Raw genomic sequence first — 72,089 nt, forward strand, 5'->3', positions numbered from 1 at the left:
AGGATGTTATGCGGGGAAGAAAGACCCTCAGTAGGAGCCCATTGCAAAAAAAAAGGCACTGAAGGGCTGGGGATGTGGCTCAAGCGGTAGCGCTCTCGCCTGGCTTGCGTGTGGCCCGGGTTCGATCCTCAGCACCACATACAGACAAAGAGGTTGTGTCCGCCGAGAACTGAAAAATAATTATTAAAAAAAAAAAAAAAAAAAATTCTCTCTTTCAAAAAAAAAGAAAGAAAGAAAAAAGGCACTGAAGGGTTCTTCCAGCTCAGTTGCAAGTAGCGTTCCTGAAACACAGACAGCACAGGCCAGCACTTTGAAAGGATGTCAGCATTTATTATTCTTCCCATTTTTGTAACTTACACAATGTCTGGGGAATGGAGTATACTTCATTAATTAGGCAAAGATTCAAGATTTTTCAAGGTCTAGGATTATAATAGATGCAAGAAAATTAAAATGTTAGGCTTTTTTTTTTCTCCCTAACATTAGGGGGAAAACATAAGTTAAGGAAAATATTATTTACTAATAGTTGTATTTAATTATGATACCTAGAGAGTCTGCACTTTCTTACTTTTATCTTTTTCACTTCATATTCACATGTTTATACCTAGCAAACATTTTTTAAAGGTTAAGTACGCGTACTTTGCTTTATATTGATAGAAAATACACTGATAAGCAAGAAAAGGTAACAACAATTATCCTGCAATGGGGTGTAAAAAGTGACACTATGGAAGATTTGGAGAAGCTTTATGCACATCTGTTGAAATGTTATGCATAGATAGGACATTTTGTTAAAGAAAACCCATATTACCCTACCTCTTGAAAACACTAGACTGATATTTCACGAATCTCTCCCCTACTTCCAAGCTCTTCCCCAGGAATTTTGTGATATCCGAATTAGGAAAAGTAATAACACGCATTGTACAAGCCCTGTCTCAATCTTTTCAGAGCCAGTCTGTTAGCCTGAGGCAGGAACTTCTTTATTGTCTTTAATGTGACACCCACGTGATTCCCCCCATCCTCAATGCCACCCCACACACACACACACACACACACAAGAAAATAAAATCACACAGAAAGCAAGACTTGTCTCTGTTACCCACTGTTGTATCTCAAACAATGCCTAGCATATCCTGGGTTCACTACAAATAACTGTTTTTTTAATAAATTAATAAATCCCCTCTGCTTTATATTATGTGTTTCAGGGTCTGCCCCTCCAAAGAGGCTAGCAGCTGTTCTGCTGTGCCCAGAGCTGTCAACTGATGTGATTCAGAGATGAAGTCTGACAAATCCACTACATCTGTACTCCTAGGCCACGGGCTCCAATCCAGTGCTCGTCAGTACTGGAACTCACAATTGATCTCTATCTGTTGGCTATGTAATTTATCCCTCGTTTGGCTCCAAGTTCAAGAGGAAAAGGAAGATATTACTTATTGAGTTCTCTCAAAGCATGATGTTTTTATCATTAAAATGTTTCATTGTAAGTGGGCTTCTTTTGTTACAGAGCTATTTCTTTTTACAAGATATGCTGACTGACTTACGCTTCTGCTGCTCACTAACATGCCTAAGTAATAAGCATCGGTCCAGTAAGCAAAACTACTCCTTACCAAATGCATGGAAAGGCAGGGGTGGTCAATGAGGCTTGTAAGCCCATAGCCTTCTTATCTTTTGCTATGGTCTGAATATCTATGTCCCTGCCTACCAAATGTATATGTTGAACCCTGATCTCCAATGTGATGGTGTTAAGAGGTGAGGCCTTTGAAGTGTGATGGGGTCATGAAGGCAGAGTTGTCATGGGTAGGCTTACTGCTCTTATTAAGGAGGAAAGAGAGAGCTGTTTTTCTCCTTTACTGTGTAATGACGCAGCTAGAAGATGTCTTCTATGAACTGCTACTGTCTAGGGGTGGTAGGTTCATTGTCTCAGCTCAGCCCAGAATTGAAGAACAGCACACATAGCGGGGTGGCAAGCAAAAAGTAGGTTCGTTGCAAAAGCATCAGAGATAGACTTCTCCGAAGAAAAGGGACTCCAGAGCTAGGAATCTAATGGCAAAATTTTGGCCTGTTCTTTTAGTGGTTTCTGGAATTTCCTCCTCTCCTTAGCTCCTTTCCTGTCCACACACACACCTCACTATTATTGATTGGTGCCTCCCTTAGTCCATGCATCTGTTTTAGTTTGTCTATTAGGTCCACCACTTAGCACAAGTATGGAAGTGTATCTGACTAGGTCCCCGCTTGTGTCCACAAGTGCTGTTGTCAAGCAGGAAATTGATCTCATACTCCTTTGTTCTGCCCCTGACCACCTCTCTTGCCATCTTGCCCTGGCTACCTAAGCCCTTCTACATCTCCTTCAGAACTGAAAGGAGGGACTTAGTCAGACACTGAATCTACTGGTGACTTGATCTTGGACTTCCTAGGCCTCAGAACTGTAAGAAATCAGTTTCTGTCATTTGTAAGCTCCCTAGTACATAGTATTTTGTTATAACAACTTAAACCTACTAAGCTCCTCTCCAGGCTCCTAACAGGATGTCTCTATTCCTAAAGAGCATCCAACATGGGCTCTCTTAACTCCTTTCCCCTCAGTGTGGTCCAGCAAAATTTCCCTGCTCCAAGAAGGCTGATGTGAGAATGCACTGTGTTGAGCAGAATTGAACATGAACTCCTACTAAAAGGCAAATACATTTCTGCTTTCTCTACATTTTCACAGAAATAGTGACCACCCAAGCTATTTCTGAGCATCAGAAACCTCCACATGCATCCAATATAAAGTTACTGCCCCCATCCTCATGCAATTCTCATGTACCTGCCCCCTAGAGACCAATGAGATACACATCTCCCCTAGGACTTTCACAAATACCTCTCGGATAGAGTTGTAGAAACTTGGGTTCTGCTGCTAGAATCTTATGCATAGAAGTTAAAAACCAGATGCATGGAGTGTCTTGCAAAATTATAGCCACTGAGTGACCACACATGTCCTGCTTATTCATTTAGGCCACCACTGACCTCAAGAATTATTCATAGGCTTAAAAAGAGAGGGAAACATCTATGCAGGGAATTATTGGCACTCTTTTTTCCCTTAAAGCTCTAAGGCAGTAGGGCCACATGCCACAAATAACATTCAAACCAAACTAGCAAATGAAAGATTACCATTGTTAAAACAAGGAAATGGATGTGTTGACATGTGGGGGGTTAGGATTATACCTCCTTCCTTTTGCTGGTTGTTCTAAACACTGCTATCTACTTGCTAGATCCTGTTAGAGAAGTTGGACTCACACCCGTCCCAATTCTTAAAGCCTAAAAACACATTTTCCAGAAGTACAGTAACTAGAAACAAAATTACTTCAGAGTCAAGAATCTGGAAGTGATGTGAAATATATTTTAAATGTGATATTAGCTGAACACTAAAATCAATAGTTTATAAAACCAGGGAAATCTTCAATTAGATTTACATGTAACTTAAGAGACATTTGCTTCCTAATTTCTTATATTTTCAGAGCTTATAAATGCAATCCAACCTAGCTATATATTTCAATCACCAGGTAGGGTGAAAACATAATTTAAGAGATTGACAAATGCCTGGGTTGCTCACTGGAAGAGACAGAAGAAATAAAGAAGGAAAAAACAAAAGATAACAACAACATTGACAAAGCCAACAGCCATCACCTACTAAGCTTTTAGACAGCAGACTCCCCTCCAGATTCTTATGCGATTTCTTCCTTGGTCTGATTTCCTTTAGATGTAATAATCCATATGTGACCTCTACTATAAAAGGTTGAGTGAGTCATCAGTGTATTCTATATGTCCAGCCCCCCCGGAGTCCCCCACATATTCTTCTCTTGATATTCAGAGTAGCTTTGTCAATGTTTTGTTTTTTCCATATATATGTTTGTATACACACATATATGCATATATATAGATATAGATATATGCATATCTATATACATATATAGATAGATAGTTATAGGTACAAATATCAAGCTATAGATACAGATATAGATCTAATTTTATATAAAATATTGAAGGGAAAGCAAGGAATGAGAGACGGGTAAGCGAGAAATGAAAGACAGAGACCATACAGAGATACGCACAAGAGTTTATTTGTCAGAGGTGACAAGTAAAGGCCATCTCTCTATAGGAGACAGAGGCCCCAAGATGTTCGGATGTTCAGCTTTTGTGGGGCAGGAGTTTGGAGTTGTAGCTGTGGTGCTATGGGATATGCTCACAGTGCTTGCATCAGAGCTAGGCGGGTCGGAATAGCATGGGATTGGCTTAGGTCGATGGCACCATGAGGTTTCCACAGTCAAGGTGTTGTGTCCTTCTGGGATTACTTAGGACCATGGAGTAGGTCACTAATCAGTGTGGGGGAGTTCAGGTAAGAGAAAATACAGGAAAGTGAAACTTATAAGATGGCAGTTAACATTTAAGATGGCTGCTGGAATGTTAAATCAAGACCCTATAATTATATATACAAATATAATTCAAACTAAAATGTGCTCTTCATACATGCAATGCACTAATATGTTATAATTACATTGTTTAAAAACTGTGTTGGGGGGCTGGGTTCATGGCTCAGTGGTAGAATGATTGTTTCACATGTGTGAGGCATGGGGTTCAACCCTTAGCACCACATAAAAATAAATAAATAAAGGTATTGTGTCCTCCTACAACTAAAAATTAAAAAATTGTATTGGTCACCACCCACAAAATTGAACTTAAGGTCCACTGAGTCATGACTTGAAATTTGAAAAACAATTCTTTTTACTTCTATAGGAGTTTTTTGAGGATGAAGTAAGATAACATATAGATAACATATGCTGAGCACTCCACATAACCCCTGGTACATACCGTGTGCTCCACACATGGTAGCCATTATTTATCTTGCAAAGTAGCTATAGTTATGGAAAGCAGAGACACTAAGGGGAAAACCCTGATTCTGGTATAGATAAAACTATTGTCAATTAGGTCTGTCCTTGGCAGTGAGATGAGGAATTTCCCCTATATTTTTAACTTGTATTGATATGAAAATCTATATTGAGAAAGAGGACTGGCTTATGATTAACTCTGGTTTCATCATCTCCACTAAAAAAAAAAAAAAAAAAAAAAAGGAAGAAATTAAAGTGGGAACTCCTTTCTTGTAGTAATTCTGACTTACTGGTCAGCACTCCATCTGTACAGAGTTGGTCCTCAGAAACAGTTCTGCTAGGGAGAAATATTCTTTTTTTATGGATGCTTTATCAAATCACCATAAACTTAGTGATTTAAAAAAGCACAAATTTATCATCTAGAGGTCAGAACCTGAATGGGTTCCCATAGGGATAAAATCAGGGTGTCAGCGGAGGGTTCCTTTGTAGAAGCGAGAACCCACCTCCTTACCCTCTCCAGCTCCCTTCTACACTCCCTGGCTCACAGCCCCCTCTTCCACCTGGAAAGCAGCAAGGGCAGGTTGATTCCTTCTCCCACAGAGCCACTCTAACTCTGACCCTAACTGAGTTGTCCCATTTTCTCTAACTCTTCTGCCTCTCCCCTCCATCTCTGAAGCATTTTTGTGATTTCGTGGAGTTCCTCTGAATACTCCAGGATAATCTTCCTTTTTAAAACCCTTGACGTAATCACACCCTCAAAGTCCCTTTTGGCAAGTAAGGTAACATGGGAGGTTCTGGTGATTAGGAGGTAGACATCTTGTGGGGTTAGTGGGGCACTGGGGGTGGGGATGGGTAACACAATTTTTCTGCCTAATACAGGGACAAATCATAAAATTGTAATTAAGGCTTAACAGTAACAGCACATAACATTTATTAAACATTTACTATGTGGCATTTACTATGTGGTAGGTATTCTGTTCAGTGTATTACTTGCCTTCTGTCATTTCCTTGGTAAGAAATAAAATTATGAGAAAAAATTGTCCAAGGTTATACAAATATGTTTGCCTGAGTGGAAAACCTGGGCTGCCTGACTTCAAAGATCATATTGTTAACAACTGTCTTCACATAAATAAGTACTGAATATATGTACATTTGATGTTTCAAAACTTTTCTCCATCACATATTTCTTTTACTCATTTCTGCCAAAGACCTTACCTTGAACAATATCATTTAATTTTTTATTAACCAAATACAAACTTTTAATTATAACGTCTGATAGTTTTTCACTAATCTCTTTGCCTCTTTTGGATTTATACAGTTTCAGCCAAAAAAAATGCAACTTAAAATTTTATTTGACATACTTTGAAGTTTTGGGAATACTGATGACTTGTGAGTTCAGAGAAGAAGGAAATGGATAGCAGATGGAACAGAGGGAAGAGATGGGGGCCTGGCTTCAGTTTCAAAGAAGCATAAATTTAAGGCAGGCCAAAAAAGAACAAAGACCAAGAACAGTGTTGAGGAAGTGGAGCAGTTCGTGTAGGGATAATAAAAGCATACTAGGTAGAACTGGAAAAGAAGATGAATTAAAGATGAATAAAGCATTGAGGCTTTGAACAATGTTAAGTAAGATCCAGTGTAACCAGGCAGGAAAACACCTAACCTAGAAAGTTTCTGGAAAGGAATATTTGAACTTGGTGAGGCTAATTAGTGCTAGAATAAAGAACAAGCAGAAAGAAAGGGGTTAGAAACTGGCAATTGCAGTCACCAGGAGGGAAAGATGAGTGGGAGACATGAAAGGGTTAGAAACTAACTTTTCACTATGTACCTTTTTGATTCTTCTAAACTTTATGTAATGCACATGTATGAGCTAGAAATACATAAACACACGTGGATATCAGACTCTCTTTACTGATTCAAAGTGCCCCTGAGTAAAACCAGGCATTTTTTCTCTTACCATGCTTAAGAACTCAGGATAAGCCACAACCCATTCTGTACCTCCCAACCTCCTGCCTGTAAAACTACTTTGGCCATTTTCTCATTTGTGTAAACATGTCTCCTTTAGCTTCTGTCTACCTACTTCATCCTACACCTCAACTCTGGGCCAGTGCACAAGCTATTTTATAGTACTTTTATATGGTTGCCTAACTTGCATGAGAACATACTTCGTAACTGACTCAGAAATCTCATAGGATGCAGTCATTCACCCCAAGGATCATGGTCAGTGATAAAGTCACAAGGCAAACACAACTCAAACCAGCTCAGTGTTCCGGCTCCAACGTTGCCTGCCAGCAGGTCTCATCCCCACCAGAATTCCCAGGTTCCCACTTCCTCACCAGTAAACTGGCATCAATATTTATCTTTTCAAATGAACAATGGAAGTTTTTATCACATAGATCAACAGGTAGTCAATTGTAACAGTTTTTTTTTTATCTTTAAAAGTTAACTAGTAAAATAACTCAATCATTGGTTTTACAGGAAGATGTTGAACCTTTGTACTTTCTGAATGTGTTTCCCTATGTTTGTATGACTGGAAAGCTCAATAGTCAAAGCAAACACAACACCATGCCAAGGCTGCCAAACTGTTGCACGAATGCTACTGAGGCAAACAGAGGGCTTCTGAGTCCTTTGAATGTTTTGAGGTTGAGGGGAAGGATTGGATTAGAAAACAATTCCTTACTCAAGTTGAGGTACAACTGCATTCAGGGCCAGAGTTCTTGCTAAAAGATTATATTTTCTACATGATATTATATAAACAAGTACAAGTTGTAGCAGGCATAGGAGAGATAATAAATCAAAACCAAACTGGCACGGCTAGATCCTAAAAGCCAGTTTGATTATTCTTCCCACATTTTGCCAATCGCCATATAGAAGATCACAGGCTATACCATATCAATGAACGTGTTACTTCTGAGTACCCGATTCACCTGGAACATGTTAGTCAGTAAAAGAATATTTATTAAGCTTCCCAGAGATGAATAATTTTAGAAACAATATTAACAGAAAACATATAGGGTGGAATAATTGCTAAGCCTCTAAAAACTGTTCACTCTTCTTCCAGAACTCCTAGAAAGCAGGATATCCTATTTTCCCATATGTGCCCACCCAACATAATATTCATCCTCAAAACAATATTAAACTAAAATAATGACAATTTTAGAGCAGGGCCAGGATCCAAAACTTAATGAACATACCTTATCTCATTGACTTCTCCCTGGAACCCTTACAAATGACAAAGATAAGTTTCATAAAACAGGCAATGTGGGTACCAAAATGAAGACTGGGCCTGAAACAAAGCATGGTCCTGTTAACATGTTTTTTGTATGTCTGAGTAAAGCCAAGTATCATAGAATTTTAGAGCCTTTACCCATATACCCACAAGTTGTGAAGAAGAACTTACATCATAATACTCAACTCTTAAAACATTTCATTGCTGCAGAGTGCATGAGAGTACGGACCTGATTAACTGCGACTTACTGATCCCTGTAGCTTGCAGGCCTACTAGTGGTACAGAATAACGTGTTTTCACTCTTAGACTTTATAGTTCTCTCTAAAATGCATCATACAGACTCCAGATGAACTTCCTTCTTGTCTGTAATAAAAAAAAATGGTTTTCTCTTGTAAATTGCCCTTCTTTCCTTAACTTTATCCTAATCATTTACATTCTGCAAAATACTTCTGATTGAATTCTTTATTCATAACTTCCCTGGTAACTGTCTCACTTTAGCATGAATACTACTGAAACTTTTCATTGTGTTTCTGTTAAATATTTGTGTGCATATACACATATACACACTGGTATGTCTAGAAGGCAAGGCACTTAATGACTAAGATGTTTCATACAACTTAATCCAAATATGTGCATGAGGTTGGTGGCAGGATACTAGAGATTGAACCCAGGACCTCACACAAGCTAGACAAGTACTCTACCACTGAATTACATCCCCAACTAATTTGGGTTTTGCTTTTTTGAAATAGGTCCTCCCTAAGTTACCCAGGTTGGTCTCAAACTTGTGATCTTCCTGCCTCCACCTCCCAAGTAACTGGAATTGTAGGTATGCTCTACTTGGCTGGCTTCGTATGCATGATTTGAGTACTCACTAAATAGAAATATTACAATATCTTTATTCTAATGAGTTCACTTCCTATTACAAAGCAAATAGAAAGCTGCAAATTTACAATATTTGGCTCTGATGTTTACATGTCTAGGATCAAATTTTTTACTTAACTCTAAGATATCATATCATGAACTAAATTAACAAGGACTTTCTGATAAACATGAATTAGACTAAGGTTTACTTACAGCTCTATCACTTCCTGCTTGAAGCCAATCACTCTACTTTTAGGCTCAGGATTATCTTCTTTAAGTTGGAAATTGTTGACAAGAATACCTACCACCATCCCTCCATTCTGGACATTTCATTCTAGGAGGAGAGATTTTTATTGGAGTAACTTCCTGGTCTCTCTCTGCACCATCCATTCCCCACACCTCCCTAGACCCAGTGCTCCTTCCTAAAAGAGGAGGAGTATCTTACCTGACTTGGGAGTTTGGAAACATGGCAGCTCATCCCCTCTTTCTTTGGAATCTTCCTGCCTTCAGAGAAAATGCATTCTGCTTTGCTCCTCAATGCCAGACCTTGACAATGGAAGACCTCCACAGAGAAAGGCCTGGATTTGTCCTTCCTGTGGTCAGGTAGCAACAGGATTCACAAGCTGGCTTGTCCAATACATCTAAATCATGTTCCCCAAATTTCAGTAAATTTACAATTTGGTCTCCATCCATGCTGTTCTTGCTTGCCTCATTGGTTCCAAACTTAGATAAAGGATATCATTTATTAGCCTCATTATGTCACACTAAAGATAAGTTACAAGATTGTATTTAAATATATTGTATTTGGTGGCATATTAAACATCTTTTATATATAAGGAGTTCATATTTCAATTTTATCACTTCTTTAATTTATCTATTTACTCCCTAATAATTTTTTAATATGTGTTTATTCATTCAGTCAAACAGTAAAGTTTCATTTTCTAAATAGGTAATAGGAAATACATTGCATTTGGATGTAGCCTAGCATTTAGAATATAGTCTCTAAATATTGGCAACAAAACTTTTTTAAATATGCACTTTTTTACAACTTTATATCTGTGAATTATAATAATTTTTAAAGATGAACTTGGTAACTCTGAGAAAGCTGAGAATAATCATATCACATAAATCTGCATGCTTTTAATCTGAGAATTGTGGTCTTCAAATAGCCATGACATATAGCATCCTCCTACAGCCTAAGGTAATAAAGGTGAATTATTATCACTTTTGTTTATGGTCCTAGGCACTGGTAAACACATAAATATGGCTCTGTCTTCATGGGGCTCCCATTTGAAACAAGAGCATAACATTTCATAAATCAGCTTTGACAATCACCTCGCAAAGTTGATAATTCTCATACTAAAATTAACAAGGTCACAAATATTTTATTTGAAGAAGGGAAGCTAATATGCATTTGATATAACCTTATGCACATAATTTTAATTCTTATACTATCCTTAAGAAAAGTTATTACTATCACTAAAAGATGAAGGTAAATGGCTCATTGAGATTACATAATACCAAAAAGATCACACACATTAGATAAAGGAGACTAACTCATCTCCATTCAATTCTGAAGCTCTTATTTTTTTCTGCTAAAATTAATCAAATAGTGTCAATTATATCCCAAGTCAAAATTGTTATGATAATGAAAAAGATTTTTAAGGGAAAAATGATGTATATGAAGATCTGGTATTATGCCTGTGTAGGTAGCAACATAGAGCTTATATGTCCCTTATAGAATTAGTTCTTTAAATAAAGCTTAAATCATTCCTAACCACAAACTTTTATTACAGACACATTAACACTCTAAGATTACTAGACTGCCTTTCTTTAAAAGAATCCTTGATCATAGATAAAGTAACTCTTCATACAAAAGCACATTGATTTATATCAAATAATTCACACTCCCATCTCTCAGTGACCTAATACCATTTTATAAGAACAGTTGAATAAATTCAGAATGCAATAATTTGATTTCCTTAATTCAAATCCAGGCATTCTTATAGTTGTGTGACTTCATACAAGTAATTAATCTTTCTGTGCCTCAGTTTCTTCATCTGTAAAGTGAGAAAGTAAATAACACTTCCTCTATTGTTGTGTTGTATTAAATGCTATTTTAAGAACATTCCTAGAAGAGTGCCTGACATATGGTAAACATCTTGAAAGTGTTAGTTTTATTGCTATTGTTTTTAAGAAAGTTAGTATCTTGGGTTCATGTTCCCATAATCCACAAACAACACGGGAGTCTGAGTTTACAACTAGCCACAGTCTTTTCCTCACAAGGCCTGGGTTCTGAAATACCACTAATATCATAGACAAATCTCTAGAAAAGCCAGAGGAACCAGCTCTCTGCCTAAGATACAGTGAGCGCTCCTACAGGGTAATAACTACTCTATGAACTCATATGTCTTTTAGTCAATGACTAGGAACATATCTGCAGGTCTACTAAGCTGAGTGTATTTATTCATTGCAAGGAGGAGAAACAAATACCATGGGGAACCACAGGGCACCTCAATAAGACAATGTTAGAAAGATCTTAGTATAGGATTTGGGACTTGGGTGCATTCAAGAAAATAGGGATCCTCCCTGGACTGGATGCTGTCCAGAAGCACGGATGATTCTCTGATTAAGTATCTTAATAATTATTACCTAAACCTTAGAGACATGAAGAAAAGCTGATGTTATAGTTGGAAAATAAGCAGTAGTCAGCCACTATTAGCCAAGAAAGGGAGGTGTTTGTTCATTTTCATGGTTTGGAAAATGATCTTATATTTTCTGTTTAGACATAATCATGATGATCTTATTTTGTCTTGCTCTACTACGGTCACAAATGCTCTTATCTAAGGTGGTGTTCTCTGACAGCATTTATATTCAACAGGAGAACACTGCAACATCATTGTGAGCACCAGGCAGCTCCAGGCTAGCAGAGGTTGCTTTACTAGTTCTCAAAGTAGATAAGACAGTTTCGTTCAAGAGGAAGAACCGGCCAGGAAAATAACTATTATTGTTATTATTTATATATATCGTCAGGCTTACAGTTTTTAAAGTCCTTTTGTATTCACTGTGTAACTTGAGCCTCTCAGAACAATCCTGGAATATAAGTAAGCCAGAGGCCTCCTCATTGCACAACTGCAAGGGTCTCATTCATAATGTATTTCATGTAAATGATACTTGTTTGATGTGAATAACGCCCCCTGCAGTTGTGCAACAAGACTGCCCTGGGAGGGTTGACATTTCTATTCCTTTTGACAATTATGAAAATTGGGTCACAGAAGCTTCTGGATTGCTTCTTATTTCTCAATAATCCTTAGCGTTTTCCTTAGCAATCTGTTCAGCTGCTGACGTTGAATTGCTGATTCAGTCACAGTTTCCACTTTCAGAAAATTGCACCAGCCTATCCTGTTATGAACTAAACTATACAGGCTACGGCAGTGAGAAAGTTCTGCCTTTTTCCACAGCTATGTCTGCCTGCACAAAACAGGATGCTTAAATGGGTGTTAACCTTTTATAACCCCCTTCACCAAGTAACTTCCTAAAGCAAAAATAAGTATGTGTGTTGCCTAAAAAGTTAATATTCCTTAGTATATTTTGCTTACAGCCTGGAAGTAACAAATGATTATGACTTCTGAAAAAGAAAAATTTAAAAAGCAAAATATTAAAAAGCAAAATATTCTGCTACATTCCAGGGCTGAAATGTTTAAATGTACACCGAGCTACTAGTTACATGTTTTTCCACATTCTTAGAAACCTAACAATTAAATCTCAAAGGAAAATGGAATTTCCCATGAAATTTCTCTAATAAAAAAATCTTTGCAAGCACAATATTTTTGTAGGTGGGAAATTCCCTCTTTTCATTAAAGTTCTCTCCTAAGCATCACATAAAGTGAAACTGAAAGTGGAAACACCACTGATTATTATCAAACTAAAGCAGTTCCCATAAAGAATATGGACTTTGATTCAAACACATTTGTTGGGGAATACTGTCTCTGTAACTTACAACTGTGGCTTCCATCAGTTTACCTAACCTCTATGAACCTGGCTTTTATTAAATTAACACACATGCTTCTGTCCTCTGTTACAGGGGAATACCCTGGGACTTCTCTTTCAAAACCAAATGTTCTGGTGTCTAGCCCTCTTAGAACACTCAAAGCATTTTGAGGGTAGAGACCACCAATATTTATGTCCACAAAATGTCACTTAAGTTTACTTATTGGCAAAGGGTAGGAGAGTTTGTCATCAGACAGGGATCCAAGGAGGTCCCTTTAAGAAGGCAGTAGGACCTCAAGTTTGCCTACACAGGTTCTTGACTTCTCCCACTAAAAAGAATTTCAAGTCACATTGAAAGCAAGAAGTTATTAAAGGAGCAAAATAAAGGTATACCCAAAGGCAGGGTGTGGAAGCCCCTTACCCCTCAGAGAAAATGAGTGACACCCCCAAAGCTGAGCTCTCTAATTCCATATATGATTTTCCTGTGAAGAAATGTGCAGATTCCCAGGCAAGCTTTTGTGAAAATCAAATTTCACATCAGTCATTTGATCTTTGGGGTTTAGAATTTTGGTGGGTTGGTTAAGCAGTCTAGCCATAAATCAGCCACAGACACTTTGAATTTGGTAACATTTACACTGATTATGTTTTTGTTCTGGTTGATCTGGTAGATGCATACACTGGAGATTTTGCTCTTGTAACAAAAGAGACAAGTGTAGCTGGTCATGCTCACAGATTTGGATCTCCATCTAATAAGGACCTCCTTCTCTCACTGAGTAAAGATCTGGAATACTAAAAAGGCTTGGTTTTCATTTGCATGTCTTTTAAAAATGTTTGAATGTCTTACTATGCCTATTGGGTACGTATATTTCTTTTTAACTAAAAATCATAGTACATGAATAGAAGAAAATGTTTCTTGGATATATATATAGGCAAATGAACATATAATAATGAGTAGAGGACACTGAACATTGTTTGGCTTCCTTTCTTCTTTGGGCATGGGATTCAAAGTGGTGATTTTAAGACGAATTATTTATTCATCTTCCACATAATAAACCATATGTCTAATTTTGTAGACTAAAATATAATTTCATTTGAATGAAAATTTTTTCTTTTATTATGAAGAAAGGATTAAGGAGTGTTAATCCCCTCAGTTCTATTTTAAATCCAGGACTTTCCAGTTTGAGGAGAGATGAGAAGGGCACAGGACCATAAACTCCCATGGGATGAATACCAAATTTCCTGGCTTTTATATTGTATCTTAATTACATAAGGTGCAATCATGAGGGGAACTGGGTGATGAAACATGGTGCCTCTCTGTATTATTATTTTTTAGTTATACATGAACACAATATCTTTACTTTGTTTATTTATTTTTATGAAGTGCTGAGGATCGAACCCAATGCCTCACATGTGCAAGGCAACTGCTCTGCCTCTGAGTCACAACCCTAGCCCTGTGCATTATTTTTGAACTTCTGTGAATTTAAACATTGTCCCTGAGTGTATTCATTTCCTAGATGTTGACAGGGTTGGTTACTTCTGACAATTGGGAGAGAGAATCTGTTCCACTTCTCACTCCCAGCTTCAGTTTTCCTCGGCTTGGTGGCCTCAGTCATTCCTTGACTTAGAGATGACCTTCTCACTGTATCTTTGCAGTGTCTTCCCTCTATGCATTCTTGTCACTGAGATCAAATTTCTCCTTCTGATAAGGACAGGGTCATCTAGGATTAAGGCCTACTACAATGACTTTAACTTGATCATTGCAACGACCCTATTTCAAAATATGGTTAGTCACAGGAACTGGAGGTTAGGACTTCCATTTTAGGGAGGATACACAATTCAGTTCATAGTACTTGGTCTCCCAGTGGCTCAGGAGGCTAAGGAAGGAAGATCATGAGTTCAAAGCCAGCCTCAACAACTTAGGGAAACTCTATAAAAACTTAGTGAGACCCTGTCTCAAAATAAAAAATGAAAAGGGCTGGAGATGGGGCTCAGTGGTTAAGCACTTGGATTCAATTACCAGTACCAAAATAATAATAATAATAGAAAAAACTAAAATGTAACTAATATAGTATTAGTAAATACTATGATTTTAATGTAATCTTTACTAATAATTCTAAAATGAGAAGTGTTTAGTTTTTTTCCAATTGACATGTGAAACAATTTTGTTTAATGCAGCTTAATTACCTTTGAAAAACCATTTTTAAATGACACTATGTCAATTTTAGGATTGAATATGAAATGGCTAAATGTGCAACATAATTGTACTCTAACTGCAAAAATGGGTATTCTTTTACTCATAAGAAACTCCACATCATTAGACATAGCAGGTTTGATTTTTAGTTTTGAGGGGGGGCAGAAAGATACCAAATGTACTCCAAAGCATTAGTTTTCTCATGTAGAACATTCATTATCATACAATTATACAGACTTGCTGGCATTTGTGTTTTTAAAATTTCTAGGTACTTTTAGATTGAAAAACAAAACATTTATGAATATGAGATGTTGGGAATTCTTGGACTTGTGTGTTTTTAAGTGGCTTTTCAATTTTTTTTGTTCTTGTTTTTAATTGAAGAGATGAGATATTTAAAACTGCTATTTCTTAAAATTACACAAAGAGGTACAAATTTTTAAAAAGTAAATGGAAAACAAATTTTGATGTAATTTTATCAATTTATTTAGCACAGGGGACTGAACCCAGGGGCACTTAACCACTGAGCCACATTCCCAGTTCTTTTTATTTTTTATGAGACAGGATCTCCCTAAGTTGCTTAGGGATTGGCCAAGTTGCTGACGCTGGCTTTGGACTTGGAAATCCACCTGCCTCAGTCGCCCCAGCCACTAGGATTACAGGCCTGTGCCACTGGCCCAGTTTGATATAATTTCAAACAAATGAATCCAACATATAGAAATGATGCTTGGTTTTAAGAATAATTTGCATAACTATTCTATTTTTGTTTCTTATTTAATCAATGTATTAGTATTCCTTAAGCTTTCTGTCTTTAACCAATTAATTATGGAAACTAAACAATATATAATATATATTCACACACACATACATTCCCAGGTAGAAAATTTTTCCATTTATATAAAATATGTATTCTTAGTTGGAAATATATAGTTTAATTCATTTCCATATATAACCAAGAACACATATTTTTAACATATTGTATACAGGTAAAAATATGATGCTTTAAAGTATAGGGGAGGGGCTCATGATCTAGCTCAGCACAAGAGTGTTTGCTTACCATGTGCGAGGTTCTGGGTTTCATCCTCAGTACAACAAAAATAAAAAGGAAAGAAAGAAAGAAAAGGATAGGGGAGATATGCCTAGGTTATATATACTCTACCATTTATACAAGGGACTTAAGCATCTGCAAATGTTAGTGTCCTACAAGCGAGGCCCCCACAAGTATGGGATGCCAAGAACTAACTGCATTTGCACCACACACCCTGTAAAGTGCATCTAATTAGAAAGGTGTTTGTTTAAATGGAATGATGGTTGCAGTCTTTTTCTTTTGGCATTTAACACTGCATCTTTCCAGTCCGTAAGAAATCTTGGCAGTCTTACCTAGAGTCAGAGGGATAGATTCTCTCAAGGTTATTTTTTCAACCTCTGCATATGCTTATGGGAGTTAAGAGGTGGGAAAACATTCCCTAGTAGAGGCGCACGTCACGGGAGCTAAACATTTGAACGTGTTCCACCAAGGTGGAGTTCTCCTCCAAACCCCACTCCTTAAGTGGCAGGAAGTGAGGAAGGCTGGAGTCCAGGTAAGTATGCGAATGGAGGCCTTCATTCAGTGTGGAGAACCTAGAAGTCACCAAACTTGCCCCAAACGCTTCCTCTGCAGGCAGAGGGTCCAGGGTGGGGACCCCACTCCCCACGCACCGTCCTGGGATTCCAGGGCTACAGGAAGGCACGCAGGCCCGAGGAAAATCCTCCCACGTGTGGAGGCCAGCTGACTAGCCTGACACCGGTCAGCAGGCCTCCGAGAGGGACTTTCCCGAAAGGAAAACTCTTCCAAACCTGGGGGCGGAGGAGAGCAGGCAAAAGGCGCGCCCCGAACTCCTTCTCCCAGCCTCCCCCGGAAAAGCAGCCGAACCCCTCGAAGTCCCGCGGACCGTGGGGGCGGCGTAGGATCCCGGGCTCAGGTTCTGCGAGACCCGCCCCGAGAGCCGCGAGTGGGCGGCGCCTGGCCCCGCCCCGCCCGGCCAGCTGACCACGCCTGGGAAGTTTGGAGCGGGAGGAGCGCGGCTGGCCGGCCAGGCTGCGCGCCGGGGAGGGCCGGGTCCGTGAGAGCAAGCTCCTTCTTGGCGCGACGCGGCGCTGCGTAGTTGACCGGGAATCCCCCCGCGAGGGTCCGCGGGAGTCTGATCGGCCGGGAAAGCGGTGGTAGCCAGGGCCATGGGCGGCCGGGCGACCTAGCGTCCCACACAGGAAGGAGCTCGCGGCCAGTCGGGCAGGCCGGGATCTCGGCGTCCGGAGCCGAGGAGCAGCGGGCGCACCGGAATCCGCCGGCCGCCACCATGAACGGAGAGGCCATCTGCAGCGCCCTGCCCACCATTCCCTACCGCAAGCTCGCCGACCTGTGCTACTTGAGCCGCGGCGCCTCTGGCACGGTGTCGTCCGCCCGACACGCAGACTGGCGCGTCCGGGTGGCTGTGAAGCACCTGCACATCCACACCCCGCTGCTCGACAGGTAGGGCGCCAGCGCGGATTCCAGGCGGATTCCCGAGCGCTGCTGCACCCCCCCACACACACACAGGCGAGCGGGTTTCAGAATCCCGACGACCGAGACCCTTGGGTTTGGCCCCACCCCTCGTCACTTCTAGGTAGACCCCCAAGCCTATCGCCATGGAAGGTGGGGAGAAACTGCACTGCTGGAGATGAGTCAGTTGCTTTCCTGTACTCTTCTCTCCGCCGTCCTTTCTCGCCTTCCCTCCTACTCTCCCAGTCGTCTTTTCTCCCTACTCCAAAAATCAGCAATGACAGCCCAACTCGAAAAGCTGTTTATTGAAGCTAACGTGTTTGTGTGTTGGGTGTTGGCTTTGTTTGCTTTTGGTTTTATATTTTTTAATGGGACTCTTAAGATTGCACAGTTCACTCTGGAGCTAGACACAAGAGCTATTGAGTTGTTGGAACGTGACCCTCCGAATGGAGATAGGCAAGAAATGTGAAAGACATACCTGATTTTTTTTTAATTTTACTTTTATTTATTTCTTAATTTGTTATTATATAAAGCAGAATATATGATATATATTTCCTATCTCTGGTTGTACACAAAGTAGAGTCACGCCATTCATGTCTTCGTACTTGTACTTAGGGTAATGATATCCACCTCCCTCCACTGTCTTTCCAACCCCATGCCCACTCCCTTCCCATCCATCTCCTTTGCCCTATCTAGAGTTCATCTAATCCTCCCAACACACCGGATTTTGAACTCAATAATAATAATATCTCAATAGTTTTATATTGATTTCATACTGAAATGGAATATTTGGGGGGGGCGGTTAAATGTAAGATGTTAAAAACTCATCTCGTGCTTTTTTTTTTTTTAATGTGGCCACTAGAAAATCTAAAATTGTATATTTTCACTGGACAGTGCTACACTAGAGATGTTTGGGTTTGGTTTTTTGTTTTGTTTGTGGTTTATTACATGTGGTCATGAAAGTTCAAATGTCAAACTCTTTAATAGAAGTTCAGTTTCTCTTACTGTCACAGGGGAACACTGCCCACAGAGGAAATGTGTATTGTTTTTGCTAACAATAAATTGAATTAGAAAAATATCAAATGGTCAAAAATTGTGAATATCTCTTATACCCTGGAACAATTTTAGCCCAGTGTTCACATTATTTTTAATTCTTTTTTAGTTGTAGATGGACACATTTTGTTTATTTTGTTTATTTATATTTTTTGGTGGTGCTGAGGATTGAACCCAGTGCCTCATAGGTGCTAGGCAAGCCTCTACCACTGAGCTACAAACCCAGGCCCCAGTATTCACATTTTAAGAAAAAACTGGCATTAGTTTCTCTTTCCATTACAATCACATACCATGGACCTGTGACTGGATGTTTCAGTCATGGTCTAGTCACTAGTACTGTGGAATTTGACTAGAACTTTACTTTCAGTTCTCGGTGAATTAACATCCTTTGCTGTGACATCCTCTTCTTTTGTGTCTATTGTGAGAATATGTCATCATAGATGAGTGCTTGGTCAAAGGCTGTAATATCAATATCAGATAAATCTCTCAGCTTTACCCCTGCCAAATTCTAGACTTTCATCTGCCTTTGGGGGCTAGATTCCATTGTAGATTTGGAACACCTCTAAAGATAGTTTACACTTTTTTTGTATTATAATCCAGTTCAGCCATGTACCAGGTATAATTCGTACTTACCCTGGATCTTTATAGTCTGTGGAGCAGATGCTGGGCAATGTGTGTATGTCGTCACCTTTAAATGGTGGTGGACATATTTTAGAACCAGCTGTATACAAATGCAGCACTGCTGGACCATTATATATTCTAAAGCCAATTGATCCTGCCATTTTGGATGCTGCTTTTCAAGATTTTAATTTTTCTAAGTTTTGCACCATTTGAGGGCCAAGGAGTGAGAAGGGAGTTTTCTTCCCATACTCATTAACAGCTTTCATAGTATAAAATTTGTCACTAAATTGAGTAAGAAATTAATTCTATCCTCAAAAGAAGCCATAAGACCAGTAAAACCCTAACATTTCAATATCACATTCTTTTCTCCCACTTGTTGCTTAAAATCTTTTAGCAGTATTTATGTAGTCTGAGAATAGGGCTAAGCTTATGCAATTGACTTGTAGGGTGTCTTATTTCCTCACATAAAAGAAATGTGAATAATACAGTCCATATATTTCTTAGGCTCTGGTGTAGATAATGTTTGCATTGTTCTTTGGGATCACATGGAATAAAAATAAGTTTATGAGATGTTACATGTTATTTTAGTGATTGGTGATCATTCCTCATAACCTTTTATCCAGTGAGTGGAAATTCTGCAACATCTTTCCCCTTTTGAGGAGATAAATCCCATTGGTTGTTTAAGTATCCTATCGGTAACATAACTGTTTTTTCTATTGAAATTTTGAGTTGGGTAATTTTAGTGAGCCACCTATAAAAAGCTATATTTTACATTTTTAATTTTCACATCTTGGCTTTTAAAAATGTTCCATCTCTCAAAGTCTTCCTAAAATTAGACTTCATGAACTGTCCTTACTTCTCTAATCAAGAAATGCAATTGGAAGAACATTGACTTTAGAATACTATGATTGTATTTTAATCTGATTCCAGCCCTTCTGGTTGTAGTGGTATAATCATTAGAAAATTATTCCTTTTTTCTGATCCCCAGTGCCCTTATTTATAAAGTGTAGATAATGAAGCGAACTTTAAAGGATTTATCTTAGGATGATAGCACACAAGAGGAGGAAAGAATGTATTAGATACCATTGGAACTTCCACAATATTTCCTTTCAGTAGTTCTTAGTATCCAGGAATTGTCAGGTTCATCCTGTGACTCCCTGGAAAGGTACTATCCAGTAACAGTCTTAATGGCTCATGTCCTTTAGGGAAAATACAGAACACTCTGAACTTAAGGAGTATGAGTTTAATTAAACAGATACACTGATAAAATTGGTTTTCTCACACTTAAGGTATGAGGTGGTTGAGGGACAAGAAGGAAGAGAGATGCTTTTCACCTTATGTCTTCTTGCAACTCTTGAATTTTAAAACATGCAAAGTATATTACCTACTCAAAAAATAAGATTTTTATTTTTGCTTTGTTTTGGTTTTTATGGGTTCTTAAACAGGCTTTATGAGTCTGGTCAGGAATGTCTGTTGGTATTCTTTTTTCAACAACCATTCATCTAGAGCTTGTGTGTTTTAAGAGCCAACTAATCATCACCACTTACCTAATAGACTTCTCCTGGAAGCATTTCTATTTCTGTTATTGTTACCAACACCCACTTGTCCAGGTTAAAAACTGATGACGTCTTCATTTCCCTTCCATTTTTCTAATCCCCCATAATCAGTCACCACAGCCCAGCTGAGGCATTCTGTTCAGCTCGTGTTTTCCTTTGCAATTCCATGGCTACCCATATAGTGTAGGGCTCCCCTTGATTCACAAGGTGGCCAGTATTAAAATCTCCCAACAGCTGACTTTCAAACTCTTCCTCTTTCTATTGATTCTGTATCCTGCTGCCAAGTTAACATCCTAAACTTTTGTTTTACTGATGTCATTCTCCTACTCAAAACCTTTAATCACAACTATCAAATAAAGAGTAACTACCTAACCTGCCTTTAGGACTCAGTGGTAGCCCCAGCCTGTCTTGTTGGCCTTCACTCCTTTTATATACACTGTTGCATATCCTGATCCATTTTAAACAGTTTGCAGTTTCCCAAACATAACCTTCATTTTTCTCCTTGAAAAATGAAGTTCACATGTGAACTAGAAAAGCATGGCTCTTCCTCATCCATCTTAACTGCCCTGTCTCCAGTTTTGAAATTCTCTCCATCCTTAAGGTACAGCCATAATCCTACTTCCCTGCAGACACTGTGACTTCCCCAGACCAAAATTATTCTTTCCTTGGAGCTCCCATAGTTTTTTTTTTCTTTTCTTTCTATTTACATATATTTACATTTTCTTTACTCCCTTTCTACTTAACTTTAAAAATTAAATATAAATATTCTACTATTTATATATATATATATATATTTTATTTTTGTTTGTATTTTGGTGGCTCTTATCACATTCTGCTTGACATTTTTACTTATTTTTCTTAAAAGATTTCTGGGCAGTTTGAAGGCAAAGAATACATCTTTTTTATTTTTATATGCTTCATAATGCTGAGCACATTCCTTATACCAAAATACTTATTTGTTTTATTTATGAATAAGCAAAAGAACCTGGTATCCAGAGTTATACTAGGGATGTGTTATGAGCATTTACCTGCTCTCAGTGTTCTTTTCCTGTATATTAACTTCTAAGCATCATTGTCCTTTATGCAGCCATTATCATCTAGTCATTTAAATCTACAACATTTAGATGTTTTAAAATTCAGAATATTTGGGAAAATGTACATTGTATGCAACCATAACATTTAATGTAATATTCTAATTGAATCTGTTTGGTACAAAATAAACATAATTAGTTCAAGCACTAATCATTCTAACATAGATAGGCTTTATAAACTTCTCTAAAACACTGTATTCTTTCCCTTTCCTAGGATACACAATAATAGTAGCCTGGGTATAGCACTTTGACCTGACAGTGGTTTTGTTGTTTTGTTTTGTTTAATATTTTTTAAATTGTGGATGGACACAATACCTTTATTTTGTTTATCTTTATGTGGTGCCGGGATCGAACCAGTGCCTCATGCATGCTGGACAAGTGCTCTACCACAACCCTGGCCCTGACTGGTTTTTAAAAGTCATTTGGGTCTGTAAGCAGACCTGTGGAATATATAGGGTGGATATTACCTGTTTTAAATATAATGGAACTAAGGGACAGAAAATTTGCAGGGTTTATTAGAGGTCACATAATTAAGGAAAAAATACAGGGTTAATTAATCTTATAGATATGATAATGTATATTTTTCATTACCCAAAATATTTATGCTTTTTTTTCTTAGTGAAAGAAATGACGTCTTAAGGGAAGCTGAAATTTTGCACAAAGCAAGATTTAGTTACATTCTTCCTATATTGGGAATTTGCAATGAGCCAGAATTTCTGGGAATAGTTACTGAATACATGCCAAATGGATCATTAAATGAACTCCTACATAGGGTAAGTATTATACATTTTCATTAGTTACCATTTCTGTTATTCAAACTACATTATATTTTGGCTTTACATTCATTTTGATTATTTGGGTATCTATTAGTGAATCAAAGTAAGAATATTGAAAAACAGTGGCAGTGATAAAGTTCCACTTTTGTGGCTTCATGGTGTTAAGATATACTGTAGAGTCAAGCCTTGTATTCCATGAGATCTTGATTATTTTGTTTAGGTTACTGTTTCTGATACTTATAATGAATTCCAATATTCCAATATGCGAATGCACACAAGTAGGAAATAGAAAAGAGAAGCTCTGCATATACTATAATCCACAGTTAAGCCATCCTTTCTTACTAATGACATTTAGAGTTAGTATTAAGTGTACTAATACCATATACCTACCATAAAGTTCTGAATTAACAGGCCAAATTAATTATTTGAATACCAGATACTCTAAGTTTGCCAATAAGAGATAGCAGTTTGAGGCATTTATATTTTTTCTCAAGATTTCAGTTTTTCTGTCTTTGAGTTTTGTCAGTAAGCCAGTTTGGGGATCCCTCATTCTCAAAATTCAATCATTATTGTTTGCTTGAACTTACCTTATAATTATCTCTCATCTGTATTTTCTCTTGAGAAATCTTGTAAACCACTTGGTCCATTTTGTGAGAGTTAGTTTAGTTAAAACTGCATAATCTATAAAATCTGGTTAGATAAAACTAATTACAATATATCACATGTTCTGTCAGCCACCAAGGGAAAGTGGACAGCACCATCAGCCACTCATGGAGTAGCCTCCTCTTTGTTTCAGAATATATCGCATTCTGCCCATGACTTGTGACATCTGAAACAAGTCAAGTAACTGTTGTCAGTCTGTGTAACCACCTCAGGAAACAAAATATAAATATTAAAAAAGCAAAAATTGTTTTCCTTGAGAAATGAATATAAGTAGAAATTCTAATGGTTTCTTCCTGCACTCCCTAGAGATACTCTGGAACCCAAATTTGGAGCCCCCTGGAAATTCTGGGTATTGCTAATTCTTGGCGGGGAGTATAAATTTAGAATGAGTGCCCTCCACCTGTGTTCATGCCCAAAAGCCTTCATACAGCAAACACTATGCTGTTGGGAGGCCTGGTTATTCCTTTAAACTGCATAATTTTTAGAAAAATTTCCCTTTTTACAGATTAAAAGTCATTTACTCCAGGGGATAGGTCCATGTATATCCCAGAGAAAGTAGTGTTTTAGATGTCTTTTAGTTTTCTAAATTGTAACTAATGATCACAAAAGGTCTGAAGAAGGAATTCTCAAGAACAGTTTTGAACTTTCAGTAGCAGCAGATTTTTTCATAGCACTTGGAAAAAGTGAACCAAGCAGTGTGTGCCTGATGTCAGTCTTCCCAAATTTTTTGATTTTTCTGAGTGTGTTCATTCTTCTCAGAAACTTTATTGACAGGTATGTTCAGAAAATACTTATTTTAAGGAAGCTCATATAGATATCACATTTATAAATATCAGGAAATATAAAACATAATATTCCAAATGTATCTTTACATAGGTTTAGAAACAAAAATGATCTTTGTCTCCTACACAAAAAGAAAACTCTCAAAGGTTAATTTTTCAAGAGGGAATATAAAGTATGAGATATTAATGCTTAATATGCAAAAAATATAACATGGTCATAAGTTTTAATTGATGCAAAGATTTTTATGATGAAGTGTGGTTTTATACTAGTAGAAAATTAAAATGAAAATTTTGAATGAATTGGTATATATCAGAAATAAATCAAGTTTAATTTTCTGTGTGTGTGCTTACCAGTGCACAAGTTACTAAATCAGAATAGGATAGTGGATATAAGTGCAGGAATATGAATCTGGCTATAAGTGGTAGAAAATAATTGAGAGCCATGTTACTTGAAAAACAAAAGAACCAATACCATATGACTGCATATAAATTAAGGTAATATTAATGCCATGAGATTATCATTATTTTCTCTAAAAAGTAAGGAAAATAAGAACATTAAACAATATCAAATTGATGCTATCATATGAAAATGAGCATATGTCTTGACCTTAGTTCACAGTATTTTTTTCTCGTGGATTTAATTTCCTAAGTGTTAAATGGAGAGAAGTTTGGATGCTAATTTTCTTTTTTTTTTTTTCCTTTTCATATATATATATAAAGAAAATTGAATATCCTGATGTTCCTTGGCCATTAAGATTCCGCATCCTGCATGAAATCGCACTTGGTGTAAATTACCTGCATAATATGAATCCTCCTCTACTTCATCATGACTTGAAGACTCAAAATATCTTGTTGGACAGTGAATTTCATGTTAAGGTAATTATTTTTTTTAAGTTTATCTGTTTTAAAAGTCTTTTTAGTTATTTCTTCCACCTAGCCAATTTAATACCTTTTCCATATCCCTAGTTCCTATGTTGAGTTCCCCTTCTTCCTACTGTAGTAACTTATTTATCCCTCAACTTCAGAAATAAGTAGAATTATGGCACAAAATGTTTTCATCATGTTTCTTTAAGCTTTAAGTGAAACTGTTAAGAATATCTTCTTATTTTTTACTTTGTATCTTGAAATTATAGATTCATGGTAGTTGCAAAGAGATCTCATGTACCTTTCACCCAGTTTCCATGTTACATAACACCTAACAATATACAGCTTCAAGACCCAAGAATTTGACAGGAATTGATACAATGTGTATATGTCTTTATGTGACATTATCATGTGTATAATTGCATAACCATTACAGAATCAGTGTGTGTAGCACTTATTCCATCACCACAAAGGTATTTGTCAAGCTACCATTTTATAATTATACCCACTTCATCCCACTCACCATCACATATTCCTGATAATCCCTAATCTATCTTCCATCTATAATTCCATAATTTTGAAAATGCTATAAAAATGAAATTATAAAGTATCTATACCTTGAGATTGGTTTTGTTCACTGAACATAATAGCCTTGTATTATTCAAACTGTTCCTTGTATCAGCAGTTGATTGTTATTAATTAATGGTATACTATGGTGTGGATGTACTGCAGTTATTTAGACATTCAATGAGGGACTATCGGGTTTTTACCATGTTTTTGGCAGTTAAAAAGCTGCCATGGATAGTCTTCTACAGATTTACAACTAAATAGGTCTTCATTCCTCAAGGGTAAATGCTTAAGAGTGCAACTTCTAAGTCATATGGTAAGGGTGTGTGTATTTTAAGAAACTATCAAACTATTTTCCAGAGTGGCTGTACCATTTTATCTTCCACCAACAATGTGTGAGAGACCCAGCTTTTCCACATCCTCACCAGCACTTGGTATTATCACTGTTTTTTATTTAGCTTTTCATATGTCTATATTAATTTGTATTTTCCTAATAGCTAATGATGTTGAACACTTTTTCTTTTGCTTATTTACCACCTCTTTAACCTCTTTAGTGTAATGTCTTTTCATGTCATACGCCCATTTCCTAATTGGAGTTTTTGGCTTTTATTGTTCAGTGTTGAGAATTCTGATAGATTTAGATTTAGATACAAGTCCTTGCAGTTTTCAAAAATTTCCTCCTAATCCATGGTTTGTCTTTTCATCCTTTCAATAGAGCCTTTCACAGTAGATGTTTTAATCCAGTTTATCACTTTTATCCTGTATGTATCATGCTTTTGCATCAGATCTAAAGGACTCTTCACTAAGCTCTAGGTACTTGTGTTCTCCTTCTAGATATCATCTAAAGATTTTGTAGTTTTATGTTTACGTCAAAATCTATGGTCTGTTTTGATTTTATTTTTGTATGAAGTGTAAGGCTTAGGTACTAACAGCACTCATGTAGTGACTTTAGTTACCCTACATCTAACAAATGACAACAAATAAAACGTAGTTGCCAACACTGAATGCAATGAAATTTATTTTTACATATTATTTTTCTATACTTTTTCAATAACATAATCAGAAGATTACCATAAGCATCAAAAATGTTCAAACAAATTAATAATAGAGAAGTTGATGCAATAGAAAAATTAACACAAGGCCAGGAGTGGTGGTGCATATCTGTAATCTCAATGACTATATTGACTAAGGCAGAAAGATCACAAGTTCAAGGCCAGCATGGGTAACTTAGACCTTGTCTCAAAGTGCAAAAAAAAAAAGGATGTAGCTTAGCCATAAGGCAATCCCCAGTACCAGGAAAAAAGAAAAGAAATGTGACATCAAATGATGAGAAAAATTAAGTGAACAAAGCATTCTTTATTTAAGATTCTTCCTTTCTCTGGAATAAAGTGGTAGGGGAAGTGAGAAAGAAAAGAAAGCTTCTACACAGCATTGAGTTCTCTGAATCCATGTGTAGCAGACCTTGTTTCCCAGACAACTATGCTATGAAGGAGACTTAACATCCTTACTTAGTGACTGATATTTTCTTATATTATCAGTCAAAAATCAAAATCCCTTCCCTGTTACCTTCACCCATCTGTCCTAGTTTACCTCTTTGTTCAAACTGAATAAACCCAATCTACTTACATATATCAGCTCTTCCAATATTTGAATATAGCTATGATTCTTCCACTCCTCACATGCCCATAGATTTTATCCTTCTTCCTGCTAAATATCCTTAGTTCCTCCTGCAAATTTTCTTATTACATAGGTTTTAATCCCTGGTGCTATTTAGATGCATCTGTTTGTTTGAGTCTCCCTTAAATTTTGGTCCTGAAGCTGAACTTTTGTGAAATGTTCTAAGCTTTTTTTAAACCAGGATTTACTGACAATATCCTACTAGGTATGTAGATTTGTAAAATCATCATTTTTTTTTAAGTTAGACTGACATTTACTTTTCTTTTTTGTTTTTAATTATTAATTGATAATATTTTTAATATCTATGGGATGATAATTCAGTACATGTATATAGTGTATAATGTTCAAGTCATGGTTATTTCCATCTTCTCAAACATATATCATTTCTATGTGTTGAGGACTTTCAGAATCTTCTAGTTATTTTAAAATATTTCCTAAATTATTGTAGTTTACGTTTACCCTATTGTATCTTGAAATTAAAACACAGAACTGATTTTTTTTCTGTCTGACTGTATTGTGGCACTCTATTTACCCTTGCCCCCTGCTCTTCTTAGTCTGTAGTAACCTCTCTTTTACTCTCTTCTACGCAAGTGTTTGATGCTAACACTTTAAATATACTATATTTTCTCTTTATTCTGTCTCAGAAGAACACTAATAGCACTGTGGAAGTATTTGTAGGTTTTCTCAACTTTAAATCATAAACATCCTTATACCTTTCAACCTCTTGCAACTTGGTTTCCTTTATTATAGGACTATAATAAACCTGATAAGACAGAAGTTTATGTCCTCCACTTTTTCTTTTTCATCCATCAATAGGGTACTATTGGTCCTTCTGTGCTATGAGTGTTTTAAATATTATTGGTTTTGTGATTTTTTTATAGTTTTTGTTTTAGGATAAATAGTACTCTGAACTTGCTGATATTTTTCTCATAAATTATTATTTTTCTTGTAAATTTCTCTTTTATACAAAAGAACATATACTCTTTTATATGCATCCTTATCTCTACCTTTTCTTTATGAATATCCTTTAAAAATCAAAGTTTATCAGGGACTCATGAAGAAGTCATAGTTTTTTTAATCAACTTACCAGTTTGTAGGGCCTTTAAATGAATTACAAAAAATCTGTAAGATAGATAATAAAATTAAATTGAAATTAATACCTTGCTACCATTTTTTGAAGCAAATTTTCTTACTGGAATTCTAACTAGAAACATAGTACCTAACAGAAAAACATTTACAACCAATTAAGGGCAGTTGAGACTTCTCTGTGTCTGCTTAGTGTCTACAAATACATCCCAGAAAGAGAGAAACCAGTGTTAAAAGTTAAACCAGTTTGAAAAGAAGATAATTATACATACCATTTCTGCTTTCTCTGCTGTCATATCTATCTTGTGTGGAAACCAGAGTGCTTATTGTTCTTCACAATTTCTTGCAGACAATAATATTATAGGTATTCAGATATGAATAGCATTTTTATTTTTTTACATACATGACAATAGTGGAATGCATTACATTCATAATTATCCATTCACAGCATGATTTTTTGTGGTTCTGTATATAAAGTATGTTCACACCAAATTATGCCATTATACATGAACTCTTTTTTTTGCATTATCATTCTTAATATACCTTTATACCACAATTTTTCATATCTCTGTTTGTATATAAGGTATGTTGACACCAAATTCACATCTTCATACATGTATTTTGTATAATGATGACCATCACCTTCCATCATCCTTGCTATTCCCTTTCCCCCTCCCTTTCTCTCCCACCCCTCTTCCCTATCTAGAAATAATCTTTCTCCCATGCTCTCCTTCCCTAAAATGAAAGTATTCTAGTAGGGTGATGGGATCATGGATGATTTTTGTGGTTAGTATATTTTAATATCTTTAAATCTTTCTATCATCTTTTCCATTAAAGAGCCTTTATCTTTGAAATACCTGTAAAGATCTTATCTTAAATAAGAAAGTTCCTATTCTCAATCTTCATTGTTTCTCAAGACCTTCAAAAATTATATAATTATTTCTTCCATTGCATTCTTCCCTTCCCAATGTTCTTTTCTACTGAAGATCAAGACGTAGTGAATTTTATCTTGCTTATAATATATTATTTGTAACAGAGAAAAGGGAAAAGTATGGTTGATGTGAAAAGCAGACTAAATCATCTAATAGAAAGAATTCCGATTAAGGAGGTTCTCAGCCACATTTGAAAGCACAAAGATGAATGTCCAATGTAAAGTAAAAGGAGCACATATAGAAGCAAGACCAGGAATGTGTTTTCTCTAGCACTGCATTCAAGAGAAGTTAGCCCCCAGTTGTTTGGAAATTACGGTTCAGGTGTAAGGTGAGACCACATACTGCATTTTTTTTTAGCAAATTTTAATTATAGCACAAAAATAAACTATGCCATAGTAATGCTTTGTTATCCTAGCAGATATACAACTAGAGAACTGTTTTTACTTTTTAGATGGTAGGTAGAGGGCAAGTACAAAAGTGGCAAGTAGAGAAGGTGATATTTAGAGTTCTCACTCCTCAATTGTGATTTGATTCAAGGCCCTAAAACTTTGTTTTGATTTTGTTGGTATTATGTGAATGACAGCAATCTTTATTTAGAAACTTCCTGACTTCAAAATATTAATAATGGTAACCAACATATATGGATCACATATTATATGTCAGATATTATTCTGAATGCTTTACTTAGAATAACTCATTTAATTTTCTCAATATACCCCTATGAGGTAAATTATCCCCAGTTTAGAGTTGGGTATTCTAGGCACAGAGAAATCAAACAACTTCCTAAAGGTCACACAAATAACAAAGCAGTAGAATCGGAATAAAAATTTAATCTAGGCTCCAGAACCCACATTTTCTGTCTCCTTCCCTTCCTCCCTCCCTTTTTCCCACCACCCCATACATATTAATTTTTATTAGTTTGTTTTAGTTATACATAATATTAGGGTTCATTTTGATATAATTGTAAAAGCATGGAATATAATCTGCTCTGAATCAGTCCCCAGTACTTTCCCTTTTCTTCTCTTCCTCCCTCTCCCTGACCCCTTACCTCTATTCTACTGATCTTTCTTCTACTTTTTTTTTTAAATTAATCCTTGTCGATATACATGAAGGTGAGATTCACTTTGGTATATTCATATAGGTACCTAGGAAAGTTAGGTCAGGTTGATTCCACCATTCTTCCCTTTTCCTTCCCTCCTCTCTTCCCATCAATCCTATTCTTCTTCTCCCCTGATTTCTATTTTTCGTGGAAAGTGTTCCCACTTTTCTCCTCTTTGCCCCTTTCCCTGTTATTTCCATCTAGCTTCCACAAATCAGAGAAAACATTCAGGCTTTGACTTCCTGGGTCTGGCTTATTTCACTTAGCATGATGATCTCCAGTTCGATCCATTAACTGTAAAATACCATAATTTCATTCTTCTTTATGGTTAAGTTAGCACTCCATTGTGTATATATTCCATATTTCCTTTATCCATTCGTCTCTCCTTCAGCACCTGGGTTGTTTGCATAGCTTGGCTGTTGTGAATTGTGCTGCTATAAACATTGATGTGGTTGCATCCATTGTAGTATTTGGTGATTTTAGATATTTTGGATATATACTGAAGAGTGGATAGCTGAACCATATGTTAGTCCACTCCCGGTTTTTTGTTTTGTTTTGTTTTGTTTTGCTTTGTTTTGAGGAATCTACATACTGCTTTCCAGACGGTTACAATAATTTGCAGTCCCACCAATAATGTATGGGTGGGCATGTTTCCCACCAGCTTTTATTATTATTTGTATTCTTGATGATTGCCATTCTGACTGGAGTGAGGTAAAATCTCAATGTGGTTTGATTTGCATCTCTTTGATTGCTAGAGATGGTTAACATTTTTTCATATATTTATTGGCCATTCATATTTCTTCCTTTGAGAAATATCTGTTTACATATTTTGTCTGTTTATTAATTATATTATTTGTGTGTGTGTGTGTCTGTGTGTGTCTGTAAGTCTTTTAAGTTCTTTGTATATTCTGATATTAATGCCTGAAAGAATAGGTGGCAAAGACTATCTCCCTTTGTGTTGGCTCTCTCTTCACACTTAATCATTTCCTTTTCTGTGCAGAGCTTTTTAATTTGACACTGTCCCACTTATTGATTCTTGATTTTATTTCTTTTGTTTTAAGTCTTATTAAGGAAATCATTGCCTATGCCATTGTGTTGCAGTGTTGTGCCTTCATTTTCTTCACGCAATTGCAGAGTTTGGGGTCTAATTCCTAGGTCTTTGATCCACTTTGAGTTAACTTTTGTGCAGGGTGAGAAATGGCGGTCAGGTTTCCTTCTTATACATGTGGATATTCAGTTTTCCCAGCACCATGTGTTAAGAAAACTATCTTTTCTCCAGTATACAGTTTTGGCACCTTCATCAAGTATCAGATGACTATAAATATGTGGATTTATCTGTGTGTCTTCTATTCCTTTGGTCTTTGTGTCTCCTTTGGTGCCAGTACCATGCTGGTTTTGTTACAATATCTCTGTAGTATAATTTGAGGTCTGGTATTGTGATCCCTCCAGAATTACCCTTCTTGCTCAGAATTACTTTGGCTATTTAGGGTTTCTTATTCTTTCAAATGAATTTTAGGACTATTTTTTTTCTAGTTCTATGACGAATGTCTTTGGTGTTTTATTTGATGGGAATTACACTGAATGTGGATGACACTTTTGGTAGTATGGCCATTTTGACAATATTAAATTCTCCCTATTCAAGAACAGGGGAGATCTTTCTATCTTGTAAGGTTTACTCCAATTTCTTTCTTCATTGTTCTATAGTTTCCATTACACAGGTTTTCATCTCCTTTGTTAGATTAATTCCCAAGCTTGTTTGTTTGTTTGTTTGTTTTGAGGTTATTGTGAATGGGTAGTTTTACTAATTTCTTTTTCAACAGATTTATTATTGGAGTTTAGGAAAGCAATTGATTTATATAAATTGATCTTGTATCCTACTACTTTACTAATTTTTTTTATCAGCTCTTGATACCCTCTGGTAGAGTTTTTTGGTTTTATTTTATTTATTTGATCAGCAAACAGAAATAATTTTACTTCTTCTTTTCATATTTAGACCCCCTTTAATTTCATTCTCTTGCCTAATAGCTCTGGGTAGAATTTTAAGAACTATGTTGAATAGGATTGGTGGGAGTGGATGTCCTTGTCTTCTTCCTGTTTTTGGAGAAATTGGTTTCAGTTTTTCAGTATGATGTTGACCTTGGGTTTGTCATATGTAGACTTTACAATGTTGAGGTAAGTTCCTTCTAGCCCTAGTTTCTCTAATATTTTAAACATGAATGGGTGCTGTATTTTGTGAAATGCTTTTCATCATCTGTTGAGATAATATGATTCTCATCATTAACTGTTAATTATGTGGTGTTAATTATTTATTCATTTGCCTGTGTTGAACCAAACTTGCTTCTCTGGAATGAAACCCACTTGATCATGGTGCACTCTCTCCTTAATATGGTTTTGAATGCAGTCCACCAGTATTTTATTAAGAATTTTTACATCTATGTTCATCAAGGATATTGGCCTGAAGTTTTTGTTTCTTGATGTGTCTGTTTGGGGTATCAAAGAGATACTGGCATCAAAGAATGAACCTGACAGTGTTCCCTCCTCTTCTATTTAAAGAAATAATTTGAAAAGGACTGATATTATGTCTTCTTTAAATGTCTAGTAGACATCCTCAGCTGAGAATTCATTTGGTCCAGGGATTTTCTTTGTTGGAAGACTTTTACTGAGTACTTCAATTTTTTTTAACTTGAGATTGATGTATTTAAGTTTTCTATATCCTCATGGTTCAACTTGGGTAGGTCATATGTCTCTAGGAATTTGTCAGTGTCAGATTTCATAACTTATTTACAAATATTTACAAATAATTTCCAGTGATCCTCCACCATGTTCACAGTAGAGAGGGGGTTTCAGCCACTTTCCGCTAGTAGCAATTCCTCTACAAGTTCTTTCTAGATGGATTCTTAAGACAACCCACTGCAGAGGTCCTCCCTCTGGTTGAAGTTTTTGCTCTACAGAGGTGGGAAGATGCCATGTTTAATTTCTTCTTGGGTGACTAGTGTGTTGTGGGCTCCACAAAAAGGCTGCCATGTCCTCAACGTCTTTCTGGCTGTGATTTGGTTTAAACTTTTGATCTCCCCCAGTGACCCTGCTGTCATGTTTTAATTTGGTCTGCTTTTCTTTCCAGCTGTTGTTAAGGGAGTGGCCTTCTGTGCTTTTTTTCTCCGTGTTTCTCTCTGGGTTGCCCCTTTTACCTTCCCCATCTTGATCCAGGTTTGGGGTTGGGAAACTCTGTCCTTATTTTCTGCTCTAGTAGTTGAACTTCCAAGTCCCCAGGTCTCAGTCAGGGTTGGAGTTTCACATGTTGACACCATGTTTTCTTGCAATGTATTCTTTTTTTTTTTTTTCTTTTTTTGTCTTATACTTGCCTTTTTATTATACTAAAGATATGAAAGACTCATGTATTCTATCTTCCTACTAGGGATGAGAGGCTACGTTTTTTTTTTTTTTTAATCTCAAATACATCTAAATGCTTTTAAAACCAGTAAAAATATGAGTTAAATAATCAAAATACTGATGTACTGGTTGCAGCTCATTCCATCCTGTCAATATCTTAAGTAAACATTATAAAACTAAGTTTTCCTATAATTCCTTGTCCACTAAATATCATTTCTTTTTGCATTTTGCCTTTTATTTTTTTAAAAAACAAGGAACCTTTTACATATTTATAATTACAGGGTATTATATAACATCTCCACAATATTTGCAATTAAAGTAAAACTGTAAAGGATATATATATAAAATGTGTAGAATGTTATTCATTGATAATTCTCTAAATACCCATTGTCGTGGTCTTAAATACGCCTATATGGTAGCTATATTATTTTTTACCAAATATGATACTTTTAGTAGTGAGCATTAGACATATAATGATAATCTTTACTATTGAGATTTTACTTTTTCCAAAACTTAAGGACTTCTAGGACATTATGAATGAGAACATATAAACCGAAGTTGTGAAAAATGCCTAGTAACAGTTGTATGAAATGTACTTAGCAAGATTTATATGAATTTGGAAAGCACATGCCATAAAATTACTTGACTTAAAAATTACTGTTAAGCCAGGCACGGTGACAATGTCTGTAATTCCAGTGTCTGGGAGACTGAGACAGGAGGATCATGAGTTCAAAGCCAGCCTCAGCAACGGGGAGGCACTAAGCATCTCAGTGAGACCCTATTTCTAAATAAAATACAAAATAGGGCTGGGTGTGTGGCTCAGTGGTTTGAATACACCTGAGTTCAATCCCTGGTACAAAAAATAAAATAAAAAATTACTGTTGAGTATATATTCATTCAGAATATAAGGCAAAAACCATTAGATTGCCTTGGAAATTTTGTAATAAGTGTGCTAAACTTCAAGTCAGTATTTATTATTTCAAGAATTTGGGGGCATAGCACTATGGAATTTAATTTGGTATGAAACTGGCAGAATAAATAGAAATATTAGCGTATATGACATCTTTGATAACTAACTACAGTGACAAAACACAAAAAGAGTCAATTCTTGGGCTTTTTAAAGAGCAAATACTTAAATTCAGCTATGTACTCTTTTCTTTTGCAGATTGCAGATTTTGGTTTATCAAAATGGCGTATGATGTCTCTCTCACAATCACGAAGTAACAAATCTGCTCCAGAAGGAGGGACAATTATCTATATGCCACCTGAAAACTATGAACCTGGACAGAAATCAAGGGCCAGTGTCAAACATGATATATATAGGTACTGCATCTTGTCTAAAACATAAGATTAATCAACCAGAATTTTGAAACTTTAAAGTATGATTTTTTTATTCTTCTTCCGTAATTGTGGTAAACATAAATTAGAAACCACAGTAATTAATATTTTTCAAATTAAAGGTGCTTCCTTTAAGAAACTTTTGTATTCTTTAAAAAAATGTTAAAAGTTCTTCTATTAATTTGTAATATGTACTCAAATGTTCTTATCATATGCCCTAGGGAGGCATAGAGAAACTGATTCCTCATAGCTAGCTTTAAATTTTTCAACCTTTCAATCTCTGTTATCTGTTCATATTTTCAGAAAAATGAATGAGCTTATAAATGTACTGGGGATTTTTCTATTTTAAGAATCCCTGATGTTTGTAAATGTGTGGCAAATGAATCATTGTTTGATAAAATCGTGTTTTTGTGTTTCAATGCAGATTACTTATAATCTCAAATACAGTAATAAGTATAATACATTATTCTTGGTAGTGGTTGTTTGACAATAGAAAAGGAAAGTGATAATTTTTAATGCATAGAATTAGGAGTGGGTGCATTCACTTCATGTATAAGTTAAACTAGTGTCTTTTAACATGATAATTTATGCAAAATCAGACATTTACCATGAACACATTTTATGTCCCTTTAAAAGAACTTTTTTCTATCTTTAAAAAATAATCTACTTGATAAATACAATGATGCTTTTTAGCAATTAATGCTATAGCTCTACAAAAAAAAACTGTAGAGTTAATTAATCTTTTCCAAAAAAATTTTAATTTTTGTTACTTCTAATTAAATCCAGTGCCAACCAATCCATATTAGTGACTGCATTAAAACACCAGGTATAAATCTTGTACATTCACACTATTGTATGAATAAATATTCTTTTTATATTCTGTTCCCTGATATTTTTAGCTGATTTTATATATTATTCTGAGGAAAGGGAACAAAAATATTTACGTATTCTAGCCAACAATTCTTGAAAGCTGATTTGATTTTGTAAAAAAAAAAAAAGACTAACTTAAATCTACTTATTCATTTTGTGAATTATGCCATTATGTTCAATTTTGGTATTCCCTGTCAGGAAAAATGAGGAAATATTATTTCTTGATTTGAGTGAACATTTCCTCTGTAATCTTCACTCTCCCTCTAAGACTGTGTGTCAGTACCTAATCGATTCAATGTGTCCATTTTGGATGCACAGTTAATTTGGTAGTGCAGTAAAATTTCTATATCCTACTTCATCACTGATCCCAAATATAAGCTTAGTGAACTCTAAGTGATTTACAATCAAAGTTTAATTGTAAGCAGAATATTTTCAGAATAAAAGGTCAACAGAGTAGGGCTATATAAGACATACATTTTTATGTTTTTTATTTTGTGTAAAAAGTAGAATCATGTAATTAGAGAGCATGGCTTACCTGAGTATTCAGGAATGACAATTAATAATCCTCTAAAAAGGTAACTTTAAACTTTTATTACAGTAACTTCCTGGATGTTTTCAAGTTAAGATTAGTTCCCATTCAAAATAATGCTTTGTATGAGCATTCATCCTCTTGGTTGCACGTGGTGATTCTTTAAGCAGCATTTCAACCACCTTCACTTTAAGAAATGTTATCTGCACAGTCTGCTTTTAAATTAGTTTTGTTTTAATTTATTATGCAAAGCTCACATATAACATATAATATATAAATCACATTTAATTTAAAATAAATGTTTTTATTTTAAACAGCTATGCAGTTATCATGTGGGAAGTGTTATCCAGAAAACAGCCTTTTGAAGGTAACTTACTCTGACTTCCTTATTCTTGGTAGCATCAGGTTGTTAGGCCACACTCAGAACTATCTAACGCTTATCTTATTTTAAATCTATAACTTATATCATACAAAAAGCACTATAAAAATATAGCAGTTTATTAATTATGCATATCTGTGTACTCCAAAGTATACTGGATTGAAGATCTGTTCTGATTCACCATATACTGGAGAGTGTACTGGATTAAAGATCAGAAAAATCTAGATTCTAATTCTTGATCTGACAGTAATTAGCTCATGATCGAGCTTCTTGACTTCTCATTTTTTGTCTTCTATAAGAGTTATGAATAACTATTTCCAAGATCCATTCTATAAAAATTTAATGTGGAACCAACCTAGATGCCCTTCAATAGACGAATGGATAAAAAAAATGTGGCATTTATACACAATGGAGTATTACTCTGCATTAAGAAATGACAAAATCATAGAATTTGGAGGGAAATGGATGGCATTAGAGCAGATTATGCTAAGTGAAGCTAGCCAATCCCTTAAAAACAAATGCCAAATGTCTTCTTTGATATAAGGAGAGTAACTAAGAACAGAGTAGGGACGAAGAGCATGAGAAGAAGATTAACATTAAACAGGGATGAGAGGTGGGAGGGAAAGGGAGAGAGAAGGGAAATTGCATGTAAATGGAAGGAGACCCTCAGGGGTATACAAAATTACATACAAGAGGAAGTGAGGAAAAAGGAGGAAAAATATAAGGGGGAGAAATGAACTACAGTAGAGGGGGTAGAGAGAGAAGAGGGGAGGGGAGGGGGGAGGGGGGATAGTAGAGGATAGGAAAGGCAGCAGAATACAACAGACACCAGAATGGCAATATGTAAATCAATAGTTCTGCAACTGATGTGATTCTGCAGTCTGTATATGGGGTAAAATGGGAGCTCATATCCCACTTGAATCAAAGTGTGAAATATGATATATCAAGAACTATGTAATGTTTTGAACAACCTACAATAAAAATTAATTTAAAAAATAAAAAAAATTTTAATTAATATTCCTTTTGGAAAGACTGCTAAACTTTGAAAAATAATGTCTTTTTCATTCTCTGATAATATTGTTTTTATTTGGAGGTTTATATAGGTCAGCTTGCTGTGTAACAATTTCGAAATCCCATTGGCTTACAAAGTAAACATTTATTTCTTATGCACATTAGATATTAGTCACTGTAACTCCTCTTGCCCTGCTAGGTTTCACTCAGACCTACTGAGCTCTGCCCAGCTCTGCTCTACTCATGTCCCCTTGACAAAATCGCAAAACAGGGCCAAGCCCAGAATTAATGAAATGAGGAAGTAAATTCCTCCCACAGGAGGTGGTCAGGTCTGACACTGCTCGGGAATTGCACATATTCCTTTTACAGAAAGGGGTAGGATGAATCATTCCTAGAATTTTAAGATTCCCTCATTTTCATTTGGCTAGATTGGGTGTTTAATATACTGGAGCATAATATCTTTCTACTTAATGACATATTTGTTTTGACAGAAGTCACCAATCCTTTGCAGATTATGTACAGTGTGTCTCAAGGACATCGACCTGACACTACTGAAGAAAGTTTGCCATTTGATATACCTCATCGAGCAGTCATGACCTCTCTAATAGAAAGCGGATGGGCACAAAATCCAGATGAAAGACCTTCTTTCTTAAGTGAGTATACAGTTTTAATATGGACCCTTGGAATTACAGAAATAACCGATAGAGTGTGAATAAAAAACTGGAAATGATGCAAATTAAATGAGTAGCTCAAAGTTGTCTGAATTCTTTTCACCTTTGTTACTCCTAGCACTTATATATAGGGACTGTTTCTAGAGAAGAATAGAGAATTTATAACAGAAAAGAGAAATTTCTGACAGGAGTAACAGTTCCGTTCATGTATTCAGCAAGTATTTGTTGAACACTTAGCATCTGACAACTACTCACTGGAATAAGCACCAAAAACAAATCAACAAAATATAAATTACTAACTTCCCAAGAGCTCACATTTAGTCAAAAAGGCAGAAAACAAACCAGGTAAATTCTTATGAGACAATAAGCATGATAGTAGACTAGTTAAGGAAAGGGCTTTATAAGGAGCTGATAATTTGAATTGAGATTTGAAGCTTAAAAAAAGCTAGTCATTCAAAAGCTGAAGGAAGAGTGTTTTAGTCTGAGAAAACAGAAAGATTCTGAGCCTAAAAGAAGAAAATGTTTCTATTTGTAGGCAACAAAAAGAAAGTCTATTTAGCTGGAATTTAGTGAGCAAGGAATGAAGTAAAGGAGGTGAGAGTAGAGAGGTGATAAAGATGTTGGCCATCGTAGAAGGTTAAATTTTTTTTCGAGTGTGATGGAAAGCCATCATAGTGTGTTTTGCAGGGAAGTATGTTCTGATTTAAGACTAGGTGAAATTACTCTTGCTGCTGTGTGGGAAACTGGAGAAAGGCAAGAGTAGAAGCAAAGAGACCAGCTAGGAAGTCTTTCATTAATTGTCTAATTAGGTGATGATTCTGGAGATAGAAAAATTATACAGATTTAAGATGTATTTCAGAGGTATAGTGACAAAATTCTGGTGAAAGACACCTAAATGTGAATGTAGGAGAAAATCTTCATGGCCTTGGATTAAGTAGAGTTCTGAAATTTGACATCAAAAACAGAATTTATAAAAACAATTGGTAATGGGACTTTAAAAAATTGGAAACTTTTATGCTTCAGAATGCACACTGAATCAGGAGAAGACAAGCTACAGACAGGGAAAACATATTGTATATCATGTATCTGATAAAAGGATTTGTATCTAGAAATATAAAGAACTCTGACAATTCAATAATTGGTCAAAAAACATAATTTAAAAAATGAATAGAAAAGTTGAATTTCACCAAAGGAATTATACAAATGATTAAAAAAATGAAAAGGTGATTAACATTATTAGAAAATACAGATTAAAACTACAAGGGCTGGGATTGTGGCTCAGTGGTAGAGCACTTGCCTAGCATATGTGAGGCACTGGGTTCGATTTTCAGCACTGCATATAAATAAATAAATGAATGAAATAAAGGTCCATCAACATCTAAAAAAAAATTTTTTTAAAACTACATAAAAATACCATTACATATCTACTTAAATAACTGTAACTAAAAAGACACATAATAAGTGTTGACAGTGACATGAAGAAGCAAAACACTCATAGATAGTGGATAGGAATGCAATGTGGTTGTTTTAGTCAGCTTTTTCACTGCTGTGACTAAAAGGATCCAACCAGAACAATTTTAGGGGAGGAAAAGTTTATTTAGGGGCTCACAGTTTCAGAGGTTTTAATTCATAGAAAGCCAGTTCCATTCCTCAGGGCTCAAGGTGAGGCAGGACATCATGTGGCACAGGGAAGTAGCTCACATAATGATCATGAAGCAGCAAGAGAGGTCTCCACTTGCCAGACAAGTATATACCCCAAATACACTCCCCCAGTTTCCACCTCCTCCAGCCACACCCTATCACTTCAGTTACCACTCAGTTAATGCCTATCAAGGGATTAATTCACTAATTGGGTTAAGATTCTTAAAATCCAGTTATTTCTCCTCTGAACCTCTTGCATTGTCTCACCCACGAGCTTTTAGGGGACACTCACATCCAAACCAGCCATGGGGAAAATGGTTTGGCAGTTTATTAACAATGAAAAATAAGTTTACTGTGCAACCCTATAATTCCACTCACAGGTAGTTACCTAAGAGAAACAAAAACACGTTCATACAAAGACTTCTATATGAATAATCATTGTAGCATTATTCAGATTGCCAACAAGTGGAAAGCATCATAATTACTGATACTACTATAATAATATGCAAATTTGTTGCTCAAGGGAGAAACTAGGGCTCCTTGTATAAAATTGAACTTCATTCACAGACAGTCTGGACTAAGTAGAGAATATTGACAATAAAGAGTCAAGTACCCATATTAGACCTCTGAGCCATTCAAACACTTAGAAACATGAGTAGAAGAAGAAGAAAAGAAATTAAAAATTAGAAGAAATAGAAAGTGTAGTCTCTTGTGTCTCAGAAGCCACAAGAAAAAAGTTTCAGGGAGGAAATACCAGTCAGCCATGTTTAATCTGTCAAGAATCCAAATAAAATAAGCAAGAGGTTAGCTGGGTATAGTGGTGGGAGGCTGAGATAGGCGGCTCTCTTGAGCCTAGGAGTTCAAGTTCAGGGGTCAGCCTAGAAAACATAGCAACACCCCATCGCAAAGCAACAACAACAAAACAATTTCCCATCACTGTCATCATTGGAAATACAAACAAATGTAATTTTAATAGCAATATGAAAGCAGACTGATGTATATCTAAAAATCAATTAACTGGAAAGAAATAGGGAAAATTTATATAAGATTTTTACTCATTTTTAAATTGTTATTTGTTCTGTTATTGAACTGTCAGAGTTCTTTATATATTCTAGGTACAAGTCCTTTAGCAGATATGTGACATGCAAATATATTCTCCCAATCAGTAGCTTATCTTTTTATTTTTTTCCTTAACAGTATTTTTCTGAAGTGTGAAAATGTTCATATTTTTGAAGTACAATGATCAGGGTTTTTTTATGGATCCTGTTTTTGATGTTTTATCTAAGAAATCTTCCTAACTCAAAGTGATGAAGATTTTCTTCTGTGTTTACATTTAGGCGTATGATCCTTTTCAAATTAATTTTTATGTGTGATGGTGAGATAAGGATCTAAATTATCGGTTTTCATGTGACTGTACAGTTCTCTCATCACTATTTCTTAAAAAGACTGCCCTTTCCCCCATTGAATTGACTTAGCCCCCTTGTTGAAAATCAGTTGACCATGATTGTAAGAGTTTATATTCAGACTCTGAATTCTATTCCTTTGATCCTTATGTCTAACTTTATACCAGTAATAAAAATTCTTTAAAAAAGCTGGCTGTTATTAGTTTAACTTAGGGCTTTATGACTTAAATGTTAACATTTTAACTTAATGATTACAATCAATCTTTACTCAAATTATGATTTGTTTTTTCTTATCTAGAATGTTTAATAGAGCTTGAGCCAGTTCTGAGAACATATGAAGAGATAACTTTTCTTGAAGCTGTTATTCAGCTAAAGAAAACAAAGGTAAATTGCCCTATGAAATGCTAGAAATTGGAACTTTAAACAACTCTCTGTGACTTATGAAGTTTTTAGATTAGTTTTTATCTATATCCTTTACACAGATATGGGTTATAGTTTTAAGATAGGAGAATTTATCAGAGACTTTGAATACTACCTTCCCCTGTCACCACAGGGTTTTCCTGTCTTTTTCAGAAATGACCAACTTCAGATTTAACATGTCCAGAATCTTCATATATCAGCTGTAAATTTAAAATGTGTAATGAAAGGCCATCTATATATAATGAGTGTGAATATCACACAGGGGTGGTTGTGTATGTGTATTTTAATTTACATTTACCTTCCTTAAGTTTTAATATCTACAAAGTAGTAGATACCTGGGTTCTTGGATTTATCTTTTTATTCATTATAATTGGGTTTTTTTGAGATTTATTGTCAAGATAAGTTACAGAATTTTATTATAATTGAAGCCCCAAAATATATCTTTAATTGCTTGGGGTTTGTTTTGTTTTGTTTGCTTGTTTGTTTTATTTTGTTTTTATTTTCTCACTCAAATAGTCCTTGTGGCTTGGACAAAAGTAGCACTAGAAGTTAATGTGAATTACCTAGGACAGTTGTTTGATCAGTCTGGCTCCTGTGTATCAGAAGAACATAAAGGACTGTTACTCTAGGGTTTTCTGATTATTTAAAATTGTTTAAAAAGCTGCTGTAGCCCTTTAGGGCTGAGTAAGGATGGGTTAGCATTTGCTAGGTCTCATTAAATTGCACTTTATATTTGATAATAAAAACCACCAGTTTGGGGCCAGGGGTGTGGCTCAAGCAGTAACGCGCTCTCACCTGGCATGCGCGGGGCGCTGGGTTCGATCCTCAACACCACATAAAATTAAAATAAAGATGTTGTGTCCGCCGAAATCAATCTCTCTCTCTCTTTCTCTCTCTCTCTCTTGCTCTCGCTCTCGCTCTAAAAAAAAAAGACATCAGTTAGCCAAACTCTTAGGTTATGGAACAAGCACAGTCTATAGTTAACTTTATTACTAAATGAGACTGCTTTCTCCTTGTGATTCACTACATCTTTTAACATAACCTTTAGTGTAGTTTAAAAGGAAATATAAAGGAAACAACTAATCCAACTGAAAATTTGTGGTAGCAATATTCATGCCTGAGTTTTGGCAGGAACTTAAAAAGGAACTACTGTTTTTGAGATCTTTTGATAAACTTTTCACTAACTCTCTCACTTCTTTTTTTTGCAGGGATTGGGGGTGGGTACAGGGATTGAACTCAGGGGCACTCCACCCCTGAGCCACATCCCCAGCCCAATTTTTTTATTTAGAGACAGGGTCTCACTGAGTTTCTTAGCATCTTGCTTTTGCTGAGGCTGGCTTTGAACTCAGGATCCGCCTGCCTCAGCCTCCTGAGCCACTGAGATTACAGGCGTGCGCAGGGCTTGACTCCCTCACTTCTGAGTAATCCTTTCCAGAGCATACCAGTTTCTCCACTTGATAGATACAAACCTCAGAAAATATCTCTTTCTGCCTAATTATTTCAGTTCCTTTTTTTCTCCTTACAATTTTTTCTTGTCCTTCCAAACAAAGCTGGATGGAAGGGCCTATTGTCGTAGTTATGAAGGGGAAATTTTAAGGGGTTGATGGCCAGTGTCTCACTGGGGGATTCTTCTGCCCAGAGGAATATATGCCATCATAAATGGCCACCTAAATTTTATTATCTCAAATAATTAACAAATAATAAAACACAAACACTCAGAATACATATTTACAAAAGTGAAGCCCTTAATAAATCTAGTCCACATGGGTTCTTGAACTACACAAAGACAAAATGGCTCCAGTATTTTTTTAAGGGAGTATGTCAAAGGCAGGGGTAGTTTCAAGGGTGAAGTCTTACTTTCCTGATGTCTTGTGGTCAGCAGATTTATTGACATCTTGGCAGGTCACACCCATCTCAGGTGCCCTGTGGGATCTTGGGCAGAGCTTGAGGGGGAGGTTCACCTGCATCAGTCGATCAGTCTCTGAGGGTGCTACAGGGAGTTGGCAATGCCAGACCTGTGCCCTCATTAGGCTACTATGCACAAGAGTCCACACACAGCCGTTGGACAGCTTGTGACAGTTACGAGACCCATTCTAGATCATTTTTGTTTCTAGCACTAGGATTCTACATATAACATTAAGTTTTAAAGAAATTTTGGCCTTTAAAGTAAAGTATATATTTTCAGATATATTAATACCATTTAGTAATAGCATTACTTTCTTCAGTGTTTTTAAGTTGCAGTATTGCTTTCACTTAGAGTTGTTATAGTTTGGGGTGTTTTGTTTTGGTTTGGTTTTCTCTTTAAACCCTTGTATCATTCTGTGAACTGCTGAAGTGAAAATATCATCTGATTTTTACAGATTAGATGTCTAAGGTATAGAGACGTTGTCACTTAAATAACACCTCACATAGCTAGTTAATAGCAGGGCCAACCGTAGAATACAAATACAATAAGATTTTTCATAAAGAAATTTCTGAAAATGAAGATCACTATCTAGAGTGACTTATTTTGTTTGCATTTCCTACATTTTTTCCAATTTTTTGAACCAGCTCTTGTAATTCATGTTTTCACAGATAAATGCTTCCTACATCTTGAATAGTAAAACTTGAATAAAAAAAAATTATTTCATTTCTTAGGGACTGATTTTACTGCTTGATAGGCAATTTGAATTATCACCTGGTCAGTTACTAAGGCATATACAGTTACATTTATAAGAAATTTTTTGTTCAAGTTACAGAAAACCTTACACAATGGACACATAGAATAAAACTAATTTTAAAGTTTCAAATAAAAACGAATTTACAGGGGATAGGGTTGTGGCTCACTGTAGAGTACTTGCCTGGCAAGTGTGAGGCACTGGGTTCAATCCTCAGCACCTCATAAAAATAAATAAATAAACAAATAAATGTCCATCGACAGCTAAAAGAAATATTTTTTAAAAAACAAGTTTATGGATGTGTACCAAATATTATAGTTGATGTGTTGTATACACAGTTGAATAGGAATTTTTTACTTCTAATAGAACAGGTAGTCATAACTGAATAATGGAGGGCTGGGTGCAAAACTCAGCAGTTTTTAAAATTCTGAAAAGCATTTGGCATTATGTTGGTCTGAGGAAGAAAACAGACATATAGGTTGTTTTTCTGTTGTTTGACTGGTTTTTTGCAGTACTAAGTATTGAACACAGGGGTACTTTGCCACTGAGCTACATCTGAGCCTTTTTTGTTTTTTACAAGTAATCATAGGTCCTGTTTGCATATATTACACTTAATTCTCCTTATAGTAATTGTATAAAACAGATATTATTATCTATAATTTATAGATATGATAAATTGAGATACATTCTCATGCTCCAGGTCAAATAGTTAGGTATTCTTGGATTCTGAACCACATCTGATTGGCTACTTGATCTCCATTATAACATATTAGTTCCTTTACTAAGTCCAAGCCTTAGTTTCTTATCAATAAAACAAAAATAATAGTACAAACCCAGTGTATGAAACAGTTAATGCTAAATAATCATTGATAGAAAATGTGTGTATGTGTGTGCTAAACACACACACACCAAAATTTAATAAGTAATAATTTTTTTTTTTAGTTGTAGATGGACATGCTATTTTTATTTATTTATTTTTATGTGGTGCTGAGGATCAAACCCAGGGCCTCACGCATGCAAAGCAAATGTGCTACCTATGAGCTACAATCCCAGCCCAAGTACCTAATTCTTACCAGGCACTTTATATTTATTATCTCAATTTTTAGGGACAATCCTGCATGCAGTTATTATTTTAAAAATGAAGCCCTGAGACTCTGATCGATCAATAATCTGCTCAAGGCAACCAATTAATAAGAGACATAATTCAAGGTCTCTCTATCTAAGGATATTTCCATTTTTCTATACTATCTCTGCCTATAAGTTATATACTGTGTTCTTAACCAATTTAGAGTTTGTTTCCATTGATTTTGTATAAATATATAAAATGTGTTAAGTATGGGCTGGGGATGTGGCTCAAGTGGTAGCATGCTCGCCTAGCATGTGTGAGGCACTGGGTTCGATTCTCAGCACCACATAAAAATAAAATAAAGATATTGTGTCCACCTTAAAAAGAAACTAAAAAATAAATATTTTTTAAAAATGTGTTAAGTAGGTTGTATTTTATTTCTAATTTCCTAATTGCTTTCAATTAAAGTGCGTGTATGTGTTCATTCCAGTTACAGAGTGCCTCGAGTACTATTCACTCATGTGACAAGAGGAAGGAGGTGTCTCTGAACATACCTGTAAATCATGGTCCCCAGGAGGTAAAAAAAAAAAAAAAAAATACACACACACACGCAAATGTACATTTTATACACACACACACACATACACACACACACATATATATATATATATGTAAGAATATGAAAAATCACTCAGTCTTACCCCTTCTTTTAACAATAGGGAACTAAAGCTCAGGAAGCTTTTGGCAAACTTGAAACCAGCTTCTCTGATTCTCTTTCATCACTGATCCCATCAAATCATAAAATGTTTTTTCTTTGGTATTGACTTCTGTCCTGTCATTTTGTACAGTTAATAATGATCTAGGGTGTGTTATATGGGCAACTCATTGATTGTAACTCTACTACATTATTTATGCTGCCTAGTCCTTGCCTTTTATAGTAATTAATAAGAGAGAAAGTCTTTTTTTTTTTTTTTTCCTCACCAAGAAGAAAGATTTCTTTTGGAGCACTCTTCCAGATTTATTTCATGAGTTGTTTTTTCAAAAATATATATATTCACTTTACAGATTCAGAAAAGTAATAATGCCTTCAAAAAAACCTAAAGCAGAATATGTGGGTTTTTAAGTCACTTTATATAAACCATCTCACTTGATCCTTGAGCCTATGCAAGCATATTTGAGATAGACAGTACAAAGAATCAGAGAGCCAGAGAGTTAAATGCCTTGTCAAAGATTAGTCAATAATTCCATGACAGAGCTAGGAGTAGAGTCAATTTCTCCATTACTTTTTCAAGGGTTTCCACTTCTTCTGATTGAAGAAACCTAATAATAAGCCATTGGGGTAAGTCAGTAGATAACCCAGATTCCAAATTTCTTATCCACTATTCAAGCCACTGGACAAAGTCTCTGAGATCATATAGATTATACTGAAAAAAAAATATTTCTGGTAATTGTTGCCCATCTCCTCCATTTGATGAGAAAATTAAGTTTGTATTTGTTGAGTATTTTATATATGTTCCTTTAATTCTCTAAGTTACAATCTGTTAATAGTTCTGAATCTTTGTAAACCAAAAGCAAGAACTGTTAGAAACTCAAGCTGTATAACTTAAAAAAAATTTTTTTTTATTACCCAGTAGGAGTAGTCTCCCTAAACCTATTTATCATTTGTTTACTTTAGGAATCATGTGGATCCTCTCAGCTTCATAAAAGCAGTAGTTCTCCTGGAACCTCGAGGTCCCTGTCAACTCCCCAAGAAAATGACTTTTTATCTGGTACATTAATTTTTCAATCAGAATTGATTTCAAGTTTTCCATTTTCTTTCAAGGTGATATTCTTAGCTGGGAGTTATGGTTTGTATTGAATATACTTTCATATGTATTCATAACTCATTTTCTTAAATGGCAAGGTCTAAAGATGTAAAGATAGCAGTGGCATGTTCAGAGAGGAGAAATGTTTGTAAGTTACCTCAGTATGAAATAGAAACAGATGTGGGGGTTGGTAACTAGGGATTGAACACTGAGCACCTTACCACTGAGCCACATCTCAAGCCCTGAAACTTGCAATTCTTCTACCTAAGCCTCCCAAATCACTGAGATTATAGACGTGCATCACTGCACTTAACTTCAAGAGTAACACTCTTTACAGAGTACCGCTCTTTACAGAGTACTTCAACAGCAGCTTTGAAAGGGAGGTAGTCTTCATTTTATAGATTAAGAACCCTCTGGATCACAGAGCTAGTAGCAGGCAAACCCAAGACTGGACTGAAGTCAGGTCCTTTAAGGAGGACTTTTATGTCACTCCGATACACCAAATTGTTGTCATGATGACACCGTTTCTGGCCTGGACATCTAGTTATAAAGCAGGAGCATTCCAGACAAAAAGAACAACACAGAGGCCTAAGACCAAGAAGACAGACAACAGTGAGTAGTTTGGTTTGGTTGATGAAGAGGGTGAACGAAAGAAGATAGATAAGTAGGCAGGGGAGTTACATCGTCCAGAATTCTGACACTCAACTCAGCTCCTTGGCATGTTGAATTGAGGAGGGAGTAATGCTGGAAAATTTTTGAGCAGGAATGTGTTATGATAAAATTCTTCAATGTAGGAAACTTTTACCAAAGTACTGGTAAGTGATTATGAAAACTGATCCAGAGTGAAAACAAGCAGAGATGGTGTGAGAATTATTATGGAGGCCTCACTGATAGGAGTTGTGATTTTTCACTTGAAGAGTTAAGAAAGAAAAAAAAAAGATAAAGATAAACAAGTTGTTAAACATGGTCCCTGGGTGAATATTAATGCTACTCACAAAAATAAGAGTTGAAGCAGGTCTTAGAGTTAGTGAATGATGATGGAAATTTTTAACTTTTTTTTTTTAATTTGAGCTTCTAGCATTACGTATGGAGGTGATGTCCAGTGGGCTGTTGAAAATATAAAACCATATTCAACAATGACAGAAAATTTAATTACACAGATCTGAGAACAGAGATGGAAAATTGAGACCCTGAGTGAGGCTGGATAGAATTGGGAGAGGGTGGAAGATAAATGTCATATATAGATTGATACATTTAAAAATGTATAATATGAACTACATATTGACACATGTATACAGCTCATGTTTAAAGTGCAGTGGAAGGAAAAGAAGATAGAGAAGAAATATGAGACTATGAGAAGAAATGAAATTCCACAGCTCATAATAAACATAGAATAGACGAGCACAGACAGAAGTATAGTAAGAACATATAGTATATACCCTTATTTGATCTAAAACCTGTTTATTTGCAGAATTAGTTTTCTGAGGCAACTTTATTTATTTACTTAGTTATAGATGAACATAACATCTTCATTTTGTTTGTTTATTTTTGTGTGGTGCTTGAGAATTGAACCCAGTGCCTCACATGTGTGAGGCAAGAGCCACAACCCCAGCCCGAGGCAACTTTAATAGCCGTGAAAACCCAAGAGATTGGGGCCTACCTTCTATGCAACCAGAATGTTGATATTTTAGCTAATAGGAATATCTAAGGAATATTTCAGCCCTAATGAAGATCTTGTGTTTTATAGGAAAAACTCCAGACTACTCTTCTGTGAATCTACATCAGTCAGTAAATCACAGTTGGGATAGTACTGTTGCTGCATCTCAGAGGGCTGTATTCTGTGATCACAAGACCACCCCTTGCTCTTCAACAATAATAAATTCATTCTTAACTGAGAGGTATTCAGGTAAATGTTTACCATGAGACATATTGTAAATGATGCCATCTTACCTCATAAGTATATATCCAGCAGATGCACTGGACAAGATATGCTTGTTGTGTTTCCTCAGTAAGATAAATAAATACATACCCTCTTAAGTAGGAAAACACTTTCAAACTCTGCTGACATGGTATCCCATGAACATCTAATTAAGAAGGAAGTGCTAACAGGAGGTATTACTTACTGTGTCACTAAAGGTAAAGCTAATTTTTAATTTAACAAATATTCATATATCCTGTATATTTGAAAGAAATCAAAAAACAAAACCCGAAGAATAAAGGAATATTTTCCCCATGATTTGTGGCATATAAAAGGGTAGTGCTTTTTCTGAAAGGTGAAGGAAAGATAACCCAGATCTCCTTGTTTCCTGAAAAAATATACGGTGTCCCACATTAGCACAATCATACAAAAATTAGGTTTTATGCCTGCTTTTTTTTTTTTTTAGTAATTTTAGTCATTGCTAAATATCCATCTTCACCTCTTTAATTGTTCATCCCTTACCTTTACAGAGCGTCTACAACCTGGTATAGCCCAACAGTGGATCCAGAGCAAAAGGGAAGACATTGTGAACCAAATGACTGAAGCCTGCCTTAACCAATCACTAGATGCCCTCCTGTCCAGGGACTTGATCATGAAGGAGGACTATGAACTTATTAGTACCAAACCTACAAGGACTTCAAAAGTTAGACAATTATTGGACACCAGTGACATCCAAGGAGAAGAATTTGCTAAAGTTATAGTACAAAAGTTGAAAGATAACAAACAAATGGGTCTTCAACCCTACCCAGAAATACTAGTGGTTTCCAGACTACCATCTTCAAATTTCCCTCAAAATAAAAGTTTATAAGTAAGTCTTTTTCAAGAAGAAAAGTCAGTTTATAGAAGATTATTTATATCTCTGTTACATTGACATTGTTTTTACAAAATCCATATGAGTATTACAAGCTTTACTGAAGATTTTTTTTTTGGAGGGCAAATGTTATCTCCTTCCATGATATTGCAGTATTTTTTTAAGTTAACATAAGTAAAAAGTTTGCATTTTTTTCTACATGTTTCAATTTTACATGTCTCTTTCATTAATTAGAACTATGTTTAGTGTAATAATGTTCTTGTACTTAAAAGTTGTCTTAAAGTATCGTGTGTTTCTGATAGAAGCCATTTGCACACTCATTTTCTCTGTGGATTATTTATTACTCGTCTAAGATTTGATCTTTATGAAGTGTAGACCCTCTATAGACAAACCAGAAATAACAAAGCATTCCTACTCTGTCTTCCCAGATTCATATTCTCTCTAAAAAATCATTCATTCTAAACTCCATGTTCCAGGTTACATTTTTTCTATAAAACAGGATTATTTCAAGGAATACTCTTAATAGCATTATCTGCCCCGACTTTTTAAAATTTTTTTTTTTTTTTAGTTGTTGATGGGCCTTTATTTTATTTATTTTATTTTATACGCGGTGCTGAGAATCGAATCCAGAGCCTCACACATGCTAAGCAAGTGCTCTACCACTGAGCTACAACCTCACCCCCCTGCCCCGAATTTTAACCTCAGCCCTACCCACTGTCAATAACAACCAAGTTCACTAAGGTTAGCAGCCTAATGTGTATTCTCATGCACCTCTTCTTGCTCATAACAAAGTATATGCTAATTTGAGAGAAGGTCATTTCTTAATATTATTATCTTTAAACATCATCCTGCAGCCTACTTTTTGCATTTAGTAGAACAGCATGTATAACTATCCAGATCAGATATAGATCTAACTATTTAATTGCTGCACAGTATTCAGACTGCTTTTTTTCTTTTTTCTTCTTCATCCCAACTGTAGTACGCCCAATCAGTAAAGGTACAATGTGAACGTTTTTTTTAATAATGGGCTATATCACTAAATGAAAACCTACAAGGAATAGTAGCCTTTTCCTAAAAAATATCTAACAAAATCAGTAAAATGTAACATACAAGATAAATTTGAAAGTACAAATTTTCAAGAAACCCCAGACCCATAACTTGAAAAAAAAACTGAATAAAAAAATAAAAGAAATTAACTGGAAGAAAAACGAATAAAAGAAATTTGATGGCATTAAGGCAATTAAAAATTTTTTATTTAAAATAACTCTTTCAATCTCCTGTAGTATTTCATTAACCTTTGCTGTCTCCTTATGTGCCTTTGAGAAGTATGGAAGTTGATAGGGAAAAATAAAAACTAATTAGTTAATTAACCGCACAGCTACCTAGTAACTCTGAAAAGTGATAATATAAAGGTTTAATTTGGGAAACAATCAGTAGAAGAAAAAAAAAATTTCTTTTGGAGGCTTTCCTTTTCTTCTCTATATATTCTTTTTAAAAAATTTTTTATATTGATGGCCTCAAACTGACTTATGTTGATTTGGGGGTGGTATATGTGAGTTGATAAAATGAGCTTTGCCCTGCATTTTCCATTTTCTTCAAAGATCTAAAACCTCATCAACTCTCTGCTATGGCTATGTGCTTACCGCACACTTTCTCCCATGGATCACTGTGTGAAGGACACAGATATAGTCATCCATCATCAGCTCTTCAAACTCTACATGAATAACAACATGTTGATTAATAAGAAGATGGTGTCAAGGATCAGAGTGAATCTGCAATGAACTCACATCCTTTATAGAATTATTAGAATCTCCGCAACTGATTTTCATGATGACCCATATTTAAAAATATAGTGATGCTTTGGGAGAAGGTGAGACAGTATGCTGATTAGGACCAGTCAATACAGAACAGGGTCAGGCACATACAGTGGCCCCTTTCTAAATAACTCTTTAATGAATAATTAATCAGTGGAATAAAAGCTAGAGAAGAAAAGAGGGCATTTCACTTTAATCACATTTCCCAAAATGTAGTACAAGTACAGCTAATAGTGAATGGGGTTAAGAAGTACACAGATATAACACTAAACAACATTTGAATCATATAGTAAATGAGTTTCATTCAGTCCATTTTGGAACCTTCTGATTAAGAGAAATGTCTTAATTTTGTGCTATCATCTTTTGATCTCCCTTAACAGAACTTCAGAAATAATATTAGCAAGGGCCTGGGGTTACAAATTACAACTCAGTGGTAGAGCGCTTGCCTACCATGTTTGAGGCACTGGGTTTGATCCTCAGCATCACATAAAAATAAATAGAACAAAGGTATTGTGTCTATCTACAACTTTAAAAATACTTAAGAATAGAATATTAGCAAGAATTTTGTAATTATTTTAAACTGTATTTCCTTTGAAAACAAATCACATTTGACAAATAGTCCTGGTTTTTATGTTTGTAATAATATATAAAGTTTTATAATATTCAAATAAAAAGACACTTTGAAATAGAAATTGTAAATAGGTGGTACATGAGTATGCCAACAATCACACAGAAGTAGTAGAACAATGAGTTGGATTCAGTCTCTAGGACATTGACACCAGATTTTTTTTTGGGGGGGGGGGGGGCGGAGTCAGGGACTTGCTAAGTTGCTGAGGCTGTCCTAGAACTAGTGATCCTCCTGTTTCAGCCTCCAGAGTTGGTGGGATTACTGGTGTGTGCCATCAGGCCCAGCCAGATAATCCTAATTAGACTAGAAAATGGCATTCTTTACATTGTATTTTATAGCTGTGCTGTCTGGATGTGTAGTCCACACATCAACTGCATTAGCATCACCTGAAGCTTGTTAGAAATTCAAATTAAGGCTTCTCTATAGAGGTGGAGTCCAGAAATCTGTTTTAACAAATCCTCCTGGCAATCTCAAGACCATAGTTTTAAGAACTACTATAGGTAGAACTGTGTATAACATAATTTCTCTTTAGGCTTACAAATCAGTTTTTCTTACTTCTGATTGCCATGTTTGTCTTCAGAATGTATAGTCTCTGAACTGAGGTTTGATTGGAAATTTTTACTTTTGCATCCAACCTGAATTCCCAAAGCATTTTAGTCATATATTGCATTTTGGAAAGATTGCTTAACATGACCCTCAGATCAGATTAGAATCTAAAACTAAATTTTTTAAGAAGAACTTCAGAAGGAACACTTAAATGATGACAGCAGGAGAGCTGAGTTGACATAGGAAGAACAACCCAAGAAGCAATACCAGGTTGTATTGAAAGTTATACCGAAGAAACAGGTAAGATTGAAAGAATGGGGTATTGGAGTAAATCTAATTACTCCATATGATAGCCCTTTATGTGTATTTTAGGCAACTCTTCTGTTCCTGATGTTTTGTTTTATTTGGCTCTTCTTTAGAATAATCCCTGCCTGCCTCAACACTTATTTAAGAGGGATGGTCTGAATGCCTCCAAAAGCATGGTTCCCTAGCTAAACATCATGCTCCTAATTCTAGTTGGCTTGCCAATACAATTGAAATATCTCCTCCCTTGCATTTAAATAATATCATGCAGTGGGCGCCTGTCATTTTTTTCCATCATGCATAGTTTATCATAACTTTACCTAGTAATTGGGATGATCTATTGTATTAACTGATTTTCTTTGTCCAAAGGAAAGATAATCATTTAAAGGAATTAAGAGTACAATTTGAGGGCTGGGGATGTGGCTCAAGTGGTAGCGCGCTCGCCTGGCATGAGTGCGGCCCGGGTTCAATTCTCAGCACCACATAAAACAAAGATGTTGTGTCCGCCGATAACTAAAAAATAAATATCAAAAAATTCTCTCTCTCCTCTCTCACTCTCTCTTAAAAAAAAAAAGAGTACAATTTGAAGTCAGGCAGCCTGCTGAAGTTAGACTGTAACCCTCAAGGACTAAAGTGGGGGGGGGGCGGGGGGGGTACTAAGAGTGGGGAATCTTCCTGGATGATGACATTACAAAGAAATCGCTCCTGGGTTTTGAGAAAGACACTTCTGAGTAATAAAGCTGCTTAAAGACCTTTCTCCAGGAGAATTTATATGTTTTGCAAAAAGATGAGAAAATGCTTACCACCAAAAGTTTTCTAAAATGCTGACTCCAAAATAAAATAATGCGATAAAGAGAGGAGAAAAACATTTTTAACAGGGACTTCAGCTTTTTACTTTTAATTTTATTTTTTAAGGCCTTGCTAAGTTTCTGAGGATGGCTTTGAACTTGCAATCCTCTGCCTCAGCCTCCTACGCCAATGTTATTATAGGCATGCACCACCACACTGGGCATTTAATAATTTAACACCATCTTTTTTTTTTTTTTTTTTTTTTTTTTTTTTTTTTTGGTACCAGGGATTGAACCCAGGGGCATTTAACCACTGGGCAACATCCCCAGCCCTTTTTAATATTTTATTTGAGACAGGTTCTCCTGAGTTGTTCAGGGCCTCGCTAAGTATTTAAAGGAGTCTACCCTCTTGAGGAGGACTCTACCCTCAAGAAAATCATCTTTTCACAGCTGAATGGAACAGCAATCTATTAACAAGCAAAAGAAGATAATTAGAGATTATAGAGCTAGAAATGAAACAAACAAGTACTATTGTTAGAATTTGCTTGTGAGGTGGAAAGAATGAATTTGCATGGGGTGGTAGGGAACATCTCTCTCTGAAGGGGATGCTACAGTGCATCACTGGAGAATGGGACAGCCATTATGAGGGGTGGGGAAAGGACTTTAGTGATAAAACATTAGTGGGCAGTGAGGCTGGAAGACAATAGAGATGATGAGATATGACAGGAGAAAGAAACACAGCCCAAAAGGTGACATAACATTAGGCCTGGTAAGAAATTTAATTTTACTCTAATGCATCATGTAACATGCTGAAGGCTTCATTTGAAAGGGATTCTTTGTGGGGTGGGAGGCAAGAGTTGGCTGTGAAACTCCATTTAAAAGTTTTAGACTGGAGTAGGCCATTAGACATGTGAAGAGATTTGATATGTAGTCCAGAGCGAGAAACAGCACAATATGGCAATGGACTAGATATGACAGAAGAAAAGGACTAAGGATTACTCCTGACCTGAGTAATTTAGCAGATGGAAAAAGAGTAGGAAAAAGTTTTGTTTTATTTTGATTGGTTTGGGGGAAGTGAAGAAATTTTTTTGGATACAATATATTCAAGACGCTTTTTCGGACACCAATCAGAACAAGTAGGCGGTTGATCACAGAAGAAGAACACAGACGGGCACCAGATCAGAGATTTAAGTGTAAGTCATTAGCAAAAAGATGGTTTTTATATAACTGGAATTGCTTAATAGAGTAGCTATCATCTTTTGAATGTTTGCTCTGTATTAGACTAACCAACCCATTCAAGTGTTTTTGCAAATATCATCTAATGTATTTCTGAAAATAATATTGTGTGGGTGATATTCTTATTATCCTTATCATATAGATCAGAGAAAACTGAGGTTTTAGTGACTTGTCCTAGGTGACCCAGCTAGTAATTTGCAGAGTCTAGAAAGACTTCTTCTGAGCCCACAGTGATTCCATTAGCCACCATAACCTTTGTTAACCAGCTCTTATATCCTGTTACTAAATAGATTCTATTTTCATTTGCTGAATCCAAGATGATACATTTCAAGCAGCTACTATAATGCCCCCCCCAGCATTGTGTTCTTTTACACTAAAAGAAACAATATGATTTTAATCAGGTTAAAAGAATCTTTGAAAGTGACACTGACAGAGCCAGACAGAAAAGTCAGTCATGGATCACATTAATTGATCTGCCCTTTATTAGATCCCTTGTGTAGAATTTTCTGTGATTGAGACTATCTAGACTAGTAAGAAGAATCATGATGTGAACCTCTATTCTCAAGTTGCCCATACTGTAGTCATAGGGAGAAACTATACATACAGAATAACTAAGAAGATAGAGCTAGAGATACACAATCATACAGAGATAAGCCTGCCAATCAGCAGTGGAGACAAATCATTCATTCATTGAACAATATTTACTGAGCATCCTCTGTATACCAGAGATTTTCAAGAACTTGGTATATAAGTATGTCAGTAGACACAGCAGACATTTGACATGTCTCTTTAGACTCTTGTCATTCTTGATTTCTAATAGCCTACTATCCCTACTCATTCCACAGCCTTTATTTATTTATTTGGCTATAATCCACTTAGGTATTGTTGAGGGTATAAATTGATACAGACTTTTAAAAGAGAATTTGCCAATATTCATTGACATTTAACTTCTTAGACTCAAGAAGTTAAATTTCTAGACATGTGCCATAATATATATATATATATATATATATATATATATATATATATATTATATGATTAGTCCTGGTAAGAAATTTAATTTTACGCTAATGTATCATGTAACATGCAGAAGGCTTCATTTGAAAGGGATTCTTTGTGGGGTGGGAGGCAAGAGTTGACTGTGAGACTCCGTTTAAAAGTTTTAGACTGGAGTAGGCCATTAGACATGTGAAGAGATTTGGTATATAGTCCAGAGCGAGAAGCAGCCCAATATGGCAATGGACTAGATATGAGAGAAGAAAAGGACTAAGGATTACTCCTGGCCTGAGTAATTTAGCAGATGGAAAAACAGTAGGAAAAAGGTTTGTTTATATATATATATATATTATGGCACATGTCTAGAAATTTAACTTCTTGGGTCTAAGAGTATATATATATATATATATATATATATATATATATATATATATATATATGCCTGTTCATACTGTTTCTAATAGCAGAAAGTTGGGAAAATAAATAAAGGAAGGAAGGAAATAAATAAATAAATAAATCTGGCTTCTATCTGAACCATTCCCCTGAGATTGTTCTTGCCTAAAATGACTAACACATCTTCCCAGTTTCTAAGCCCAGGGAAAACTATTCGTTCCTTCCCTGTCTGATGTAGCTGGCCACTCTCTCCTTTGTAAATAGTTCTCTTCCCTTTCATGGCACCACACATCACTGGTTTTTCTACTAGGTCTTGGTACTGTTCTAGTCAAGTACTTTAGGTACTGTACTTGCTCCAGGTACAGTCTGGACCTTCTCATGTTCCTAACCCACTTACCTCTTGCCACTTCCCTGATCTACCACATCCCCCTCCATGGTCTTAAGTTATCACCTCGATGTCCATGAGTCCAAAGTCAGCTCATTCTCCTAAACTCGAGATTCACTTCCTACCAGCCCAGCCCTCTTGACTGCTCCACAAGAAACTCCACATTCCAAGCCTGACCTCCTCATTCCTCTCTGCAACATCAAACAAAACTTGATTTCCTTCTCCTGTGTCTTCTCTCAGCAACTAAGACAACCCTCTACTGATAAGACCAGCTCTTCCCTCCCTCTGCTTCTTCTTACTCTACTCTCAAGGTCCTCACCATTCATACTCACTTAATCTCAAGTCCTACGAGTTCTGCCTCCAAAATATATCTACAGCCTGACCACTTTTTCCATCCTCATTGATGAATATCATACTGCAGGTCAATAAACAGCTTCCCTTTCCCAGACAACTCTATCATCAGGTTGTTAAAAAGTAAATACTCCCAAGTCAGCTTCTGGCTTAAAACCTGCCCCCCGCCTTTTTTTCAATTGTAGATGGATACAATGCCTTTATTTTATTATTTATGTGATGCTGAGGATCGAACCCCGTGCCCCACTCATGCGAGGCAAACGCTTAACCATGAGTCATAACCCCAGCCCAAAACGTTTTTTTTAACACTCTTCCTTCTTTGTTGTTGTTCTAATTAGGTATATGTGACAGCAGAATGCATTTTGATTCATTGCTCAAAAATGGAGCACAACTTTTCTCTGATTGTACATGATGTAGTGTCGCACCATATGTGCAGTCATACATGTACCTGGAGTAATGATGTCCATCTCATTCCACCATCTTTCTAATCTCCATGCCCCCACCCCTTCCCTTCCTCCCCTTAGCCCAATTAAAGTTCCTCCATTCTTCCTATGCTCCCCTCTATTATAGGTCAGCATTCACTTATCAGAACATTCAGCCTTTGGTTTGGGGGGATTGACTTAATTCACTTAGCATGATATTCTCCAACTTCACCCATTTACCTGAAATGCCATAATTTTATTCTCTTTTATTGCTGAGTATTATTCCATTATGTATATATACCACAGTTTCTTTATCCATTCATCTATTGAAGGGCATCTAGGTTGCTTCCACAGCTATTGTGAATTGAGCTGCTATAAATATTGGCTGTGTCATTTTAGTATGCTGATTTTAGGTCCTGTGGGTAAAAATTGAAGAGGGATAGCTGGGTCAAATGGTGGTTCCATTCCAAGTTTTATAAAGAATCTCCATACTGCTTTCCAGAGGGGTTGCACCAATTTGCAGTGCCACCAGCAATGTATGAGTGTACATTCTTACTGGAATGAGATGAAATCGTAGTTTTAATTTGCATTTCTGTAATTACTAGAGAAGTTGAACATTTTTTCATACATTTGTTGATCGATTATATATCTTCTTCTGAAAACTGTCTGTTCAGTTCCTTAGCCCATTTATTGATTGGGTTATTTATTTGGTTATTTATTTATTTATTTTGGTGTTAAGTTTTTGAGTTCTTTATGCATTCAAGGCAAGCACTCTACCAACCGAGCTATATCCTCAGCCCGTGTTTAAACTCTCTTCATGCTTAAGGGAAAAGAAATCTACAAGATGTGAGCATGCTGATCTTTGATCTCATGTCATATCCCTCTCCTTACAGGCTCCTCTAGAACTTGCCTTTGCCCTTTCAAAATGGGATCTTTCTTGACATGAATCTTCTGGGTCCTTCAAAATCTCAGCTCACATCTCATTTTCTCAGAACGGCCTTCCCTGGTCACTATATCTAGGTGGGTTCCCAGTTACTCTCAGCCCTATGTATTCCTTTTGTACCGTATCTCAAAGGGTAAATATTTCATTTATTTATTTTCTACTTGCTTTATCTTCAACAAATAAATTTCATAAGGGTAGGTGGGAACCATGGCTATTTTATTCTAAGTATCTTATTACCTAGCATATCCTACTAGTCCAAAAAAGTATTTATTGAATTTGAATGAATGATTCATTGCTCCATTCCTCAATACTTTTTTTTTAACATAGGAACCAAAAATAATGGTATGTAGTCTGTTTCTTCCCTTTTTCTATCCTTTGATGGTTTTTCATTGCCCCAGGCCATAAAGGCCTCCAAATTCTGCTTTAGCTTCACTTTCTTTCCTCTCCTTTCTCCAAATCCTTCTGTCGAATTTAATTCACCCAAGCTGTCAGCAGTCCACATAACCTCAGCTACCTTCTCTGACTCCTGCTACTTTGATAAGACCTTCTTCCTTTTCCCTTTCAGGCTATTCTAAGCTTTTCTGAAAGGTCTTGCCTTTGAAATCTACCATTGAGCCTTGCCTGACCAGGAGTCATTGGTCTCTTCCCATAGGCCTAAATCTTTTTCTTTACCTACTGCTAAACAATAGACAACAACAAAGATGCTCAAATCCTAATTCCTAGAACCTGTGAATATTATCTTGTGTGGCAAAAGAGATTTAACTGATACGGTGGAGTGGAGAATCTCAAAATAGGGAAATTATCCTGGATCATGGGAGTGGACCCTAAACTTAATCACAAACATCCTTACAGAGGGAAAGTGGTATCATCACAAAAGAAATATAGCATGTGATCAAGGAAGCAATGAGATTTGAAGATGATATGCTGCTGTCTTCAAAATAGAGGAAGCCACCAAGAGCAAAGAAATGCAAGTAAGGAAGTTGTAGAAACTGGAAAGGACACTCTGACCCTCTACTCAGAACCTCCTGGAGGAACCAGCCCTGCAAACACCTTGACATTAGCCCAGTGAAACTGATTTTGGACTAACAGCCTCCAGAACTAGAAGAGAATAAATCTGTGTTGTTTTAAGCCACTAAATTCATGGTACTTAGTCACAGCAGCAATAGAAAATTAATAAACCTGCCTCTTCACAGTTTTAATTTCCTGTCTTATAGTTGCTTACTTTTGGACTAAATCCCCCATTAAACCTTGGGGACAAGAAATATGTTTTAATTTCCAGGCATAGTGACACATACTTGTAATTCCAGCAACTCGGAAGGCTGAGGCAGGAATATCTCCAAGTTCAAGGTCAGCTTCAGCAATTTATCAAGACCCTTTCTCAAAATAACAAATAAAAAAGACTGGGATTGTAGCTCAGTGGTTCAATTTTCAGTACCACTTACAGTGGTGTTCATCCTAAATGAGCCTACTCTTTTTTTTATTTTTCATTTGTTATATTCATACATTCACACAACAAAACAGTATAATTTGATCAATTTTAAACAAGACTACTGTTGCCTAAGATATGAAAGTAGGAGTAGATTGTATGTTCAAACCCCAAAATAGTATCTCATCAGACTGCAATGCTAATTAAATATCTGTGTTTATCAAATCTGTTTTAGACAATTTTACAAATTCTTTAGTGCCATAATCAAGAGATGGCTATGTGTTGCCTGTATAAGCATAACATAGTAAAAATGTAAATGTACAGATGTTGGAGTAGTCTAGATCAAAATTACTGTGCTGAAAAAATCAAATGACTTTGGAATAAAGTGAGGGTGCTATTATCACTTAATAGATATTTATTGAGTACTTGTATGTATTTCTAAGTCCTGTGGCTCAATGGTATTAAGGAGAGGGGGCATCTCTGCCTTTAATGAGCTCACATGACTATGAAATAAACTGACAATAAATGGAATCAAATATCAAATAATTACAGATTGTTATTAAAATGTTGATGCCCAAGGAGGAGGAGTAAGAATGACTAATGAAGAAATTTACATTAAATAGAGTAGTTGGGGAAGACCTCCGTAAAGAGGTGTCATTGAAACTGAATTTTAAATTGGAGCCAGGAGCTAGCTTTCCTGGGTATGACCATCTAGTTAATCTGGGAGAACCAGAAATGCAAAATAGCAATGGAAAAAGTTGTTTTGCTTTTTGTTTTTGGTGTAACTAGAATAGTTCATAAGAGGAGGTAGGTAAGATCAAGATCATACAGGGCTTTACAGAGCAGGGAAGGAGTTTGCATATAATCCCAAGTGCAAAAGGAACTTCAGAGAGGGTTTATAGGAGAGTAAAAGCATAATTATTTGAATTTTTAAATATCACAAAGGCTGCTACATGCACATATGGAGTGAATGAAGGAGCATCAGTTAGGAGGCTGGTCTAGGTGGGAGACTGTGGTGACTCAGACCAGGGTCTCCACAGTGGGGACAGAAAACAGTGTTGGAGTTTAGGCTTATTTTAGAGATACAACAACATTATTTGCCCACATATTGGGTATGATAATAGTGGGTAAGTAGGGAAAGAGGAATCAAGACAAGCCCCAAAGTTTTAGCTGTGAAATGGAAGGAAAACAATCCAATTTTCTGGGAAAATTATAATTCCTCAAGGTTTGAAGTGAAAAATACCAAGAGTTGAGTTTGGTATTAAGTTTCAAAATGCAATAATAAGTCCAAAAATACAAAGCACAAGTCTGTGATCAGAAAAGTCTGAGCCAGATAAATAAATTTGATAGTCATCAATATATAAATAACATAGATTTTACTTAATTTCATGAATACGGATGAAATCACCAGAATGGTAATAAAGAAGACTAGAAAAATAAAAGTGTATTGAGATACAGCAAATGATAGTTACTATCCAAATGCTAATACATAGACAAACCAGAAAATTATCACTTCTTTATTTTTAGTATATACTTTAGATTTGTTTTAAAAATTTTAAGTTACTCATGATGATTCTGGAACTAAATCAGTACATTTTTAAAACAATGATATTAGTGCTGGGACTGGGGCTCAGTGGCAGAGCACTTGCCTGGCATATGTGAAGCACTGGGTTTGATCCTCAGCACCACATAAAAATAAAAACAAAGACATGCTGTCCATCTATAACTACAAAAAAAAATTTTTTTAACGATGTTACCTGTAATAACGTGCTCTTTAAAAGAAAATCTATGTAAGGAGGAGACGTAGATTTTCATTGGAAAAAGAGATCTTTTTTTTCTGGTTAATAAAATTAACTTTAATAGTAGATTGTATACATTTCAAATGTTGATTAATTATATCAGTTTCTAACTTGAGTAATTGAATTATTTTGTTAAATATTGATGCTTCTAACATACATTTTATATCTGCCCCAAAGTATTAAATATATGAGTGCAGCCATTTCTAAGAAGAAGTGAGCACACATATTTCAAAATTTTTAAAATACTTTTCTCTTGTTTTTTATAATGCTTTTATGGAGGCATGAGTGGACATACAATTTTATTTATTTAATATATACAACTTGATAGGGAGTCTGAGGCAGGAAGATCACGGGTCAAAGCAACAGTGAGGTGCTAAGCAACTCAGTGAAACCCTGTCTCTAAATAAAATACAAAATAGGGCTGGGGATGTGGTTCAGTGGTTGAGTGACCCTGAATTCAATCCCCAGTACCCCCAAAAAAGATGAATCTTGAAGAACTTTTTTTGCTTCTTTGTGTTTAGAGTCTCCCCGACACACACACACACACACACACACACACACACACACACACCTTCTTTTGGTTTGTTTTTAGTTTTCACCCCACCTTCACCACCACCCCATGCCTTTTTCTTTTCTCAGTTTGCTTTTAAATATTTGCTTGGTCACAGTTAATGAATGATGACTGAACATACCCTTTCTAAGTTAGTAATCTGCAAATAGAAGATTGGTAGCTTCTTTGTGGTGAGAAATCATCAATACTTATTATTTCAAATCTCTTTAGATGAACTCTTTAGGAGGAAACATCCCTCTTTCCTTGTATCTCTTTTATCTTGTGTGTCTGTAATAATCACTAGGGAATAGCACTGGAGCACTTCACACTAAAATGGTCTTGAGTAATAGATAAGGCATATTGAGAAGCCACCAAAGGAGTTTGGCTTCTAGAAGTCTACTCAGTAGGACCAAGACTGACCTGATAAAGCTCCCAGGAAAGAAAAGAAAAAGGCCAGTGGCCTTGTCAGAACAGTCTTCAGATTCCCAAGGAAATAATTTGACTATTACTCTTCTTCATACTGGTAGAATCCTTCCCTAACCATATAACTACTTTCCATACACAAAAATCTCATCTCTTTTGCCTCCTTTTTTAACTTCCTGTTCCAAACTACAGCCACCCTCTCTGACCCCTTCTCCCTAGATATAGATGAAGGATTCTATATGCCCTGGTGCATTAAAAGTACTCTGGGCTTTCCAACCATATCATGGGCAGAACTTGTGCTTTTCTCAGATCATGTTTTGAAAGGACAAGTTCTTTTCAGCCAATCAGAGGTCTCTGCTGAGGGCACAAGATTGCTCTCTGACTCAGCTCAGGGCATACTTAAATTAGTTGGGCAGATGGAGCATGACTGGGTTTTCCCCAGGAGAAGGAAGTTTGTTTCTATCAACTTAACTGTTCAATTATCTGAACAGAAAGAGAGTGTAAGGTGTGTGTACTCTTTTTGCCTCAGCCTGCCAAGTTGCTGGGATTATAGGTGTGCACTGGGATAATAGGTTTGCACCACCAAGCCTGGCTAAGGGGTATTCTTTTTCTTTCTGGGATTTCTTACAGCTTTTCTTTAAAAATCCAAACAGCATGTCCAATATATGTGTGTAACTTTTGCTCATCTTTCAAATGCATAGCTCTTTACATCTTTCAAATACATTGCACTTTAGAAGTCAGAGATAACTTTCGATCCTGTAGATCTGGTATTTTGTTTATTTATTTTATTTCAAATAAAACTGAACCTTAAGCTAGGCTGTCAAACTTTAATTTTTATCTTAATAAAATGGAATAGGAATTATATTACTAAGACTTCTATGTAGAGGGTGGCTGGTGGTGGCTCAAACAGAGAGGCTGATGGCATTCTAAAGCATTTGCACATACTTTATCTGCTGTTTACACCACTCATGCCCACCCCACTGCATGTGTTTCAAGTTCTTAGTTTATCATCAATTCCGGCAAGCCTTTCCAGAGCCCACATCTTAGAACTATCCATGCCCCTCTTTTGTGCTCTCATGGAGCTGGGTGTTACCTCTATCATTCTATATTGTGGGTATTCGTTTACTTGTCTCAAGTTTCATGTAAACGGTAAGCCCCAAGTTTCTCTTGCTTGTTGTTACAGAACCCAAAGCAATGCCAGCACTTAGCTGTCACTCAACATTTTCTGAATAAATTCAGCAAAGTTAAATGCAGCCAATGACTGGGAATCTTCAAGGTTATAGTGAGAATTGATGTCTTTGCCAGGTTTAGCAAGGGAGCCTAGAATCCATGGATGAAGTCCGGCTTTTGTGAATGGTATTTGGGACCAACGACCCACACTTCGCATCTAAAACAACCCACATTTGCTATTTCACATTTCTGTAGGTCAAAAGTATAATTCTGACACAAGTAATAGAGCTAACATCTAAGTGTGGTGGGCAGCATTCCTTTGCAGAGGCTCTAGGGGAGACACCATTATCTTGCTTGTTGGAGGTATTGCTAGAATTTAGTTTCCTTACGGTGATAGGACTGATGTCCCCTTGTCATGCTGCTGACAGCTAAGTGTTGTTTGCAACTTCTAAGGGCTGCGCATACCTGTTGGCTCCTGGCTTGCTACCTCCAGGTTCAAAGTCCCCAGGAATGTGTAGAATTACTCTCACACTTTGTACCTCTCCTGCTCCTTTTTAAATAATTGCTTGTGCAACTGTAACTTCCTAATGCAACACATGAACCATAATGTGATATGATCATAATATTATAACCATAATATTCATGATCACAGCAGCAGGATGCAAATCATGGGGTCCCCATTCCAGCCTGTCACACACTTACTGCCTCAGAATTTCTTTTATCACCTGTCAAGGACAAGGAAATTCATTTTCTACAATAGAAAACTTAATGACTCCTCTGTCGCTATTCACACTTTTGTAGAGGAAGTGAACATAATTGACTTTTTCAAAAACAAAGACCACACCAGTAGTTTTTATTTCAAGATAACAATATTTTAATGGAGAAGACAGAGAAGGAGAAAAGAGATCCCAAAGAAAATTCTCTAAAAAGAATCCATCTCTGCCTACCAAAAAAAAAAAAAAAACTTCCATTTTGATGCAATTCTGATATTCCTGAGCTACTTTTCAAATTTTCTAGTAGTGTACTGGCCTTCACATTTTTCTTCTCAGAACTTACGATTGGCCATTTCTTTGCCGCACTCATTGTGACTTTTTCTTATGCTACTGGGGAGTAAACTCAGGGGTGCTATACACATCCTCATCCCTCTTTCTTTTGAGACAGGTTCTCACTAATTTGCCCAGGTTGGCCTTGAACTTAAGATCTTTTGGAAATTGCAGGTATGTGTCACCATGCCCAGCCACTGAGGGTTTTTTCAAATTAGAAAATACTAATATGGGAATATTGTAAAGATTAAATCAGTTCTACATTTAGTGTTTACAACAGAGTTTGGCATAGCACTGTGGTTTGGGTAAGTGTCCTCAGAGGCCCTTGTGTTAAGAACTTGGTCAACAACCCAGGGTGCTATCAGGACATGGTGGAACCTTTAAGACACAGACCCCCTGGGGAGGAACTTAGGTCACAGGGCAGGGTGAGGGATACTGGAACCCCAGCCCCTTCCTCTCTGTTTCCTGTCTACCATGAGATGAGCAGCTTCCTCTGCTCTGTGCCCCCACCATGATGGATTGTTTTGCTAACGGGCCCAAAGCAATGAGTCAATCTATCATGGACTAAAATCTCCAAAACTGTGAGCCAAAATAAACCTTTCCTCTTTTTTGGTTGATTATCTCAGTTTTTTTGTTAGAGTGACATAAATATGACTACCTCACATAATAACCTAAACTCACTGATAAAAATTCTTCAGATTATTGAGAAGTATTCACTATTGTCACACTTATCAACTACAGACCACATTCTGCATACCAGGAAATATCAAGAGGGCCATTCTGATTCCTTATGGCAAGACTGAATCACAAAATCAGGCATAAGATTTCCTAATGTCATGAAACCTATTTACAGCCAAGGTGGTCACAGGTCAACACACAGTAGTTTCTCAATCATGTTTATTTACTCTACCTGTGACCTCAGGGAAGTTCCCAATATGCTACCCAACAAATTACTCCTCTGTCTACAACAAATTTTTACCAGGAGGTTGGCTGACCAGAGCAACATCAGGGATTAATTGTGCTCACAGTATCCTAATGTTATAGGCTGATTTCACTCATTTTCTTTTTAAAACTTTTACATCTCCTTTGAAAAAAATTGAAAACAGACGTGATATTCCCAGGTCTGATTCCCAACTTGACAGTTTTAAAAAATACATATTTTAACTCATTGTAAAATCAAGGAAAATATTATGAACTTAATCAGACTGTACATTGTGGCATAATATGCCTTTATAAATATGACCTTAGGTTTTTTGAGAGGAAATGAACCAAGAGAAACATGGGCGTTAATTAGTTTCCTTTTAAGGCTGTACAATAACTTAAGAGTTCATTGACATCTCTCTATATAAGACATAGAGATCATCATCACACACCAAATTTTGCTATTATTGATATGATTTGTCAATTTCTTAAGTAGCACTACATCCATGTAAATTGATTTCAAATCTCTGTGTCCTTAAATGAATCCTGAAAGTGAACCATAGGTTTTCACTAATGACCTTTCTTTCTATTAATTATTTTCTTTTCTGATTCCCCTTCCCTTCTCAGATACTTAGTAATAAGGTCCTTGGTCATGTTCTAGGACTAATTCTTACTATAGTGGCCATGTTTTGTTTCAATGGACTGAACTCATCAATTGTTATTGCATCCAGGAAAGAAAAACAAAAATGATTTAGCTACTCATGTTCTTGAAGCTCAACTAAGAGAAATCAATAGCTTCTTAGGTTCAGTGGTGCTAATAACCCCAGCCAGTACATCTTGATCTTGTTTTCTCCATAAACCTATTCCAGTGATTTAAAATGCTAAAGTAGGGTCTCTATTTTAGTCACATTTGTCTTTCACAGGTTCTGCGTAAATACAGCCCCTTTAAAACGACTCCCATGAAGTGAGAAAGCACACAGCAGCTCAGTCATTTCGTACACCTTGCATAGTCGTGGGCCAGGATCATTACTCAGCAAAGCACTAATGCAGAGAAGTGCTGAGTGGATGAATACAAAGGAACCAATTGATGAGCACAGCAAAGCATGCTGTGCAAAAATCAATATTCATGCACACCTTGCTTAGGGCGCTTAAAATCCCCTCCAGTCTGCCCACTGTACATTCTTGGTTGGCCATCTCAGCTGCCCTGCTACTAGCTAGACTAATGTGGAGCAAGCAGACAGCAAATGAATTGCAAAGAGAATAGAGGATGTTAGTATGGGCACACTTAGAAAGAGGTTTTGGGGTAATGATTGTAGTTTGGGATGGTGAATAATAAAGATGAAGCAATTTAACTTTAAATAATAACGTTTTCACAATTAACTTTACTAATATTATCTTCTGTCACAAACCTGGTGAAATTGTTGCTGCTAAGAGTATAACTGTCCTTGTCTTTGAGGTGGGTAAACATACTCATTCAGGGAAATGTGACGGGTCTTATCCAAGATTACACGCCAGTAAATGACAGAACTCAGGACTCATTCTCCTGTCTCTGACGCCAGCTTCTGTGGCTTTTCCATCATACCAGGCCCCCTCTTGCTAATGGTAAGTGAGGTCTGCTTCTGTCCAGTGAGAGAAATGGTTTGTCTCAGTTTTTCATTTCCTCCTGGTTGTCTTGTCTAGTAGCTGCGTTAAATCGTATTTGGCAGCACTTGGTCCTGTCTGCCTTTGTCCCACCTTCCCCCTCCTCCTAAAAAGTGACCAAAGCGTCAAGTACAAGTGGATCTCAGTTCTACTATCTTGTTCTTGTGTGACCTTTGATCTCTCTTACTTTGAGAGTAGTAAAATGTCAGTGCTTCGTGATGTGCACCATCTGAACCTCTCCCCTTCTTGCCACCAAATTTACATAGAAACACCAGCTTCTGGGTTAGCAGATCTTCTAACTGATGGCAGATAAAGCCATTTATCCTTCACACCCATTTCTTGGCTCTTGTATGTGGGCTCAAGGGAAGGGCACCTCACTACTGTTTAAGCACAACCCATGTGGAATGATTCACACCCGTCTCCGCTCTGATCTTCGATGTAGGCAAATGATGTCTATCTCACAGAAATAGCCATCAATGAGAAAGCCTCTCTTACTTATTTTCTATATTTATGTTTCTAAGAATATTCACACATCTCCACCCAGCTTTAAAATAAGAGAAGTGCATCTTAGAGCTTCTTTTTTTTTTTTTTTTTTTTTTTTTTTTTTTTAGGGCCGAGAACTAAACTCAGGACCTTGCACATGCTAGGCATGTGCTCTGCCATTGATCTAAATCTCCAACTTCAATTAGAATTTCTTAAATCTATGAGAGACCAAGGAGCCTGGGCCAGAGATAAGCAAGACCTGGAATCTGAACAACCACATGCCCCCCTTGAGTCCTCTATACCCTTGCCACTTTGATGGGTAATCAGGAAAACGAGGCCTTCCTCTGTTCTTCTTGAGTTTCTAATTATTAAGGTTTTAAGAGTTTGAGTTTGTAAACTTAATTACAGTTTAGCCACACGAGAATTTGTTTTTCTCCAATAAATAATTGTGATAGAAAAATCTCATCTTTCCCTTCCTGTACACTGATCTGAATAGCACTATACTTTCTGGTTATTGTTGCTGTTATTTTAGGAATTTGAGAGCAGAGGAAAGAGAAGTGGGTTTAGAGAAGCTGATCTGTCTTCTATGCTCAGAAAGCCATGAAGCTGGCTCTCTTCTAACCACAAAAGTAGATGTTGACGACATTCATGTGGCTGAATTCCTAATTTTCTATTTTAGCTAGCCAAGTGTTTGGAAAGAAAAAGAATAAGGAACAAAACTTATCTTAATTTTCATTTTAGTTAATTTATCCCTTCTTGCACATCCAAGTCTGAAAGATGGGTTATCTACCACAGTTAAGAAAACTGATTTCTATTCATTTATATTTCAACATCATTATCAATGAAGTGCAAGATAGATAGATTGCTACTAGTAACTACTGAAAAAGATTTTTTTTTCCTAAAATGTGTGACTAAAGTTTCTGTCATAACTACTTTTTTTATATGAAGATTTGTTCCTATGAATAATTGAAAAGATGAAAAATATTTCCTATTGAAAAATATTTATTCCTTGGAAACACTATGTAAATGAAAGATGTAGCTTGTTTTTATAGAAAACGTCAATGGATCGTGGCTTCAAGAATCTCAGGCTCAGGGCTGGAGTTGTGGCTCAGTAGTAGAGCAGTTAGCTAGCATGTGTGAGTCCTTGAGTTCAGTCCTCAGCACCACATATAAATAAGTAAAATAAAAGATCCATTTAGAACTAAAAAAAATATATACTGAAAAAGAGGGGTTGGGGCTGGGGATGTGGCTCAAGCAGTAGCGCACTTGCCTGGCATGTGCGGGGGCGCTGGGTTTGATCCTCAGCACCACATAAAAATAAAATAAAGATGTTGTGTCTACTGAAAACTAAAAAATAAATATTAAAAAATTCAATCTCTCTCTCTTTCTTTAAACAAAAAGGGGGGAGGGGGGCTGGGATTGTGGCACAGTAGTAGAGCCCTTGCCCAGCATGTGTAAGGCACTGGGTTTTATTCTCAGGACCGCATATAAATAAATAAAGATCCACTGACAAGTAGACAATAAAAAAAAAAAAAAAGAATCTTGGGCTCATAATAATTATCACTTATTGAATATTTGCTGTATACCAGATGTGGTAATAGGGACCAGGATTACAGAAATAAGTTAGACACAATTCTGTACTCAAAGAATTTGGGCCTAATAATAGAAATAAGTTCACACTCAATTTGGAGATAGTTGGAAACCAACTTTTAGTGCAAAATTAGAATTACCTAGGATGATACTATAATAGTGTGATTAGGGCACAGGGATGGTTTGGGATAATATACAAAGGTTCTATAGAGAAATTACCATCTCTAGAATCAATATTAAAGTTGGGTAAAAGTAATGATACATTCTTTCAGTTCAGTTTAGGTAGAACAGAACATATGTAAATCATCTAACATAGTCACTAAAGATTAAGTAAGAAAAAGAAATGGGCTGGAGTTGTAGCTCAATGCTAGAACACTTGCCTAGTGCATGTAAGGGACTGGTTTCAATCCTCAGCGCTACATAAAAATTAATAAATAAAAAGAATAAGAAACAAACCTTGCAAAAAATCAAAATAAAAAAGAAAGAAACAAGCTTTGTTAAGAATTATATGGAGGGAGAGACAACCTAACCAACAAGTACAATAACGTGTGAGTGGTATTATTATAGAATACAAGAATAGAATATTGTAGAATACAAGGTCCACAGAGAAGGGTACTTCCCTCAGCTCTGCAGATTAGGAAGGCTTCCCGGGACAGAGATGCTTTAGCTGAATTTTAATGCATAGGAATTTCCCGTCAAGTCAGGCAAATAGGACAAAAAGGGCAGTTACTGAGAGACTACATGTGGGGAGATATTAGAGATACAAAGGATAATGTGTACTTATTGGGCACTTACTATGTGCTAGACACTGGATGTGATGGAAAGCAATGGAGTGAAGATTGATCTTGGATAAGATATACAGCAGCCTGATAGTCCTTATAAAAAATAAATCACATCATCTCACTCATCTCACTCTCTTACTGAATAACCTTCAAATGTGGGTTCCATTTGCAAACTCATTAACTGTAGCAGGTCCTCTCAGCATGACCCACAACATCCAACATGATTAGTCCCTGACACTTTTCTACAAGCTCTTGTCTTGCAACATCCACTTATTCCATCCCTCTGACCTTCTTCCTATTTTACAGGAAAACCCCTTATGTTTCCCTCTGGAATTTGCATTTACCATTTCCTGGAATGTTTATTCCTCAGTGTTCAGGCTATGATTCAACTACCTTGAGAAGCCTTTCATTACTACCATAAGATGGTAGCCCTGCCCTGCCCAACTCTTATCCCTGACCCATCTCCTTGTTTTGCTATCTCAGTTTTTATTAATCAAACTTAAAAGTGTCTATTTATTTGCTTTGAGTGTTCTGTCCCCTCTAACAAAACTCTACAGAAACAGAAACGTCTATTTTTTAAACACTGCTCTTACCTCAGTATCTAGAAGACTAGCCAATTGCCTGTTGATAAATAAATGAATAATAACCTCAAAAGCGAGTAAACTGAGCAGTGTTTGTGACCATAGGAAATGAGGTTAAGGGGGCTGGGGTTGTGGCTCAATGACAGAGCACTTGCCTTGTACATGTGAGGCACTGGTTTCAATCCTCAGCACCACATGAAAATAAATAAACAAAATAAAGATATATATATATATGGGTTTCCTGGGTGAGAAGCCCAGATGGGAAACTAAAAACTAAATTGATGAAGATATAAAAATTAATCTATGAGTAACTACATTGTAAGAGATCAACACCGTATGTGTGACTATTTATACTGGGAATGTTTGTGCAATCCTGGAATTTTATGCCAATGGATTTAAATTTTCATCTGTATAAAACCATAAACATATTGTTTCATAAAACATGGAGTTATGATGTATCTTCTGATAAAGAACATCTTTCAACTGTTTAACTATCATACCTT

The 72,089-nt window shown here is 36.1% G+C and overlaps 1 protein-coding gene across 1 annotated transcript; it reads left to right on the forward strand.

Annotated features, from left to right (window-relative positions):
* Nucleotides 1-17,216: 17,216 nt before the first annotated feature.
* On the forward strand, nucleotides 17,217-50,692 carry Ripk2 (receptor interacting serine/threonine kinase 2). Its single transcript, XM_076835659.1, has 11 exons — nucleotides 17,217-17,627; nucleotides 22,577-22,730; nucleotides 24,899-25,054; nucleotides 34,959-35,116; nucleotides 36,848-36,897; nucleotides 38,412-38,573; nucleotides 41,934-42,019; nucleotides 46,269-46,355; nucleotides 47,454-47,547; nucleotides 49,331-49,489; nucleotides 50,032-50,692. Exons 1-11 carry the CDS (start codon nucleotides 17,455-17,457, stop codon nucleotides 50,367-50,369), a joined length of 1,617 nt encoding a protein of 538 aa, XP_076691774.1. The 5' UTR covers nucleotides 17,217-17,454; the 3' UTR covers nucleotides 50,370-50,692.
* Nucleotides 50,693-72,089: the final 21,397 nt, after the last annotated feature.

The sequence above is a fragment of the Callospermophilus lateralis genome, chromosome 16 (genome assembly GCF_048772815.1).
Source record: "Callospermophilus lateralis isolate mCalLat2 chromosome 16, mCalLat2.hap1, whole genome shotgun sequence".
In the NCBI taxonomy this organism is placed as follows: Eukaryota; Metazoa; Chordata; class Mammalia; order Rodentia; family Sciuridae; genus Callospermophilus; species Callospermophilus lateralis.

Coding starts and splice junctions, on each gene's coding strand:
- Ripk2 (XM_076835659.1), top strand. CDS start 17,455: ATGAACGGAGAGGCCATCTGCAGCGCCCTGCCCACCATTCCCTACCGC. Junction 17,628..22,576: donor CACACCCCGCTGCTCGACAG/GTAGGGCGCCAG, acceptor TTTTTTTCTTAG/TGAAAGAAATGACGTCTTAA. Junction 47,548..49,330: donor AGAAAATGACTTTTTATCTG/GTACATTAATTT, acceptor TGTGTTTTATAG/GAAAAACTCCAGACTACTCT.